Below are 72,089 nucleotides of genomic sequence, written 5' to 3'. Positions count from 1 at the left end.
AGAGGGGGGCAGGAGAACCAGAGGATCGGGGTTAGAACCCCCTCCTTCCCTGCCTTTTTTTTTAAATGCCCCTCCCTATTCTCAGCGTAACAGGGGTGGAACGATTGGATCCCCAAAATAAGAATGTGGCAGACCACATTTGGTGTGTCCACTGCATCCATTGTTTGTTAGCCAGGGCGTGGTTTGTGGTTGCGCCATCCTAAATCACACCCTGGACAAGCTATCAAACAAGCCCGGAAGGTTCAGTAGGTCAGGTCAATAGGACCACGCTGATAGTTGGACGAAAACCATGGTTTGTTTTTCTTTAACCATGATTGATTTCAATTAGGACACTATGACGCCTGATGTTTCACCCTAAACAATATTTTTTTCATCAATCATAAAAAACTTGGTGAAAAAACATTGGAATTATAAAAAGTATTTAAAATTTTGGACAGTGATTTAGCAAAGAAGCATCCGTATCCAAAGTTTTTCCATCCCTCTTATCATTTGTTTGGGAATCACTTTCTTTTGGTACCGTACATGATTTGTTAGGACTTAGATGTCACAAATCAATCCCTATTTTGGACTTAGAAAATCCAAGGATATAAAATCCAAACAAGATCTATAAAGATCGCAATTGATTATGAAGGATTAGGAGCAAATGCTAATATGATCTAAAAATCTCCAAGATGAAACTAAGCTTAGCTTAGATGAATTTAGGGTGTGTTTAAATGCCCTGGATCTCAGCTGGATTTGAATCCAAGGCATAACCAATGAGATAAGGTTGAATCCGGATCTGAAATATATGTGGCATTACTGGATCCATTTAAAATGTGCAATTGATTGGGTTTTGATCCAAATTTGAATTAGGTGCAACTTAAAATGCTGATTCTAATCCAAAAATTATCCAAAAAATAAGGTTTGATTCTGATTCAAATGTGCATCCTGATCTTGTTTCAAAGATCTGTACTGCAGGGAAATAACATGTTAGGTTCAGATTGGATATCTGAATAGACCCGAACTGTTTGTACCCTGGGTTAAGAGGGCGCTTACTAAGGCGGACAAAAAGCGAGCTGCTCTCTACCTAATACATTCTTATTCCCCCTTGTTCACTGGCAGCTGACTGGTTATAGATAGGGTTGTAATGGGTAGATTACGACCCAATCTTGACCCATACCAGATTCGATACCATCCAGGTTTGGTAATAAAGAACGAGGTCCAATTAGTATACAGAGAAGGGTATGGTTTATGAATTTTAATATCAGGCCCTAGTCTGATCCAAATTCCAATTAAGATCCACAATTTTTCATGTGAATAAGAAAAAAAATATTATTATTTCAGGTATGAAGTAGGTCCGGTTTATGTAACCTTATATGACCAAGGTTTTGCCTATGGTAGGTCCAATTGGACCCAATCCATATCCACTAACAGCACCTCAAAATCAGCTCTGGATCTGAACCCACTCTGGTCCCATGAATGTCTGCCCCGTTGACACCCCCATTCTTTTTCTTTTTTCTTTTGAAAGGCAGGCTGGGGTTAGGCAGACCCGTACCAGTTCATATTAAGCTGTGAATAGAAGCATACAGTATACAAAAATCACCCATGCCAGTCTATGAGGGTCTCTTGGTGGGGGTAAAACTGACTTTTTCTTCTTTTGAGTTTCTGACTGGATCAAACAGAACCCCGAGTACGGGGTCCATTTTCAACCCCATTTGGTGACTGCTGAGAGTATGGGAAAAGCCTCGGGGCATCTCCTAAATTTGACACTCATGGGTCACTTGTAACGACTGTTCAAGAGGAAACGAGAGGGTCATACATGGTTGGGGAATCCTCCATGGATGCCGATTTTCCTACTGAGGGCCGAAGCTCAACGATCGGGAAAGGGGTGGTGTTGCCACCTGGTGAACTATGCCTCTCCACTTTACCGTCTCTTGTACGGTCAATCACGTCTACCCTTTTGCAGCATGCAGCTGGCCTGCTGGAGACGTCCCAGTCTCCTACTGAGTCTCGTGTCCTATGAAAGAAAATTAGAATCGAGAATACGCGAAAAATAAATTTTTTTTTTTTTAAATTATTTTGAATTTGGAGTAGATCGTACATTTATAAATAATACACAGATTTAACTTAAAGAACAATACATTTTACAATATCCGACTGTGCTTTAGATATTATTCTCTTAATTTATGTTGTGATCCCTTGACTATCGGCATTGTTGATAGTCGTTGTAATCCCTTGAGCATCGATATTATTTTCTTAATATCTGTTGTGATTCCTTGATTATCTACACTATATGCACGATATTTTCTTGATAGTCGTTGTGATCCCTTGAGTATAGAGACGTTTCCTTGATAATCATGTAATATTGGCTTAGTCCCTTGATTATCAACCAAATATACATGTCAAATCTTTGACTCCTCCTCAAATTGGAGCATGAGGATTGAGTACGCCCAACTTGGTTTTGAAGTGAAAGAAGTGATTGGTGCCAAGCGCCTTGGTGAATAGATCCGCATGCTAAGAATGTGTGGGAATGAATCGCGTTTGAATTAGGTCGCTTTGAATTTTCTCTCACACAAGGTGTCAATCTATCTCGATATGTTTGGTACACTCGTAATAGACTGGATTGACGGCAATGTGAAGAGCTGCTTGAATTGATTATCACAATAGAGCGTCATGGGTTGAGAGTGATCAATCCCAAAGTCCAGCAGCAAGTACTTGATCTATATGAGTTCATAACACGCTAGGGTCATGGATCGATATTCGGCTTTGGTCAATGATTGTGACATAGTAGATTACTTTTTAGTCTTTCAAGAAACAAGGTTGTCTTCAATCATGACGCAATAATCGAATGTGGATCGATGAGTTATTAGGCAGGCGACCCAGTCTGAATCTCATTAACCAACTACTTGAATATTGTTGTTGGATGACATCAAAATTCCTTGTTCTGAGAAACTCTTAATATATCGAAGGACCCGCATGTCAACGTTCATATGAGGTTGTTGCGGCTGGTTACTGAACTGACTTAGAATATTGACCACGAAAACAATATTGGGTTGGGTTATAGTAAAATATAATAGCCAACTCACTAGGCGCATATATGGTCCTAAATCCTTCAACAAATCTCCATCTTCATTACTGAGTTTGGTATGTGGTTTCATGGAAAATTGACTTGGGTTAGCTCCAAGGTAACTCATGTCCTATAGGATATCGAGAGCATATTTTCGTTGAGATAAGAAAATATCACTTTTAGATCTTGCAACTTTAATGTCGAGAAAATATTTTAGTCGTCCAAGGTCCTTCAATGATTAATGTGAGACTTAAGTTGCTTGATATATGTAATATCATCTCCTACAATGATAATGTCATCCACATAAATTAGAACAAAAACGTATGTTGTATTAGTAGCTTTTAAAAAAAATGAATAATCAACTTTAGATTGTGTGAATCCTTCTTGAAGTAGATAGTGTGAGAGCTTGGCAAACTAGTTTCTAGAGGATTGTTTGAGTCCATACAGTGATTTGTGCAACTTGCAAACTTTACTATCCTCCTGAACAGAGAACCCTGGTGGTAAGTCCATATACACCTCTTCATCAAGGTCCCCATGAAGAAAGGAATTGTTAACATCTATTTGATATAGATGTCAATTCTTAATTGTTGCAATAGCTATCAAGCATCGCATTGTTACCAACTTAGCAACAGGAGAAAATGTCTCATTATAATCTAATCCTTCAATTTGGTTATAGCCTTTGGCTACGAGTCGAGCTTTATATCTTTCAATCGAGCCATCAGAGTGATGTTTAATTTTATATACCCACGGAGTATTTGTCTATGGGTAGATCCACAATCGACCAAGTGTCATTTTCTTTCAATGACCTAATATCTGAAGTCATAGCATCATGCCAACACTGAAACTTCATGGCATGGGAAAAAGTTTTGGGTTCTGAATGTTGGGAAATGGCACTTAAGAAAACACGGTATCTTGTGGAAAAGTGATCATAACTTATGACTTTGGTTAACTCATGATCTGTGTTGTGAACCTCCTCTCTTGTATCGATCGATTGGAGTATGGGAGCAACCATGTAACAGCTATAGTTTTTTAGATGTGGTGGTGGTTGATGGGTTTTTTCGGATCTTCGGAGATGAACTTGAGTTGGTTCAAGAGTTTCATGATTGAGAGATTCAGGATTCGGATCAAGGTGACCAGGGTTAGGGATCTCATTGACTTGAATATCACTAGGTTCTTGAATCTCATAAGGTTGAGGCTCAAATATGGAGATGGGTAGGATATGCCCTTCCCCTTTATCCGGATTGTTATGATCTTGAAAAGGAAACTTGTTTTCGTAAAACTTTACATCCCGACTAACAAAAATATTTTTTGTTTCAAGATCATACACACGATAACCGACTTGACCATATGGATACCCTATGAAAACTCCTTTGCATGCACGATTATTAAATTTGTGAGTGATGTATGTTGTGGGCATAGCACATACATCCAAAAACATGAAATAATCATAAATAGGGTTCTTCCTATGAATTAACTCCTAAGGTATTTTTCTCATTAACGGTTTGAAAGGAATATGATTAATGATATATGCACTTGTTAAAACACATTCTCTCCAAAATTTAATGGGTAAAGAGGCTTGAAATCTCAAGGCTCTCGCAACATTAAGTAAATCTTTGTGCTTTTGCTTGACCACGTTGTTTGGTTGGGGGTCGCAATGCAACTATGTTGGTGTTCAATACCCTTTTCTTTTAAAAAATTATGCATGTCATTTGAGAAAAACTCAGTTTCATTGACAGATCTGAAACTCAAAATATTACTATTAAATTTTTTTTTAACAAGTAAAGATAAATTTTTGATCTGGACTATGGTTTCTGATCTATGCTGCATAAGATGAACCCATGTGGTTCTAGAATAATTGTCCACTATGGTCAAGGTAGTTTGATATCCTCTCCATGTATCGCAATGGATTAATTGAAAAGGTTTTGACGAAGAAATTGATCCGCTAAGAAAAAAAGGCAAGTTTGCTTTGCCATATAAAAGATATCACAATGATTGTGAGGAAAACAACCACGTAATTTATTATCATTTATGAGAGTTTGCAATCTAGTATTCGAAAGATGTCCAAGTCTTAAGTCTCAAATATTGGAATCAAATGATGAACTACTCAAAAACAATTATCATCGATCTTAAAAATGTAAAGTCCACCATGTTGCTTACCCACTGCAATCTTCTTTTTTAAGAGATGGTTCTGAAAAATATAATGATCATGATAAAAGAAAATGACGCATTTCAGATCTTGGATTAATTTACTTTAAAAAATAAGATTGAATATGAATTCTGTAACATAAAGGACATTTGAAAAAAGAAATTTTGGCGTCAATCAGACACTACCCATGTGAGTCACATATGTAGATGCTCCGTTTAGTAATTCAATAGGAAAAAAATGGTGGGCCTTGAAAGCATTAGAATTGACAAGGAATTAATAATATGGTCAGTTACGCTCGTGTCTATGATCAAATTTTCGGACGATATGGAGCAAACAAAAGAAGTGTCAAGATTACTTGTTAGTTTGACTGCATGTGTTAGTTTGAGATTACCTAAATTTATCATAGCTAATATTTGGTCAAGTTGTTTCTGGGTAAGTCGTTTGGGGCTTTGGACGGACACTAATTTGTTGCCTTCGAAAAATGAAGAGTTGGTGCTGGCATGACTTCATTGACGGACATTGGAGGGTGTACCGGATCGATTTGGAAACCCGTGGAGATGAAAATATTTGGCCTTCACATAACCTAATTTTCTCCAATGATCATATTTTGGACGAACACAATTTTGTCAATTTCTATTTAGATCTATGTTGATCTGAGCATTGGATCCGTTTGTGATAGCCGCCACCGGTTCTTGATTAGCTGTGACCCTAAAATCACACTATCTTTCTTCCTGCACAAGTAGTGCAAAGACTTTACATATATTCTGCAATGGTATCATTGAAAGCAATTAGCTCCTTTTGGCATTATAGCTCTTATTCAATCCCATTAAGAATTGCATGAGTCTTTTCAGGTTTTGTTGCTCATGGATGACCTTCATTGTTCTGCATGTGCACGATAGATTGGTCATGTATGCGGATAACTCATCCTATAGACCCTTCATTTTTGTGTAATAGGCTTCCACAGAGGTTCGCATATGCTTGAAATTTATAATTTCTTGCTGAATTTAATATATGTGCGGAGCATTCGATTGAAAGAATCGGTCATGGAGTTCAGCCCATACTTTAATAGCAGTTTCAGTGTAGATGATGCTTGTGGATAGATCTGGATGCAACGAGTTGAGGAGCCATGACAAGATCATGTTGTTGCATCATTCCCAAACAACAACAAATTTTATGGGAGAAGTCAATTTTTTTATAGATCTATCTACGAATCCAAACTTGTTCTTCGCAGATAGTGACATAGTCATAGCACGACACCATCTGGTATAGTTGTCACCGGTTAATAGTTGTGATACTAGTACCATACTAGGGTTGAGTGTTGAACTTTGCATTTCATCCATGCATATTATAGTCGTTCTCTTGTTCGCGTATAGTAATCAACATCTACCCAAGGCTTTTGCAACACCCTCGAGTACATCCTCCGACCAAAGCTCCACTGACAGCTCTGACAGTCGAATTCAGATGAGAACTGTTGTGTGCACCTCTAAGACACACCTTTCTTCGTGATTAGTTGTAATTGTTCCACATTGGTTGTCATGATAAGGAACAGGTCATCCCTGAAGGTCAAGAATCTCACTCCTTTCAGGTGGGCCCATTGATGTTTCAGTGCCTCTATCATGAATCGGCACTCCATCTGTTTGTTGGTTAAGTTCTCCAAGAAATCATGCGAACACTATGAGGCCCATTGGTTCAAGGAGTTGCAAGTAGCGTCTTGTTAGGATTTTAATCCTTGGCCGGGAGTTGGTCTCGCTTGCTTGCCAACATTCCAATGTTGGAGTTTGCAGAGCACTCCCTTTGGGAACTATGTTAGCCCACGAGAATCCCTTAGTTGGGCCCTCAACATTTTTTGGTGATACTTCCAAGCCTTCCATCTCGCTCCCATCTTGTTTGCCTTTGTCCGGTGGTGGCCATTCCTCGACCCTCGACGGTGATCTTCCCTCCACTGTTGAGTTCATTCAGAGATTCAACACCCCAAGATATAGTTGGCAATACTAAATTTACGCTTTGAAGGCCTCATGTCTCTCACCTAAATGCATGCATGATTGTCTTGGGAGAAATTTTCCCCAAGAGCTCTTTCTATTGGGACTTTTTCTCAAGAACTTTTTTTTTACGAAATTTTTTCATCTATTTGATGCCAAAATAGTTATTGATGGTGAGCTTTTTCTGTGATTGATTATAAAATCAAAGAACTCAAAATGTCAAAAAGCTTAGATACCGAACATAAGACATCATTTGTACCTTTTAAACCATGGTTCCTTCAGAAACACAACGGACATTTTTTTGATGAAACTATATGATGAATTCAGTTCTTCAACTTTAGGATTTGTGTGGTCGTGTGGCCAATGGAGTGGTTCTGAGAGTGCGAGATGAAGGCACCCGATCAAACCTCACTAGAGACAGGGGTGTCTTCGTAGCTTTCTAAGGTGGGTCACGTAAGGCAGGGTGGTTGTGGGGGCCCACCCTAGGTTTTCTTTGCTTCGATGAGGGTTCCCGTCATTAAAAAATAAACTTTAGAATTCGTTTGATGGCAAGACGTTGTTGCTCTGGCTAACAGGCTTTCCATACCAATGGGGGCATCGCTTGTCTGGCAGGAGCAGTTAGTGCATGTTACCTTGTGTTGGGACAGAGCAAGTTCTAGTCTCTGCCTCACTTCAGCTTTCTCTTTTGACAAAAAAAAAACCTTCTTATAAAACCCAGGTTCTTAGAAAAAAAGATATTGTTGGGTCGGACCCGGGTAGGGTTCGGACCCGACCCGGATCCAAACTAGGTACTCCCCCTCGGTCTCTTTTTAAGAGAGGGCACGGGTTAAGGTTCTCAGATAGAAGAACCCTAACCCTCCACCGCAGTCGTTCGCACTCGTCCCTCTTCACCCTTCTCTTTTCTTTCCCCCCGTAGTCGCCCCGTGTTCCCTCCTCTCCTTCCCTTCGCTTTCTCGCTCCCTGCGTGTTGCAGTACCAACGACACCGGCCCCCTTCCCATGTCGGCCCTCCTTTTTCCCCTCTTCTCTCTCTCTCCACCTCTGTCTTCTTCTCCCTCTCTCTCTCTCTCTCTCTCTCTCTCTCTCTCTCTCTCTCTCTCTCTCTCTCTCTCTCTCTCTCTCTCTCTCTCTGCGTTATTAGAGGGTCGATAGCCCCCTGTCGTGCCCTCTCTCACTTTCTGTCTGTCTGAGGGTCGGCAAGTGGTCGGTGGCCCCTACCACCCTTTTTCCCTCTCTGTTCTGGCCAACAGGCAGGGGCGATGCCCCTGCCTGATCCTCCTTTTTCGGTAAGACCAACAGGGGCCCGCGTCATGCTAGAGGACCAGGATCGAACCCCTCTGCCACATGGAGGCCACTATTATTCTGGCAGGGGTTTTACTCTGGTCCCTCCTTCGCGGCAGACAGGGGTTTATCCCTTGTCTCGATCATCATGCCTCCTCCTTTCGCTCTGGTAGCTCGGTCAATGACCCCGAGCACACCAGTCACCTCATCTTTTCCTTCCTGTGTTTGGCAGACACCTCAACGACCCCTGCTTGAGTACTCGTTTCTTACTGTCGGCATCCCTGGGCTTCCCCTCCAAAGCGTCAGTTCTGAGGTACGAGTTTTCTTCTTTGATTTGAGTGAGAAAAGAGAACATGGATTCGATTTCCATGTGGTATTTTAGTATAAAATCATATGAAAGAGTAAATCTAAATATTTACTCTAAGATTCATGGTTGAGATAATGTATTTCCTCCTTTTTGAAAGGTATTTTTGGAGTAAAATCACGTGGAAAGTATTTTTACAGTAAAACAAAATTTTAATCCAGGAAAAATATTTTTTTTTGGACAGAGGTTCATGTTGGGTTTGGAGTCCACTAAAACTCTGTATTGATTCACGCATATCAGTGGGTTGTTGGTTTTGTGTTTTTGTTTTTTTAGATGTGCATATATGCTGTTATGCAAACTTGTATGTTGTTTGGTTTTCTTTATTAATGAGCATATGCGTTGTCGTCTAAATCTGGCATACACTATGTAAAACAGCATACTGTTTGTTTATTTTGTAACATGTGCATGTGTGTTGTTCCTATACATTTTGTATGTGATGAATAATGGGTTTCATGCATGTTGTTTTCTTTTGTATGCTGAAATTGGGCTTTCCCGCATATCAGTTCTTGCCTATATATACGGATGTTAAATTCTTGTGGTCTGACTTTTATTTTGGTGTTCATGTTGGAGTTGATTTATCTTAAATCATTGTTGTTAATTCTTTTTAAATTTGGATTTAAGTTGTATTTGCATTGTTCATTCACGTTAGACCTGGATGTATGTCCAAGCATGTACAATTTTCCTTGTTTTATCGCGTGTAGCATTTTTATAGTGTGTTAAATTTGGGTTTGGGATTAAATTAGTACCTCTGGGTTTAAGTATATCAAATCTGGGATTTGATTGGGGAAGGTAAATATAGGTTTTGGTTTAATAAATCAGTGTTTTTGTTTAAGCACGTGAAATCTAAAGTTTTACTTAACAAACCTGAGTTTTTGGTTGATTAATTTAAATCTAGTTTTGGACTTAAACAAACCTAAGTTTTTCTTGAGGTTGTTTAATTAGGTTTTAAAAGAAGCGACAATCTGTGTTTTTGACCTACATGGTTAAATCAGATTTCTCTTAGCGAGCTAAGTTTGGTCTAGACTGGTGTTTAAGTTAGCATGTGTACGGTTCAGCCCTTCCTGATACTACAGATTTCCTTACTTACTTGAATTAAGAGCATGATATGTTTTATTAGCCTACACTTGACACATGAAGTTGAAATCAAAGTAGTTGTTGTAGGGTTGCACCTTGCATCTTATGCACATATTTACACTAATTTGATTGTATTGGCACGTGCACCTTCACTTGAGTGTTTACATGTTGAATTAAGATGTGTAATTGCATGAAAGCATGTATGTCATGAGAACATGTAAGATAAAGCATGCAATTATATGAATGCCTAGACTAAATGAAATCATGCATGGGATATGAACATGTGTATAGAATGAAAGCATGAAATTTAAATAAGGTTGTGAACCCATGCACATGTATAATATTGTTTCATGCACATCTTTAGATTTTCATAAATGAAGTGCATTGGGAAGCATTAAAAGAATGCATTGGCAAGATCCTTAAGAGTTTTTGCATATGAATATATAGATGATCAATATGGATCATGGTAGGTTGTGAATGCCTTGAGCTGGTATGCTCCTTGCTTTACTTGTTTATGCGTTGTAAAGATTATATTTGATATTATGGTTTTAATTGCATTGTTTTATTGTTGCCACAGGTGGTAGACCGTGAAGAGCTGCGCATGCTGATTTGCGAGCTTATGGTTGCATATTGATTTGCAAATTTATGAAATTGATTTTAATAACAGGATAAGAAAAAGAGTATAGTGTAATTATTGTTCCCTTGATGTCTTTTTTTTAGTGTGAGAATCTTTGGCTTAGCAGTTTGGGGACCGTGAGGATACAAAAACTCCGTGTGCGTTGTTGTTGCCCCTGAACATGATATTGAGGTTCTTCTTCTAGCCACGGTTTTAAGAAGAGTCCACCACTTTGCCTAGGGTGGTATATCAAGAAAGTGACACTTGTGGATGTTGTTTTTCTTGGTATCTCTGACATTAGATGTTGATTTCTAATGTTTCGATGGATGGTGTTGTTTCTTGATATCGGTCGAGGGCTAAGTTTAGAACCCAGTAATAAAATACAACTTGCGTGCTAAGTTATTCTGGGAACCTAACTTGACATCGAGGAATTTACCCATTTTGAGTATCTGCGGGTGATGGTAATAAAAAGTGAAATTTAAATGTATATGCATCCTAATATGGACATGCATATGAAAGAAAAACTTGATTAGAGATAATAAATTATGCATGCATTGCATTGAAATCATGTATATTTCTGTTATGCATTAGATCAAGGATCTGCTTTAAGCCCTTTCTTATTTGTTATAGTGATGGATGAGCTTACGAGATCAATTCAAGAAAATATGTCGTGGTGTATGTTGTTTGCTGATGATATTGTTTTGATTGATGAGTCTAGAGCTGGGGTTAATGCTAAGTTAGAATTATGGAGACAGACATTGGAAGCAAGAAGTTTTAAGTTGAGTAAGAGTAAGACAGAATACATGGAATGTCGATTTAGTAAGCAACGAAGTAGTGATGGGAGTGTAGTGAAGCTTGGTGAGCGAGAAATACTGGTGGATGATTCTTTCAAATATTTGGGATCTATCATTCAAAAGTATGGAGAAATTGATGGAGATGTAAATCATAGGATAAAGGTTGGGTGGATGAAATGGAAGAGTACAACTAGAGTGTTGTGCGATCGTAGAATGCCATTGCGATTGAAGGGAAAGTTTTATAGGACGACTACTAGGCCCGCTTTACTATATGGTACGGAATGTTGGGCTGTCAAGAGACATCATATTCAAAAAATGAGTGTAGCTGAGATGCATATGCTGAGATGGATGTGTGGAAATACAATAAAAGATAAGATTCAGAATGAGGAGATACGTAAGAAGGTAGGCGTTGCACCCATTGAAAATAAGATGAGAGAGAATCGTTTACTGTGGTTTGTGACATATTTGACGAAGGCCTAATGATGCTCCAGTTAGAAGGATGGAGAAATGGAAAAATATATTAGTTAAAAGAGGTCGAGGTAGGCCTAGGAAGACATGGATGGAGATGATAGGAAAGGATATGAATGCTTTGAACCTCACCGAGGACATGGCATTGGATAGAAATGAATGGAGGAAAATGATTCATGTGGAAGACCCAGAATGATTTTCTTTGTTGGTTCATATCGCCGACCCCAATTGTTTTGGGATGAAGGCGTAGTTGTTGTTGTTGTTGTTGTATTAGATCATGCATATTTACTTTTTTTCTTAATTGTGATATATTGAAGAATGCATAATGTTGTTCCTTAATGCATGCTAAATATCTTTAATGCTTAGATTGTGACCTTTGTTGTTGTTAAATGTCCATTCATGCTTAATAAATATTCTCTATTGTATGAATGATTATTTGAATTATGAATGTGTTATATATATGAATCTCTAAAATATTGCATGGATCTTATTTATATTTTTTTTACTTATTTGATTCATTAAAGGGACATATACGCAGTTTTTTTTGAATTCTGACATCCTACTTTTTGTGTTTTTTGCAGCTTTGGATGCCTAGTGGGGTGACCCACTTCTGAGAAGAGTTACAAGGGGACCACACGACTACCTGGCAGATTCTTTGGACGACGTGACTATTTTCTTTTGTTTTTCCTTACTTTTAATTAATTATGTCTCAGACTCTTTACATTTGAATAAATAAAGTTTGGTTTGGTTTGGTATGAAAGATGAGTATAAGATTCCTTGTGGTGGTGGTGGTATTTAACTGTAAGGCCCCGGGTCTCTAGGATTGTTTCCGCACTTGTTTAAAAAAAATTTAAAAATGCCATTTTTTTATGGGTATGAGTTGAGGTCGTTACACTTCCAATAAGAATTGTTCATTCACTAGTCTTTTATCATGATATAAGAAATCAAACATCGCAGGGAAACAGGGAACTACCTAGTCTTTCATCATGAAAAGAGAAGTCAAACCCAACTCATGATGTCAACAGGTCGAGTTTGGTTCGAACTCAGACCGAACCAAATTTGGATCAGATTTTTGGGTATAGTATCGGGTCTAAACCCGAGTCTAATCAGGTCTATTATAAGAGAAACCATACCCGGATCCGATAAGAACTATATGAACCAGACTCGGACCATATCCGGTAAAATAATATTTTTTTTATCATTTTTACATTGAAAATTTGTGGGTCTTAATCGGAATTTTGGTCGGACCCGAGTCTGGTATAAAATTTCACAAACTATACCTGAATCCATGTATTAATCGGACCTTTGGGTCCGAACCTGGTTCTTCTTATTTATCACGATACCCGGACCCTATAGGTTTGGTCCGGGTCGGGTCCAAGTAAACCCGACCCATTGACACCCCCATTGTGCTCACATCCTGGACACTGGATCTGCAACCCTTGGGGTGTGCTTGCATCCCACTTTGGCAGGGACACAGGTCCCAAGTTTGATGGGAAATTGTGATTTTTGGGGCTCACGGTAGGCAGAACACACTCATCTCAATGGACAAGTGTGTCCAGCCGTTCAAATGGTCTCGTATGTATGGAACCATCAGGTGTTTGCCTTGCCACAACTCACAGGGTTGAAATTGAGTGTACTCGGGGGAGAGGGTGTGGATTACCTCAAGGGTTTTAGTATATGCAGTTGGTGAACCTTTTTTTTTTTAAGGAAGGGTGTTCCTAGCAAAATAATTTTTGAAGAAACACGGATTTGATATAACTTCAAAGTCCTAACTCTCTAAGTTTGAATTCTAGGAAAAAATAGACTACTCCTTGATTTATTCATCTGAATTTCTATCAAATAAATGAAATAGTTTCAACTTGTGCATCCCAAATAAGCATTTTTCAATCAATGCACACCAAGTAGAATATTTGGGCATGTAAACCAGATATTTAATCATAATTGCAAGCTTTAATTGATAAAACTGCACTTAAATTAAAACCCAAAATCCATCAATAGCATAACAGAAAAAGAGTAGATGATTGATTAGTTAGAAACTTTAAATCCACTCTATCATGTCAGAAACCTACTGTGACCATGATGGCGAGGATTCTAATCAAGCTGGGCTCCGCATCCTAAACAAAATATATGCAGAAAATGTATCTGGTTAGCTATTTTATACTAACCGGATCTAGATCCGGTCCATATAAATATGAAATCTGAATGTGATTTTTAATCTGATTAGGTCAGATTCAATAAAGGCTACATCCAAACTGAATCTGTCGCTTTTACATTTGTATGTGTGTACAGGGCCTGTTTGAATCGCGGACGCACATAGATAGGGATGTCCTGTCCTGTCCTGTACTAGTCAGGGTGTGCGTGAACACACTCTCCCGCCCTGTCAACGTGCGTCAAAAAAAATTGCAAGTGGTGAACAGTGTCTGGACACTGCTGTTCCGAGGGGGGGTGGACAGCAGCAGACGTTGTTGGAGCATTTGCGTGGGCAAGCAGATGTGTGTGGGGCCCACACAAATTGAATCCCGGGGATGTCGCTGTTACGCACGTCAAACACCGCCAGATACTTGTTGGGCAGGCTTGCAAATGGGTGGGTTGGGTTTGGGCTGATCCAGTGCTGACTCCAATTTTCAATAAGTGGATCTAAGTTTGCATGTGGATCTTACTTCGAACACATGATAGAGTTATGGATCCAGATGTGATCCAACCCCCTCTGGATTTGCAAAAAAGGGGTCAAGAATATTTGTTTTCTGATAGAATATATAAAATGGATTGGATCATACCGAGATCTAAACATATTTATCTCCCCATTTCTAACTCAGATCTGAGTAAATCCCGCAACACTCGATCTGAAACTAACCCATTTGATAAATGAGCCGCATTCGACACTATCTATTCAAGTTTCTTCATGGGTTGGAATCGATTAAAGATCCGACTTAGTTAAAGCAAATTATAGAGAGAGAGAGAGAGAGCGTGTTTTAGGCCAGGTTGGGCACTACCTACCCTGGCCCAAACCCTGCTTTGGGGGATTTTGGGATCAGGGTGAGCAAGTCCGACCCTGCTTTAACATGGTTTTGGTTGGACTCAGAGATTATGGTGTACGTGCGCTAAAAAGAAGGCCTGGACCTTCAACCTTGTGAAGTCATAGAAGTTTTCACAATCCTCGTTTAAACATTGTGTCACAATCAACCCCTAGAATTCATTCATTAGTCTATGTCAATATCACCTGCCATGTCTATGACTCCATATTAACTTGAAAAATAATACCACATTAATTCAATAACACCCAACACACACACACACACACCAAAAAAAAAATGCCACATTAGTTTATATATAATGAATATTATTTATGAGAACACTTAATATTTTTAAACAAGAAACATATGTTTTAACTATATTTTTAGTGTTTCCAGCTTGTTTTCTTTGTTGTTTGTCACTCGCTCGCTCTTATGCTTGCTAAATGCTTCACGCATCATGTATCCAAACATTTTTCAAATACTTGCTTGTCACTTCACACTTTGCTCATTGCTTTCACACCCACTTATGTAATGTATGAAAAGGGAACCAGTTAATTAAACTCTTGTGATTCATTTTCTGGGGTCTGGTCTGCACTATAAGAAGGTACTCATGAATTACCTCCTTCCAATGCTTCTATAATTCAAGTGATTTGTAACAAATATATTTTAAAAAAAAGGGCCGATAGATTGAAATTTGGTTCTTCATGCCGATTTATTTTCAATCAATGACATTGTCTGAATCTATATAAGCTATGTTTGGGAGCCTTGAATTAAGATGAAAACACCATTTCCATGTATTGCCAAAGTGTGAAGGACGAGAAACCACCCTCCATATCAAAGACCTAGTCATGCTGGCTAAGCCAGATGTACTTACCGTCACTTTCTCCATGGTGTAAACCCATGACACACCCCTTGACCCCATGGAGTAGCCCGGCTTCAGCTGAGCAAGGGTTACTAATTATCCCTTGACTTTTATCCGTTGATCTCATTAATGCAAGGGTTTTGACACTTATGGTTATGGAACCCTGATCACACGTCTAGTGGCCAGGGTCCCTTCCACTGCACCAAACCTCTTGGGTACCAAAGTGTAGTGTTGCTAACATATGTTGTCAAAATGTGGTCTTGGGAATGGAATTGCATAAAAAGCATCTTTTGAATGGTGTTACAATGTGGTGTTGTGGTTGCCAACTCCCTCCAACACAGTGTTTTGACAACACCACCCTTTCATAAAGTATCGGGAAACCGCAACATGCTGCTCCTAACTGTCTGATGGTTTTGCAGAAATCACAATGCACTTTCAATTCAAGGGACACAAACAAAGCCTTAGAAGGTATCATGCTCTTTCCTATGAAAAAGACTCTTTCATGGGAAACATGTTTTCTTTCCTACAAAGAGTGAAACAAACATGTCTATGATAAATATAGTGGGACCCCCATAATAAATGCAAAAAAACAGCTTTCCTGTCAAAATGTTTGAAGGGGGGAAGCCGTTTTGCCTCCAAAGTGGCTCTTTCAAAAGAAAGAGGCTTCCCTTAAGTTGGAGTGTACTCTAAGCCTGGTGTTTTGGTAGTGAGACCATAACAAAGCTTTCATCATTTGGATTAGGTTAACAAATTATGCCTAAGCCAGGCCCATCCACCACTGGATGACATGAGTTTGATTGAGACTAGGGCTGGTAAACAAGCTGAATGAGTCAAGCTCGGATCATTAAGGGTGAACTCTTGTTTTGACTTGGCTCATGAGCTCGTGGTGAGTTGGCATGTTTTCTCAAAAAATGTTGTTTTAAAGCATTTTTTAAATTTTGATAATACATGTAATATATATAATATGCATAATACATACATAAAATGTATATAATATGCATAATACATACATAAAATGTACATAATATTCATAAAATACACAATATATAAAATATATAATATATATTAACGAACCTAGACTATTCGAGCTGAGTTGAGCTTCCCCTGTTCATACTCGACTGGGATACTTAAACGAGTTAGCTTGTGCCGTTGAGCCCAATTCACAAGCCAAACCTAGTTTTTTATGAGCCAAGCCAAGCTGAACAATGAGTTACTCGTCTTGTTTTCCAGCCCTATTTGAGAATTGAGATTGTGAATCAATTAGTTCTTTGTCAAGCCTTATATAATAGACTGCACTAGACACTCGTGCATGAATCTCAAGTGCAAATGCATACAGGAAACTTGACTGCAAGACCCGCAGGTGTAGTGCACTTAATTAGGCTAACTTTGAGAATTCCAAACATAAACCTACACATACCAAAGATGTGCACCAATAGTTATTTCCTTATCCCATGCCTAGGAGTGTAAATGGGCCTGATCCAAAAAGGCAACATCAGATTTGAAGTGGAATCCAGATTCAAAGCATATCCAACGAGATAGGTTTGAATCCATATTCAAAACATATATGGTAACGCTAGACCTGCTAAGAAAAAAAAAATAAAAACAAGCTCTTTACATGTAAAAGAGAAGACAATCTGATTGAATTTTAACCTACATGTAAATTGGATCCGACCTAAAATATTGATCTGAATTTGATCCAAATATGCATTTTGATTAAGCAAATCCAAATCCAAATCCTATGATGATGCAAATCTGGATATGTCCTTTTTCCTCATAAGGAAGAATGTTGGGGGAAAGGCCTCCGACTTTTATTCATTATATACAACAAAACGAATAATATAGAGCAGATTACAAAATGATGCCACAATCATTGACATTGTCCTGGTCAGGAGGCTTATTCCTCCAGATCAACTTGTCTTGCCTGTGTCCTATGGAGGAGCAGAAGACTTACTTGCATCGTGGGAGGGGAGTCCAGAATAAGAACCTCCTGAATCGTCTGTCTCAGCCAGCAAGAACTTCTCACCCATGCTTCTTATGGCTTGGCTTCCCTGACTGCCTTCAGCCAACAGAGACTAGCTTTACACGAATAGAGAATGGATATCTCTCGAGCTCTGCAATCCAATTTGGAGAGCAGTAACTCAAAAGTCTCTAATTTAGGGATGAGATGATCCATGTCTCAAGCATCACTCCAGCAATGATGAAAGAGCTTGATGGGCCTTGTGCTGCAAATGCCATTTTTTTTTTACACCCATGGCTTCGGTTAAAGAAGCTACTTGACAAACAACCTGTCTGCTTTCAGGAGGGGGCCATAAGCTGGGAGCGTAGCCCATCTTCAACCATCAGGATACGTACCATAGGTTCAACTGTTAGGCATTTCGGATCGGGTTTGACACACGGCACTAATGAAGGCATTAGTGGGGAGTTAGTGAGGAAGGCGTTACGTGAATGTGAAGAGTTCACATTCAAACATTTGGAAGCCAAATGAAAGCTTCCTGTTATGCATACAGGTGGACCAAATGGAAGCCTTTATCTTATAGAGGGAAAGGAGCCCCTTTATGGAGGATTCAGTTCCTGATGCACCAAGTCCTCCACATGAAAAACCTGCTTCCAGTATTTTGGATTCTCATTCCTCATGGAACAGTTTGGTCGAACCAACTTATTAACTCCTCTCTTATTTCATGCCATGGGGACCTCTTCACTCCAAATTTCTCACAGATTGCCCTCCACACATTAGTTGCAACCTAACACTTGATGAATAAGTGATCGATGTCCTCTTCCTCCTCCTCCCATAAGTAGCATCGATTGAGAAAAGCTATCCCACATATGTGAAAGCGTGTCTTGTGTGAGAATCCTAAGTAGCAAGTATTATTCCATATCAGTTTTCTTCACTCTCTCTGGTACCCTTCCTGTGGGCTACTTCCCAAAATGATTTCTTAGTGGCAACCGCTCCAGACCAATCAGTTCGGAAGATAAGAGATTTTTTTTTTTGAAAGGCAAGCTGAGGTTAATCTGACCCCTACCACTTAATTATGCAACTATATCATTCGGTTTTGAACCTCCAACATTCCAACACAAGGTGATGTACACTAGCTTCTAGGAATGATAGTGGACCAGAGTGGGGGTGGGGGACGCGATTTAAAGTATCTTCAGCAAATCATTATTGCAATTTATGGTGTTATTCAGCAAATCGCTATTCAAATCAGTGTCAACTTGTCGGAGGCGTATCTCCCTAACCAGAGATCGTATTTTTGATCCGTAAAAAGCGGTATCTTTGTGATTGAATCTAGTTTATTTTTGTCAATTTGCAGTGATTTTTATGATCATTTCATACCCCATTTTGATTAAAAACCAGACCTCTATCATTCTTTATTATTTATATTGCACACATTTTAGTCCATTTTTCCAGAGTCATATCTCTCCAACGGGAGATCATTTTCCAGATCTGTAGAAATGGTTGTCTTCCTTTATATGTCTAGTTTATTTTAATAAATTTTTATATCTATTTGTTATTTTAATTATGTTAAAAATAAGAACTGATTACAGAACTTTAGGTTCTACAATAGGTTTATTTTTTGAAACAAAACGGTGACTTTCCGAAGTCACCATTTCTAAACCAAAACTGATTTTCCCATTCTGTAACTTGAAAATTTTTATTAATCATGTTAAAAAACTTCTCCCACAAATTTGGTACAATTTAAATTCGTATGGTCTCTAAAACATTTAAATTACAGAAGTTTATTCACTTTTTCTCAAATTCCTGTTTTTGACAAAAAGGCTTTCAATTTCAATTTTTTCTTTCATGATTTCTCAAAAATCTTAAATGGTTTTAAGATAAGTTCAGAGTCTTCATAACAATTATGAGCATTTTGATACATCATTTATTTCATTTTGCTTAATTTTTCTTATTTTGGAGCTTGAAAGCCTATTTTTAATGATTTCCTTCAATTTTTCAATATTAAAGAAAAATCCGACTAAGCCTACATTTATTACTAATATGTTTGCTTAATTTTCTTTATTTTGGAGCATCCGATCCATTGAGATTGAGTCATATGCATGCTTACGGATACTGTTATACAATTAGACTCGTAAGGGCCGTTGTGCCAGAGTACGTTGTCTACCTAAAGGAGGTACAGTGCTCATGATGACCGTAGTGCCGAGAGCTCAGTTAAGCATGCATATGAATCAGACTTAAATGTCTCATAAGCCCTGTGGTTGATGGCCATGTTAGGGGGGATTACTAAATGGGGTCGGGTACATATATCCTCAGCATGGGATGCACTGGCTTGTCCGAATGGCAAGAACATATCCGACAACGGTTAGACCGACGGACCCCTTCAAGACTAACACTCACCGTGGCAGACGATGATGGTACAACTTAAGTGACATGTATTTGATTTTGAACCTGATAGAGTTCAATGGAACTTCGGTCACTCAAGGGGTTTGAGGTCGTGGTTATCCTTAAGATCTAAGGATTGAACCCAACTACTGCAAGTAGAGAATGCATTTGAACCGGCCTATTAGGGTTCTCCCGGTACAAGTTTACCGCCCTAACATGGATGGTGTTGTGATCGTTGCAAAATTTATCTCTTTTCTCTTTCTTCCTTTTCTTTTTTAGGGGAAAAAATAGAAGAGAGAAGAGAAACTCTTTGCAAGGTCTCACTTGACCTTTTGAAAAAGTTGTTTTGAAATTACTTTTCTCCGTTTTAAAATTTGCAGGAAAAATGGAGAGACGGGATTCGCTCGTCGGTACAAGGCTCAACCGTTCTTAGTGCCTTTACCAAAGGTAATTGAACCAAGGATCGAATTCATGTCTTTGCTTTGCCTAAATTTATCTAAGTGATTATTCTAAGTCCTAAATGCACATTGAATCAGGCTTGTGCTACGATTTTGAACTTAAAAATATGTATGCCTTTGGAAATGCTTCAGAAATGTAGAGTTTTCCAAGTGATTCTGAAATGGATTTGAAAATATCTTTTTAAGAAATGACTTCAGAAATCGATTTTGATTTGAAAAATCAAAACTTGAGATGAATTTGAGTTGAAAGTTTGAAATTGAAGATTTTGAAATTGAAGATTTTGAAATTGAATTCAAAGTTAAGTTTTGGAATTTTGAAATATGAATTGATTTGAAAGAGGAAAAATCAAAATTGGAGTTTGGTTGAGAATTGAATTTAGAAATACGACTTGGAATTTTGAAATTATATTTGAAATTTTTAGGATTTTGAAGTTGAAAATAAGAATTGGGTTTGAAATGTGAAATTGAACTAAAACTTCAAACTTAGAATTCGAAGTTTAAATTTTGAATTTAGGATGGAAATCTTGAATTTTAAAAATTAGAATTGAATTTGAAACTTGAAATTAGAGTTGAAATTGACTTGAAATCAGAATTGAAGTTTGAAAATCGAATTTAAAATTTAGAATTGAAATTGGAATTTAATACTAAACTGAATTCGATTTTTATTTTGAATTTTGAAATTGTTTTAAAAATTGAAGTTTAAAATCTAAAATAAAAAATTAAATGGAATTTGAAATTGAAATCTGAAAAATGGAAATTGAAACTTAAATTTAAAATAGAATTTGGAATTAATTTAGCAATTTGAAATGAAAATTTAGAATTAAAAATGGAATTGAACTTTGAAAATTAAATTGGGAATCAAAAATCAAAATTGAGATTCAAAAATGATATTGAATTTGGAATTTGAAATTCAAAGTGAAATTTGAAATTGAATTTTAGAATTAAATTTAAAATTTAAATTTGAAATTTTAAAATTGGATTTGAAATGAAAATAGAATTCAAAATTTAGAATTTTAAAAGAAATAAAGAATTGAATTTAATATTGGAAATGAAATTCAAAATTGGAATATGAAATTTGAAAAATGAGAAATTTAGAAATAAAGTCAAAATTTTAGAAATTAAAAAACATATATTAATTTGAAATAGGATTTAAAATTGAATGAAATTGAAAAATGAAATAAAAAGATAAATTTGAATTTTTAATTAGAAATAAAAAATGACTTTGAATTTAGAAATGAAAATTATTTTTGAAAACTTATTTCAAAAATCATTTGGAAATTTAAAAATAACTTAAAATATTTTGAAAAGGATGGAAAATAATGATGCAATTCTATCTTAATTGATGAATGCATTAAAAGAATTTATTCGAAATTAAAATTAAAAGCAAATCTCAGTCTTTAATAGAATTAAAAATAAAGATTAAATTTTAATATATTCATGACTATGGTCATAAATATATTCTAGTTTAATTTTCATTTGAATTCTAACAAAGAATAAAATAAATTTTTGGGCCTTTATAGGATTTAAAACAAAATTATTTTTTAATATATTCATGACTATGGTCATAAATATATTCTAGTTTAATTTTTATTTGAATTCTAACAAAGAATAAAATAAATTTTTGGGCCTTTATAGGATTTAAAACAAAATTAATTTTTAATATATTCATGACTATGGCCACAAATATATCTTAAATTAATTTATATCTTAAATTCTGATAAAGGAAGAAAAGAAAAATTATTTTAAAGAAGTATGATGATTTTCGAAAAGGGACCTGAAGTGGAGGTCAAATTTTATCTCATGAAAGATAAAAATTCTAAGTATTGTTCACATTTTTAATATATCCATAAATGTGAATCGTTTACTTAGTGTTATTTACCTCTTATTAGAATGGTGCACGTGTCATTCATGTTTTTTCATTGTATATTTGAAATAAAATAAAAAGAAATGAAATAAGGTAATCATGAAATTAAGCTTAAACTAAATGCTCATTCATTATTAAACTAAGTATAAAGTAAACATTCTCAGTGAGTATTTAATTACAACCCTCAAATTGAATTCAACAACTGAAAAGGAAAATAATAAAGAAAATAAAATACCTGCAAAATTGAGCAAACATATTAGTAATAAATGTAGGCTTAGTCAGATTTTTCTTCAATATTGGAAAATTGAAGGAAATCATCCAAAATAGGCCTTTTAAGCTTCTAAATAAGGAAAATTAAGCAAAATGAAATAAATGATGTATCAAAATGCTCATAATCATTATGAAGACTCTGAAATTATCTTAAAACCATTTAAGATTGAAGATTTTTGAGAAATCATGAAAGAAAAAATCGAAATTGAAGGCCTTTTGTCAAAAACAGGAATTTGAGAAAAAGTGAACAGACTTATGTAATTTAGATGTTTCAGAGGCCATACAAATTTAAATTATACCAAATTTGTGGGAGAAGTTTTCTAACATGATTAAAAAATTTCTCAAGTTACAGAATGAGAAAATCAGTTCTGGTTTAGAAATGGTGTCTTCGGAAAGTCATCGTTCTGTTTCAAAAAATGAACCTATTACAGAACCTGAAGTTCTGTAACCAGTTCTGATTTTTAATAGAATTAAAATAACAAATAAATATAAAAATTGTCAGAAATAAACTAGACACAAAAAAAACAACCCTTTTTACAGATCTGAAAAATGATCTTCCGTTGAGGAGATATGACTCTGGGAAAATTGACTAAAATCTGTGTAATATAAATAATGCAGAATGATAGGGGTCTGGTTTTTAATCAAAATGGGGCATGAAATGACCATAAAAATCACTGCAAATTGGCATAAACAAACTAGATTCAATAAAAAAGATACTATTTTTTTATGGATTGAAAATACGATCTCCAATTAGGGAGATACGCCTCTGGCAAGTTGGCTATGATTTGAATAGTGATTTGCTGAATAACACCATAAATCACAATAGAGATTTGCTAAAGACATTGTAAATCGCATTAGCGATTTACTGAAGACACTATAAATCACAATAGCAATTTACTAAAGGCATTGTAAATCACAATAGCGATTTACTAAACACACTGTAAATCGCAATAGCGATTTACTGAAGACAATTGTAAATCGCACAATGATTTACTAAGAGACACTGTAAATCGTAATTGTGATTTACTAAAGAAAATTATAAATTGCAATTGCGATTTATTGAAGAATATCGCAAATCAAATGGCGATTTGCTAAAGAGGACTACAAATCGAAATGGTGATTTGTCGAAGGACACCACAAATCAAAATAGCGATTTGCTAAAGAAAGTAGTAAGTCGAATGACGATTTGCTGAAGGACACTACAAATCGAACAACGATTTGCTGAAGGATGCTGAAAATCGAATGATGATCTGATTTGTACTGTAAATCGCTACTCTCTGATTTGATTTTTATTGTAAATCGCTACTCCCTAATCTGATTTTTACTGTAATTCACTACTCTCTGATCTGATTTCTATTGTAAATCACTACTCTCTGATTTGATTTCTACTGTAAATCGCTACTCTTTGATTTGATTTTTATTGTAAATCGCTACACTCTGATTTAATTTTTTATTGTAAATTGTTACTTTTTGATTTGATTTTTATTGTAAATCACTACTCTCTGATCTGATTTCTACTATAAATCACTACTTTCTAATTTGATTTCTACTGTAAATCGCTCTTTTCAACAGAGAGAATAAAAAAAACTACAACCGCTTAGAGAGAAATCTTATTGCTCTTTTCAACAGTACAAAGAATTTATACAAGGCAAGAGCGACAACCCTAAACTTAAACAAGTTGGGTCTGATCCATAAGAAACCGAGTCTCAAACATAAGCTCAAAAAAAAAAATCTTCTGGGAGGCGCTGCCCCGCACGACCCCCACTTGTTGACCGCGCAGTGGGACCTGCGCTGAGGGAACCCTTAGACCCCCTTTCTGTAAAGGAAAAAACTATGAATTAGGCTCTACAACTCATCAGGCAGGAACGAGAAGGCGGCCATGTGTTGTAACACAAGCTAAAAACAAAGGCGAAACATGCAAATCTATTTACGGGGAGTGGGAGGACATTTTCATCCAACACATATCTATCTTACGAGAGGATATTTCTGTAAAAAACATATCTACCTTTTTTATATGTTATTTTATTATAAAGTCATCGTGGGCAACATTGGCATATGAATTATCACGGGTCCCAAGATATTCCTCCGTACACACAGTAACACCCGAATTTGTGTTTCAGGGAGAACACACACCACCCTCTCGGGGCTCCGATTGTCTAGTAGGAACAATGAGTACCATAGCGACAAAAGTTTAAAACAATAAAATATTGGCAGTAAAAAATTTGGGACATTTTAAAATTTTCATAATTCTTGTATTTTTCGGCAAAATATTGGCAATAAAAAATTTTTTTATAAGAAAATATAAATAAAACACATTTAAAAATAAAAAACTCAAAGGTTTTCAAGATAAATATATGCTAAAAACGTAAATATTGTGATATTTGTCACGGTTTAAAAATCTCACAAGAAATTGCCATTTTAAACTTTCAAGCAATTTTTTGCGATATTATCGTGAGATTTTTATAAATCTCACGATATTATTCTGAGATTTTTATAATTCTCGCAATATTTGTCACATAAGTGAGTACACTAAATGGTATTGTTGTCTAACTAGTGGGGGTTTGCCTAACCCCAGCTTGCCTTTAAAAAAAAAAGGAAACAAAAATCTTTCAATTCGGTCTGTTGTATGACAGATCCAATTTGAAGCAAACCTAAGGAAAGTGGTTGAAAACCAGGGAGTCAAAAACTTTATAAGCAAGTAGGATGCTTTATAACTGATGGGTGAGGAAAGGGACTCTTTAGTTGAGAAGCCAACAAGAAATGAATAATGTCGGGTCACCCGATCGGGTGCAATCACATTGCACAAAAATTGTACATTAAGCACCTGATCGCCCTCCATTAATCCTTGGGCCCCACAAATGACAGGTCTGTCCCAAGATGGAGCGTGATCAGGTGCTTAATGCACAAATATTTGTGCAATCATATTGCACCTGATTTTTTCACCCGCTCACCGGTTTTATTTTCTAATGAACGGGTCGCATTAAAATCCCCTACTATCGTTTAGGGAACTCTGAACCGCTGCACCAGTGAGGTCAGAAAAGGGAAGGAACTACGCCTGAAACTTAATTCCGGGTCTAAATAAACCCCAATGACCCCAAATTCACGTTTAGAATTCCGATCCTCAAAAAGAGCTATGCCTCAATAGAAGTCAAAGAAATTTGGGTCTGTCTTTGAAGAATCTGAATTTGCAAACAACATGTTGGATTCGGATCGGATATCCAAACTACATCCGATCAGTTTGCACCCGTGCCCATGCCCCAAATACACGGCCCAAGCCTTCCCGAGCCCACTTGATTTATTCGGTTTCTTTACGAGGAGTCAACTATTCCCGTATATACAGAAATAACAGGTGCTGATCAGCAGCTTTTTTATTCCCATATTACCCTTGACGTAAAAGCTCACTTCTGATGTTATAATGGAGAAAAGAAAAAGTTATCTCCGTCATTATCATTGACTGAAAAACCCTCATATTTAATGCTCACTCTCCTCGTCTGTAACCCACCCCTCCAATCCAACGAGGGAAACGGAAAAACCCTAGCGATCTCAACGCTCCGATCGGGGCAACCAAGACTGAGGGTCTCCCTCTTTTCCAGGTGCTCTCTCTCTCTCTCTCTCTGGTAGTTCAAGTTGTTCTCACGCTCAGACGCGATCGATTTGCAGGAATGGCCGAAAAACTAGCCCTTCTGGTGCTCGCAATCTCGATATGTGTTTTCACAGTGGCCGCCGCTTTCGATCCCATCACAGATCGCCATCGATCTGCTGCATTGGAGCTGTTTGTGCCGTCCGATGATGGATCCTTCGGCAGGTTAGCTTGCTTATCCCCGAACTTTGTTCCTATTGCTTTGTTTGCCGTGGGATTTTCGATGATCAGAGTTTTATCCTACGATCCTGCCCCGGAACTTTCCCTTGTCCGTTTCTTTTGGAAATTGATCGTTGTGTGGGGTGGATCGATGTCAGTTCAGTTGCGTGATCATCGCATTGGCAGAAGTCGACGGCAAGAAACTAGAATTTGGCATGTAGAATTTGCTTTTCCGTGGAATTAGTGAGAAAAAAGGGCGATATTAATGATGCACGAATTAGATGTTGCTGTTATTGGATTGTTCAATATATGAACGGCAGCTGTCAATTAGCTGAACTTGAAATTTGTGTTTATAACTATTCAATAGGCCAGTTTCATGAATGCCAGTTTGGGAACCAAAATCCAGAAACAATGGCTTTCATATTTGAGAGGTTTGGGAAGCATGATTCCTTCTGTTGGGACTCAGCGTTCCACATTGTAATGAGCTGTGCTTCCACCTAATTGAAAAGGTGCTCAGGCTTCCTGGGAAGCAGCCTTCCTTCCTATGACCTAAAGCTTCCAGTGACTATGTCTGTTCACTGGAATTCACGTTCATCTCAATGTGCAATTCACTTGCTTTATCTTTACTTGAATAATGGGGTGTCTCTATGGGAGAGAGTTTGTTTTTTAATAATTTATTCTAGTTTTGATGCAAGGATTTGGAAAATGTAATCAAACCAAAGAAAGATGAGAAAAAGGCAATATGGCAATAAAAAACCAAAACAAGCAAGAAGTGGAAACTGCTAAAGTTATCCAATTCAATTCTCATATGGGGTTTCAACATTTGACATCCAAATATGTTGCATCATCACCACACATATCATTATATTACATAAAGAAGATATCCCTTCATCTTTATATTTTAAACCAAGGTAGTAAACCAATATGAGACAAAAGCAATGTCACAAGTACCACTGATGTTTTGAATATATCATGATAGCAATATTTAAATTCCAATTTAAAATCTAAAGTTTCATGATATTTTCAAAATATCAAAATAAATATTTCATCTTATCACCTTCTTTTCAGTCTTTTTTTTTAATATAATTTTGTATTCTAAAAGCCTTTAGTTTTCTTTTCATCTGTTTGAAATAATACTACTGAAGCCTATTCTTTTTTCTTTTTTTTTGTATTATTCTTTTCAGAATTTACTTGCCAAGTTTTTTTTTTTTAAGATTTTTGGAGAATTATTTAATATCCTGAGGGTTACCTCACTAAAATATTGTTGAGACTGATACATGTGACTGTTGACAAAATTGATCGTGGAAATCTCGCACTATGCTTCAGTGTTAATTGTGTCATCCTTATTTTTGTCTATGTTCGTTAAGGGATCTCAACTGTTGGTTTTCTCTATTACATGCTTACAAAGGTTGTAAACGCACTCTTGCCCATTTGTTGTTGCAGTAGTATTTCTAGAAGTACTTTTAACAGGTAAATTTTGTATATTTTTTCTCAGTTTACAGGAAACTTATGAGGCATTAAGAACATTTCAGATTCTTGGCATAGAACCAAATGCTGAAATAAAGCGATCCTCCTGTCATCTTTCATCAGGATCTCTTAATCCATCATCTGCTAAAACAGATGAGCTTTTCTATGCTCTTAAAATCAATACTATTTTACAATGTCAAATAGACGCCACACTTCTGGAGGTACTTTCACAGCCTTTAATTTTGCTAGTCTGGAAGTGCATATTGTATTTTGTTGCTCGGCATTTCTATGGTTTTCTTCACCTTCATTGTTTATTGAATACTTTTATGATATTTATCATATAACTGTAAAGGATGTCAGTTTGAAGCTTCAAACCATTGTGAAAGATGCAAGTTCACTATCTGACTACTACTATTCAATTGAAAGCTTGGTTTCTGTCAAGGTAATTTCTTTTCTTCAAGTGATATGTTCTTCACTTGGTTTATTTTGGTGTAGATATTATCTGCACATACATCACACTGTAGTGGATAACGGTAGTCATATCCTGTCATTTCATGCAATTTCTAGTATATTTATCTTCATTTTAAAAGTGAAACAACATTTTTTGAGGAAATAGTATGTAATATGTGTGTCTAGATATGACAGGTATTCTGAGCATTTATTATTTTAACTAGTATTTTGAACATATATATATATATATATATATATATATATATATATATATATATATATAATGTGTGTGTGTGTGTGTCCTGGTACCCACACTTCTAGAAAATCTAGTGTCATACACTTTGTTCGCTATACCCACCCACCCACCCCTGTATCTACACTTTTATAAAGTCCTGTGTTTTGCCCTTTGTCCCATAACCATACCTATGTAGCACAGTTGTTAAGAGTTGGTTGACTTCTTGACTTTGGTCTTTTTTTGTTCCAATTTTAATTAAAAAGATCAGGAGCATGTAAGATTTCATGCTTCCCTTTTCACTTGTCCTTTTCCCCTATGTCAAATGAATTGTTGTGAGTTTCATGCATGAGATCATGTGTTATAAAATTATAAATTATGAGAAGGTATCATGATAAAAATTAGTAATGTGACAATGTATGTCTTTACTTTTTTCTCTTTTTTTCAAAACCTGATCTTGCCTCAATGATTCATTTTAAGTTGTCTTTATTTGATCCATGTATCCACAAACTTTTTGCCCTAATTGAATTACTGATAGTTTAATTTTTGTTTTTCCTTTTAGATTTTAAGGTTGTATGCAAGGACAAAGTTGTTAAACTTCTAATGTTTTTGGTCAAATGCTGCTGGAAATTGTTTGTATCATAGAATGATACATTTTGGTTTGATTGAAACCATCTAGTGTTTGTTAAGGAAAGCTATTTAGCAAAGATTATTTATTTTCTAGGAAATTTTGCATGTGCAGTCATCCATGACTGCTTGTTTTTCCAATTCCTGGCCAACACCTGTTCTTGCTTGGTCTGTAGGTTCTCTGTCTTTGTGGATGTATTCCCAGATATTCTGTGTCTACTATTGGTATTTTATTTGACGGAGTTCATTTTACTTGCAGGAGCATGGTCATGAGAGTAGTAGCATTCTTGCAGATGCCAATGGTATTTTCCACTCGATTAAGGTAATGTTTTCATAGTTTTTATTATAATGTGGTGGGATGTCTTAAACATTCCTTTTTTGATTGTTTGCCTTCTGCTTTTGATAATTCACTGTATCGGCAGTCTCTTAGTCAAAGTGATGGGAGGTGGCGATACAATTCCAACGGTGCTGAATCAAGTACCTATGCTGCAGGTCTGTCTCAATTACTAATTATCATGCAGAAATTTCAGGATTGATTCTTGGCAGTAAGAAAGTATTGTTCAAGCTATTACTTTGTGTATTCTTTATTCTAGCTAGACAGCTTTGCCTTTACGAAAATGTTGGCCTACTATGTTTAGAAGTAGAACCCAAGTAAAAGCTCTTGCACATGAATGATGTATGATAGGGATGTTTAAACTAATGAGGAAAACATGAATCATTGATATCGACAATATTAATTTTATCTTTGTACTTTATGGATAAACAAGAAAGATACTAACATCCTTGAACTGGGTGACAAACAGAAAGTTAGCTCCACAGAAAATTAACTTGCCATCTTCAAATTATCTTGTTACCACAAAAAATTATTTATATGTGAACTTACACTTTTGCCTTTGGTCATTCTCTCTTCCATGATATTTATCCACTTTCCTGCCGAAGGTTGTGATTCCATAACAAATTTCAACACTTCTGGTTTCATGTTTCATATACCATTTTTAAGTGCTGAGTGCATGAATGGTCTTAACTTTGACATTCAAACTTCTTTCCTTTAAAAAAATATTGGCGAAACATACCGAATACATGTTGTCTGTGAAAGTTATGAGCAAGGTGAAAGAGTACCATTGTTGTAAGGGATTGCAGAAATTGTAGAGTATTATTCTGTGTCAGTAGAAAGCTTTTAATTTTAGGCATTTAATTCTTGTTTATGTCTGTCTTCAGTTAATTCTTCTTTTGCATAATGGCCATGGTCAGACTTACTTTCTGCTTTGTGGTATGACTTGTCTCTGCTAGCTTTTCTCATATTCTTTTGTTATATCCATAGGGATGGCATTTTCTGCACTTGCTGGAGTTGTCTCATTGGCCACTTCTGAAATTGATCAATCTATGGTAAGATTTTTTTGCTGCTAATTTGTGCATGTATGAATGATTGTAGATATATAAGCTAGATAAGATAGATAATTGATTGTTGATGGTCTAGTAAATGGGGATGAATAGTTATTGTTCACATCCATTAAACGGTCTCCAATTCAAGGTCTTTCCTGAGCTTCTTTTTTTATTGGTCTAGTTCACTCTGGTGGCAGGAACTACAATTATTGGTTGATGTTGAGCGTGTGAATAATCCTTAGCTGGAGCAAGCACTTAGGCTGATAGGGATTGGCTTAGACTCTGTTAGCGCTGGCTCTAACATAGATAGAACTCAATCTGACATTTGGGCAGAGTAGCTCAGTTCCATGGTGCTGCGCTTGTTTATGGTATTTGAAAGTGAAGAAACTGGGGTTGAATGAGATAGCTGGATGGTTAGGTCACACTGTCATAACCATGGGGTCTTGGCTTCGAATCACTGGGGGGGTTATCCCCCAGCTTGCCTGTCCAGAAAAAGTGAAGAACCTTATTTCGATAAAGTATGGAAAAGGGTAGCAGGGAAAGGGAATTCAAACCATGAATTTATGTTATTCATTATGAATATATATATTTTTCTTTTGTTTATGATTTTATGTGTTTTCTCTCTCTCAGTTTAAAGTTCTTGTTTATGATCTAGCTATTTTTTCCTAACAGATTGACAATATCAAAAGTGACATCATAAAGCTTTTTGGCAGTCTGGAGAGCTATGGTACGAAGCACTGCTATCTTGTCTGTTTTTGACAGCTTTGGGTTTATTTAGGCATTTGGATCGATTTACTCTCATGTATTGTTCTTCATTTAAATGCACAACTTTAATTTATTTGAGTTAGTATTTAATGCTAGATATTATGAGGTTGAAGTTTACCATAGATGTGTTACTTTAGAAAAGAATAGGAGATGAACTGACCATACTTTTTCTCTCATTTCACTAATTTCTGGATGCTTTAACTGGGTGCAAATCCGGTATTGACTGATTTGTATACCTAATGGTTTTTGGTTCTTGCACAGCGGCCCATGAGAAGTCAAGTTTAATTTTGTTCTTTTTATATGCATAGTGTAGTTTGGATGTTAAGCTTGCCCTAATGAACCGCTTCCTCCCAGTTGGATGTTATGTTTGACTTTTTGGTGAAGCAGCTACAAGATTTCATCAGAAAAGTTTCAATATCTGTTTCCTCTCTGAAAATATTGTGGAATTCCATGCACTTTATATATTTTCTTTTGTTAAAGAATAAACTGTGACCGTTGGTTTTATAAAGTGGTGGTAAATAAAGACTCATTGAAGCTGGATAAAATCTTAATAATAGGGCTTAGCTCTTCATAGTTTTTGATGCATTGATCTTAATGCAAGTTAGTAAATAGGTGACAGGTCTGGAAACATGTTTGATTCTTGTATGATGGCACCGAAGAGTTCAGTTTAACTTTGCCTTTTTGCGTGTTATTTTTTCACGCTTAGAAGATGCCATCTAGAAGTCAGCCACACGTAACAAACTTGGCATTTGTTGATTTTAGTTGTAAACAAGGAGCCAAAGACCTTTTTATCATCATCAATTTCATCAGTCTTATCATCCTACCTTGTCCATCTCCATAGTATCGGCTTTATTTATTTATTTTAATGTGGCCTGATGGACCGTATCAGATAGTGAACTGATAAGAACATATATAACATCCTTTTGGGCACATGCGTCCTTGATAAACCATTATATAAATGTAATGATATTGTGCTTGCCTAATTGAACATTGTGGGAAAATTTGAGAAAGCTTTTGATGAAAGAAAAATGTGTTTGGTTGTGAGTTTATACATATTGCATAATCTATATTGTTGGAATGTATCTGTGAAAGTCGGGTACTTTTTCTTATATCCTTGTTGTAACATTCACTTAGTTGGATCTGAGGGACCTAAAGTTGTGTATATGTTCTTAAAACTTTATTTTCACCTGCTTTGTTCTGAGTCTCAATTTTTAAGCTGTTGATGTAGTAATGAAGCCTCCCAGATGATCTTCATTGAAATTCATTTTAATTTGGCACTTCTTGTTTGCTTACTTCTTATAGATGATGGATCTTTGTATTTCGATGAGAAGCTTGTTGATGCTAGCTATAATTACGGACCTCTTTCCACAACTGCATCAGTCATTCGTGGAGTTGCTGCATTCACAGCAGTTACTTCTGGGAAGCTTAATGTAAGTTAGATCTAACCTTTAGATGAGGATTATGTTGCTGTGAATTTCTGTTTTCGAAGTTTCTTCTGTTGGTTGATTATGTCAACTTTTGGGATGTGAATAATTTTTGTAGATTCCAGGAGACAAGATTTTGGGATTGGCTAATTTTTTCCTGAGTGTTGGAATTCCTGGCAGTGGCAAAGATTTATACCTTCAACTTGATTCATTGGCCATCTTGGATAACAATAGGCAAGTACAAGGCAGTGTTTTTAGTAAATTTTTTATTTATTAAAGGTTTTGTTGGCATTTTTATTGAAGTAATTGAAATTGGACTGCTTGCATTATCCCCAATTCATTTAGAGCTGCTTATACCTTGTATGCTCAATTTGATTTTTTGAAAGCTAAAACATTTTGACAAGTAGATTTATGGCTAAAATAGTGATGAATTGAATTCATCAATGTTGTACCTATTGTACCGTATATCATACGATATGGTACGATACATATCGTTACTATGAAGAATATTGATATGATACATACCCGTATCATACGATAGAGTGTATAGTACAATACAAAGTGGGCACACTTAAAAAATAGCTGAATCATAATTTTTCAGTTTTGGGTTTTAAAGACATCTTGAGGGCCCTCTCATTTGTGTAGAAGTCATTCAAGAGGTATCAACGCACCCTAGGACTCGTAAGAGCGGTTTGAGGGTTGATCCGTGCGCAAGGAAGAGGGATTTTGCGGTTTGCTAAAGTAAAAGTGCATTTCCACAATTTTTTCGCTCAAGTGGATTAAGATAAAAAATCTTCATTATAAATAAAATTACAAAAATACACTCCATTTTTTTTCTTCAGAGGGCGTTGCCTCCCTTCAACTCCCCTCCCCATAGAAATTAGATATTTATATCAAGGACTACTCCAACAAAGATGGCATTAGATGGTCCGACATGACAATGGGGCACTAAGTAATGAGTGAAACCCGATTAAAAATCGAGTGCAACTATTGCCATAATATTTTTTTTTATGAAATATTAAAGTATGAGTCCTGTAGCATGTTCCTAATTGAAAGATATTTAATATTTTGCATTGTTCTTGTGAGATAGTTGATGTTTGATGATGCCTCCTGCAACTCATAGAGACATAAATGCTTTGTATTTTATGTAATTCATCATTGTTTCATGTGTTATGATTTTTTAGAATTTTTGCTAGTTTTTTCCTGAATTTTCATGATTTTTTATTAAAAAATCATAATTTTTTACTATACGATACGATACATATCTTATTTTGGGACCAACCGATATGGAGTAACGATACAATACTTACAACCTTGGAATTCATCATGATCTATGTCACATGGGTGCGGGTACGGGTGCGACGCAATTTAAAAAAATTTGGATACGGGGACTTGGCTATATATATAATTTTTTTTAAATAATTTTTGTTGGCAATGAAGGAGAGGATGAAGAGGGGAGGGGGAAGCGACACAAAGGGGAGGTCTTGGCCCCTCCCCTGCGCACAGAAGGAACGGGGAGGCAGGGAGGGGCTCGGCCCCTCCCCTATGGAAACAGGGCAGGAGGAAGGGGCTCAGTCCCTCCCCTGCGAAAATGGGGTACTGGGGAGGGGCTCGACCCCTCCCCTGCGAAAACAGGATGGCAGGGAAGGGCTTGGCCCCTCCTCTGCGCAAACAGGGGGAAGAAGAAGAAGAAGAAGAAGAAGAAGAAGAAGAAGACAACGAGAGGGAGAGAGATATATTACCTGAGAGGTGGCCGGAAAAAGGGGAGTCACCAACGTTGGGAGGCGCACGGGGGCTGTTGGCATCGGCTGCCAGAATACGACGAGCGGGAGGGGGGCTGCCAGCGTCGGGTGGCCGAGAAACGGGAGAGAAAAGGGAGGCTCGAGGGGCGGTGATAGAGGGTCGCCGGTGGCCTGCCGGAGCTCGGATGAGAGAAGACCTAACCCTAAAAAGAATTCAGGGGGGGGGGTATCCCCCTGTGCCTCTTAAGGGTCGGGCCCCGACCCTTCGACTGTTTTGGATCTGGGTCGGGTTCGGACCCGACCCGAGTCCAAATTGCTTTTTAAAATTGGACGAATATAGACTTGGTCAAAGTTGACCGAGTCTATAAAGTGGATGGACTCGACTCAGGTGCGTTGACCGAGTCCGACACTTGTTGACCGAGTCTGCCTCGTGTCCGAAGCCGCACCCGTGTTCGTGTCCGCACCCGTGTCGACGCGGGTGCGTCGACCCCCTGCAGAGTCCGTGTGACATAGATCATGATTCTATTGCTAATTTGAATATAACATGATAGTATGATATCAAAGTATGTTATTCTATTGGCAGTGGCATCTTCTCATTGGTTGCAATCAACAGTTGAACTATTTTGCAAATATTTATCTTGTTTATTGTCAGCAACTTTACTATTTGCAAAGCAAGATAATTTTTCTTGTGAATTTTTGAATGATCAATTTTCTCAAAAATCTTGGAGGATCTTGGCAACTTTGAAGAAAAAGGAAAATTTGAAAGAGAAGAATCACTAAAGTAAAATTGTTTGTTGATGCCAGTGTTGTGAAAAGCGTTGAGGCATAGCGAGGCGCTCCACCAAAATCTGAGGCGAGGCGTAAGCCTCAAGGCGCAAAGTGTAAGCCTCAAATTTTTTTTTTAAACTTAAAAAAACTATAAAAATTATCTAAAATTATAAATAAATAAGAAATGCTTTATTGATGAAGCACCAACCAACACGAAATAAAAAATCTCAAATAAATACGGAAAAAATATGAGATTAACATGTAAAAGTAACATTAATGTAACTAATGCAAATGTATTTAATTCTAATATCTTTCATGTAGAAAAGCGCCACTGACGGGCCTGAAGTAAGGTCATTCAAAATGTGGCCACTGAACCACCAACTCAATAAGGGTGTACCCACAAACGAAAGAGTTTGAGATGGGAGTTTGTAAAATTTTTGAAACATAGCACATGAGAACACCAATTTTTTTGACTTTTTAATCAATACACAAGAATAATTTTGTGATATTTTACTGCATCTTTTATACATTTCTATTGAAATAATTCAAAATATATATTAAAAGCTACTTTTTGTATTCTTACGCAGAGAAACCGTCCCCAAACTTTTGCTCCCCAACATTTCCTATGGAAAAAAAAGATTAGTGCAGCTTTACCATCCAACTATCTCATTCACCCCACTGTTAGGGATTGTAAGCGAACAGAGCAGCTGGCTCGGCTCAGTTGGCTCGCACAAAGCTCATTCAGACTTGAGCTCAGTGAGATGAGCAATAAGCAAAAAGCAGTTCGTGCAATATAAGTGAAACGAGCACGATTAGGTTTATCATATGCCAACAAACATAAGAGCCTGATTGTGTGAGTGCTTACATGGGCAAATGCTACAAGTTCTGGTTCCTAGTTGTTCATCTTAAATATGCAGCCATCCTTTAGCTCTTGAAGACATATGGCATGCCAACATGGGAAACTTAGGCTTGATTAATGATCCTGCTTTTTGTCCACTAAACTATATGTCAATAGTGATGGAGCTCGAAGACACCTTCGAGAGTTTATGGTTTTTAAGAGTCATCAGGTACTTGACATCAATTGTTCTTTGATTTTAAAGTCTTAATTTTCATTGTTTGAGATGTTAATACTGTATATACAAGTCTTAAGTTTGAGACCTTAGCACTATATTTGCCATAAGTAGTTACAGAGGCAATATGTCAGTTCAATAAATTAAGAAGTGGACATCCCTCTGGTCTGATAAAGATTCTGTGTTGATTGTGAATTGAAATGCATTTTTTTTATAAACAAAAATGAAAATTTTCTTTGACTTCTATGTCCAGTTCTGTTGTTGTAAACTGGAAAACATGACTTTTCTATTGTAATTTTATTGTGTTCATATGTTATTTCTTTTTAATCTTGTTGTCTGATCTATGTACTGTGGAGATTGAAATATGGTGCTTGTATTGAATATGTAGTTTGAGAAGCGTGAGTAGAGTTTGCATGCACTTTTCTAATGATTAAATATTGTTTCTCTTTTTATATGAATTCCCAACATTATGTTACCTACCATCACTATTTTTCTTTCCAACACAATCTTGGGGATCTGCCCTCTGGTTTAGATCATAACTATGACACTTCCACTTTTCTTGATATAGGATTTCCATTCCACTGATATTGTCACTTCCAGCTGCTGTGCTTTCATTGACGTCAAACGACCAACTTAAGGTAAGTCTCACTATATTTTTCTGTTTCTTTACGAGGACATGGTTTACATTGTACTTCATTGTCTATTGGCAGTTTAAACTTTTAAAAGATTCATGTGGTTTGCACCTTTACTTTTTATGGGCTAATAAATTTTCCAATTAAATTAACAGGGCAGATGGTTGATGCTTTATCACATTCATGGTGTGATTTTGTGTGTTCCCTGGGACGATTTGGACATGTTGATGTCTCACCTTAACTTTGATGTTTCCCTTATTCTTTTCCCATAATCTCTGACAAGGAAAAGACATTGCCATTAAAAATTGGAATTTCTTTAGAACCTGAATTACAGATGAAGAATAGTAAAGTGACATGTCCGAAAGTTTAGGTTAGATCATCTTCCATGCCCAGTCATCTGTCTGAGGCACATAGCTTAGGCAAATTTTAGGAGCGGAAAAAGCACAAATGGACTTATCATTGAATGTTTTTGCATTGGTCCAGTTGTTTGAGTCAAACATGCCTGCCAACAGGTGTAGAACCCAGCATTGTGTAACTATCTGCTATTTTACTTCTTTCTGTAAGACTGTAAGTACATCATTGTATTGCAGGTCCCTGATAGGACAAGTCAATCTAAAATGTGTGGACATAGGAACAAGGTTTCAGGTGTTATGTGATGGTAAGAGCACCTGGGTTTGTTGTAACTGTATCTGTGTTTACTTTGATATGTGACTAAAAAATTGTCCAAGCTGCATTGCTATTTTACATGCCACTATTGTGCATATCTGTATGATTTTTCTTCTTCTTCTTGTTGATAATGGGAACATTCTTCTGCCTTAATCGCTAGGGGCTATCCTGACATTCTGTATCTATGTGCAAATGTTAGACTCTCCAACTCCTAATACTAGGCAAATGTTTTTGCTTCTCAGTTTCATTGATGATACACATGGGGTTACTCTGACATTTATTGCTAAATTTGCTGTGTAGCTGCCAATTTTTTTTATACCTATTTGGTCAGTTTTTAATCTTTTGCTTTCTATGTACAGGTGAAGGTAACGAGAGTTCTTGGGTTGGAAGCACCTCTTTTAACAGTAACCCTTGTACAAGCACAGAATCTTGTTGCAAAAGATGCACCGGCAATTGTAGGCAAGGTACTATAGGCCATTTTTTGAATCTTTCTCCTATATGATGGGTTTGATTTGTGCTGCCTGACCATGATTGGCAAAACTACATTTAAAACACTTTTTTTAATCAATAACACAATGAAAACCAAATAAAACAAATGAAACTCCATTCTTTTCAAAAAATGGCAAGAAACTCATTATTATAAGAGAAACCTTCAGAACACGAAAAATTATATTTAGGAAAAATACTTTTCAAAAATGTGGGTCCGGTTTTATCAGATCTCGGGTTCAGATCACATTGAATCTTGAATTTGAATCCTGAAGATCCTATAACCTACTTTTTTTTTCAAGAAAAATATCATATATGTGACCTTTTTGACTTTGTTTTATTAAATTAAAAATGAATTAAACCCGTATATACCATCTGCTGATCTTTTTGTAAGTCATTTTTTAATTCAAAACCTTTCTAATCATGTATTCATGAATGCATAACTGTTTTTTGCCATTTCATGCATTTCTCACCATGAGGCTGACTAATATTTTTTCTTTTTTCATTTCTTCTTTATTCCTGAATTCTGGCTTGGTGGTTTTTGTTCTTTATGTAGGAAATGAAGTTCAACTCAATGAGCTCTCTTCATACTCTTGATTTTCTTTCTAACAGTATTGATGTGGGAAAATACGACTTGGTTTTTAAGGTAAATCTCGAACTTTATGTTGGTCTGAAACAGATCTTTATGTGGTCATTGAGTCCTTTGACTGATCCCATGTTGTGGTAGTTTTCACTTAATGATCCCGAGAATGGAAAGGTTTATTCTGCTGGAGGAGAAACTCGTGCATTGATATATGTCACGGGATTCATCAAAATTGATGGAGCAGAAATAGCAGTTTTGGATGGTGACAATGGGAGAGTGGAGAGTGCAAAAAAGTATGTATGCTGTAAACTCGAATATTTTGTATCGGAATGGCTTGCTTTTCAGATTTGTAAGGAAATTCTATTCACTGTTAAATTGCTAATGCATCTGAACTGGTAGTCTGGGTTGTTTGTCACATCACCTGAAACTCTCCAGTGCATTTCATTGCATTATTGTATCGTATAAAGCTTTGTATTTCATTTACCTGCCTGTTCAACTGATTCTACAATGTGTGGGCTAGATTTATCATTGAAGTTGCATTGTTTGGTTGATGCCTTTGTTCAACAGAAATTTCATATCTTGAGCAGTTCTTTTTAATTTCTATTGTGGTTGAAAATATACAACAATCATTTTTTTTCTGACAAGGATTTCTTCATAGTTCTAAGCATACTGCTTTCTACTCCATCCTACTTCACCTGAGCACTGTTAGTGCCTTGGCTTGTTGGTGTTGGGCACTGGTATGGTACTGACACCAGCTTGGGTGGACATGGGTTTGATATGCTGTGATTCCAATAAAGTATACAATGGAGTGTCCAACTGTGCGCTTTTTGATTTACGTGCCTGATATTCTAAAATGTCCTTGTGACAAGTTATGATAGGTTGTCAGATGTGCAAATATATATGAGTTGTCTGTGTGCACACACCTGGGAATTTTGATTTTTTTTATATTTGCATGGAGAAACGGCCCACAGGATCAGAGACCTAGCCGCGCTGGCTCTGTCTGCCGTACTTACGGTCGCTGTCCTGGCAGCATAAAACTCCGTGGGCTTACCCCTTGCCCCCAGGGAGTGGGAATTTTGATTTATATGTATGTTTTTGGATCTCTTTCTTTTATCTGATCTCCAACTCCCTTGTGAGTAGAAAAATGCAAGGATTGAGTTCTGTTATTGACCTTGATTGTCTTCATCAGTCTTAGATCACCCTCTTTCTTAATGCTGTTGCTCACCTTTGGATCTGACAAGTTATCCTTCAAACTCAAGGTCAATGTGTTTCTGTTGTCTATTTTCACATCTGAGTGGACTGATTATGTCGTGTTAGACCTCACTATTTTACCATGGAAAACGACAAAATTTGTACGGCCAGTGGAATCCTTGAACTGCCACTGATGAATATTGTGGGCTCCTGGATATTGCGCCTTCTATTTTCTGATTGCGTCGATTCTTTTAGTACATTAGGAGAGGGCTATGGTACCGGACACACCATTTTGCGTGTCCTATATTGTGAATATTATATATTATATTTTCAGTATATATAATATATTTTAGATTTATAATATATATTTTCAGTATGTAATATATTATATTCAGTTTATTTTGAAGATATATATATATATATATATATATATATATATATATATATATATATAGAGAGAGAGAGAGAGAGAGAGAGAGAGAGAGAGAGAGAGAGAGAGAGAGACGTGTCCCCGTACTCACATTATTTGCAATTGAGGTGTCATAGCCTCCGTACCTGTACCCAGGTGACATAGGGAGAGGGTGATATGGTATTGAGTCAACCCCTAGCTCGGTCCATTCTCATTTGATATTCGGCTAGGTGCTAGTTGATTCACCATAACTGGGTCTAAAGTGAGTTGGCAGTTTATAAGATTTTTTTTTCCTTGGGGACGATATGAACATGCACGCATGCACATGTGCATACAACAACAACAACAACAACTACACCTTCATCCCAAAACAATTGGGGTCGGCAATATGAACCAAAAAGAAAATCATTCTAGGTCTTCCACATGAATCCTTCTCCTCCAATAATTTCTATCCAATGCCATGTCCTCGGTGAGGTTCAAAGCATTCATATCCTTTCCTATCATCTCCATCCATGTCTTCCTAGGCCTACTTCGACCTCTTTTAACTAATATATTTTCCCATTTCTCTATCCTTCTAACTGGAGCATCATTAGGCCTTCGCCGAATATGTCCAAACCACCGTAAACGATTCTCTCTCATCTTATTTTCAATGGGTGCAACGCCTACCTTCTTACGTATCTCCTCATTCCAAATCTTATCTTTTATTGTATTTCCACACATTCATCTAAGCATACGCATCTCAGCTACACTCATTTTTTGAATATGATGTCTCTTGGCAGCCCAACATTCCGTACTATATAGTAAAGCGGGCCTAATAGTCATCCTATAAAACTTTCCCTTCAACCGCAATGGCATTCTACGATCGCACAACACTCCAGTTGCACTCTTCCATTTCATCCACCCAACCTTTATCCTATGATTTACATCTGTAAAATTGTCTACGAAGAGACAATACGCATATACGCACAAATACTTTGAAAAAGAAGTGCACAAAAGCACTCTTACAACACTTGAACAAAATACGCAAAAAGCGTATAAATAATAAACATGCAATAATGCATGTACTTTATAAAAAGCAAATGCTTGAGACTCTCAAGCTTGGAAAAATACAAAGGGGGAACACCCCTATTTATACAAGAAGGAAGGAGGCAAGAGGGGGCTCCCCAAAGGAGTCGTTGGGGAGCTCCCAACGGTCACAATTGTGACCGTTGGGGGCTCCCCAACGACTCTATTGGGGAGACCCCCAATGCACTTTTTGAGAGTGCAAAAAAGAAAAAATAAAAATTAAAAGAATTACAAAAAATAATGGAAAAATTACAGCATATTCCAAATGGAATATGCGCAAAATGTAAAATGACAAAAATACCCTTTCGGATAAAAAAGGATAAAAATGTATAAATATATATACTTATATATAGAGATACATATACATATAATATATGTATACGTATCTCTATGTATATAAGTATATATATTTATACTTACAATATTGATTTTGAGTGTACATTTTAACACCTCCCCTCAAACTTACGGTGTGATAACCGCAAGTTTGTCCAGAAGGAAATGAAATCTAGGCGAACAAAAAGCTTTTGTGAAGAAGTCCGCAAGTTGATACTCAGACGTCACGTATGGTAGATCAATGACCTTCTTCAAGTATTCTTCTCTGACATAATGGCAGTCCATCTCTATATGCTTTGTTCGCTCGTGAAATGTGTGATTTTTGGCAATATAGATTGCACTTTTATTGTCACAGCATAGCTTTGTTGGTTCTCGGATAGGTACTCCCATATCTTCCAAAAGTTGTCGAATCCATACAATTTCCATGGTAGTGGATGCCATGGCTCTGTATTCGGCTTCAGTGGATGACAAAGAGACTTTCTGTTGCTTTTTACACTGCCATGAAATCAAAGATTCACCTAGGAAAACACAAAAACCAGTGGTGGAGTGACGGTTACTAGGGTCACCTCCCCAATCTAAGTCAGTATAAACAAGTAATTTTAAATAAGAAGAAGAAGATAGAAATACTCCCTTATTTATTGTGCCCTTCAAGTATCTGACGATGTGAAGAACAACACTCATATGAATGGTTGTGGGAGCGTGCTGAAACTGACTGGCGATGTGTATAGCATGTGATAAGTCAGGTCTAGTAATACTAAGATACATTAACGAACCTACCAGCTGCCTGTAAGGGGTAGGATCGGTTAAAGGAACACCATCGTCAATTTTCATTTTTGCTCCCACAACTTCAGGAGTTTCGCATACTTTGTCATCAGAAATCCCGGATCTGTCAATAATCTCACAAGCAAGTTTAGACTGAGATAAAAAATAACCACGTTGCGAATAAGCAACCTCAATTCCAAGAAAATATGTCAGAAAACCAAAGTCTGACATCTCAAATTTTGAAGTCAAGACTGACTTAATACCCTTGACTCCTTGAACATCATCACCTGTAATTAACATATCATCAACATAGAGCAATAATATTACAATCCCTGCTTTAGATTTCTTAGTAAATAGAGCAGTGTCAGTATAGCATGAGAAGAAACCATTTTCCAACATTACACTGGTAAATCTATCGTACCAGGCTTTGGGAGCCTGTTTCAATCCATAAAGAGCCTTTCGAAGACGAAGAACTTTATTTTCAGGAATCTTCATGCCTGGTGGGGCATCCATATATACTTCTTCGTTAAGATCACCATTTAAAAAAGCATTTTTCACATCCATTTGAAAAATGTTCCAATTTTTAATAGATGCAATAGTAATGAGACATCTAACTGTAACCATTCGGGCTACAGGAGCAAAAGTTTCTTCATAATCAATTCCATACTCTTGCCCATACCCTTTAGCAACTAAGCGAGCTTTATACCTTTCGAGGGATCCGTCGCTTTTAGTTTTAACTTTAAAAACCCATCGACAACCTATAGTTTTCTTTCCCATGGGTAGAGTTTGGAAATCCCAAGTTTCAGCCCTTTTTAGAGCACTAAGTTCATTCTGCATGGCTTCTTGCCATTCTATACATTTTTTAGCTTCTTCAAAATTCTTTGGCTCAAAATAAGAATGAATGACACTAAGACAAGCCCTATACCGGGGTGAAAAAGAATCAAAAGAGACAAACCGAGTTGGCGGTCTCCTATTTCTCTCAGATCTCCGGTGATCGAGAGTAGGAACAAGCTCACTATATTGGTCAATGGCACTTCTAAAGGTGTCTTGGTTTCTACGGGAGTAGGTTATCGGATCACTTGAAATCCTATTTTCTTGATCATTGAGAGGGTTATGTTCTTCAACATTACCATCCTTATCGTGGTTTGATGATACATCATCATCACTAGATACATCATCGTTACTAGCCAATAAATCAAAAAGAAATGAGTAATCAAAATTTTCTTGTTGAGAAACATTTTTTTCAAAACCACTCTCATTTTCTAAAAACGTTACATTTCTAGAAACATATAACTTATCATCTCGAAGATCATAGCAACGAAACCCTTTTTGAGTTTCGGAATACCCAAGAAAGGCGCAGGGGATAGCTTTGGGAGAGAGCTTGTCGTTTTTATCCGTAAGTATAAAACATTTACACCCAAAAACACGTAACCTATTATAATCAGGTTCAAGTTTATATAATATCTCAAAAGGGGATATTCTTCCTAATATCCTAGAGGGTAAGCGATTTATCAGATAAACAGCAGCGAGGGCTGCTTCAGCCCAAAAGTTTTTAGGGATGTTTTGAGAAATAAGCAGGGTCCTAGTGGTCTCAATGATGTGCCTATGTTTTCTTTCGGCCAAACCATTCTGTTGAGGGGTTTTAGGACAAGACCTTTGGTGAATAATTCCGTGATCCTCAAGATATGTTTTAAATTGGTTGGATAGATATTCTCCTCCAGAGTCACTTTTAAAAATCTTTATATTACTATTGAATTGATTCTTAATCATTGAGTGGAAGGTTTTAAAACATGTAAAAACTTCATGTTTGTGTTTTAGGAAATATATCCATGAATACCTGGAGAAATCATCCACAAAGATAACATAGTAAGAGAAGCCTCCTTTTGAGACAACAGGTGCGGGTCCCCAAACATCGGAATGAACAATTTCGAAGGTTTTAGATGAGAACATAGTTCTTTGCTCAAAAGATAAACTTTGCATTTTTCCGAGAATACAATCATTACAGGAAAAAGAACTTTTACATAGATCCTTTGCAAAATGTAGATAAGATAACTTGGTGACATTAGGATGACCAAGTCTTTTGTGCCATATGTTTATATCTTTGATCCGGGCAACATTACAAAAAGATTTTGGAACTTGGAGAGATTCCATATAGTATAAGTCTCATTTTCTAAAGCCTTCCCCAATCAATTTCCCGGACCGGCGATCCTGTATTAAGCATTTGTCATATGAAAATTTAATATCGCAGCCATGGTCCGAGAGTTGAGAAACAGAGAGAAGGTTTAAGTTTAGTTTAGGTATAAATCTAATTTTTGGAATGAAAAAATCTTGAGTTTCAAAATTACCTATTCCTTTAATTTCAAGAGCGGTTCCATCCGCAGTGGAAACAAAAGATGGAGAAGCATGTTTTGAAAAATCGGAAAGTGAAAACATGTTTGGGGACATATGAAAAGATGCACCTGAGTCCAAAAGCCAAGAGACTTTACCTGGAATGGAAGAGGTAGACACGGCGGCGCCGGATGTAGCTCCCTTGAGAAGAGGTTGAAGAGCCTCCACAATTTGATTCAACGAGAGTGACCCACTTGATGAGGCCTCTTCCTTTTGTAGTACACCGGTGGTGGCCATGGCTAGAAGTTTCTTCCATTTGGGACATACGGGCTTGATATGCCCCGGTTCCTTACAAAAGTGACAAATAGTCTTGCTATAGTCCCTCTTTCCTCTTTGTCCACCATCTCCTCCTTGATTTTGGAATTTAAAATGAGGAGGACGATAGGTCTTTACATTATTTCCGGGTCTTGATACGGCATTAACCTCGTTGTTTTCTTCATGATTACAAGGAACCACAAGAACATTTGGTCCTTGTTTACATAAACTCATACGAGTTTCCTCACCACTTAATTTGGTGAGAACATCTTCAAGAGATGGAGGGGTAAATGAGGATAGAAGTGATGACCTTATTTGCTCAAATTCCGGTCTTAACCCATTCAAAAAATTGAAGAACCGATCTTCTTCAAGTTGCTTGTGGCGGAGTTCAATTGCTTCTCCACTCCATTTTGGTTCAAGCATGGAAAGCTCATCCCAAATGGAGGAGAGGTCGGCATAATATTCTCTAATGGACATTTCACCTTGAGTAAGGGAGGGAGCCTTCTTTTGAAGGTAATACTTATGGGAAAGATCTCTTGATGTATACATTTTTTCGAGATAATGCCAAGCTTCCGATGCTTTCTTGAACTTGATAATGTTGGCATTAATCTTTGTTTCGACGGATGCGAAGAACCAAGAAAGAATCTTGAAGTTCTTCATCTCCCATTCGTCGTGCTTCTTGGAGTATTCTTCAAGAGCTTTGATCCTTTCTTCTCCCTCAAGAATCTTGATTTCATTTCCGTCCATCATGGTTATTTTGGGTTCCGGTTCCGGAATTGAACCTTGCACATAACCCCATAATCCTTTACCTTTTATGTGAGCCTCCATGTTCCCGGCCCAAATATGGTAGTTGGTCCCATTCAACTTGAAGCCAAGCGCGAAGTGAGACTCTTTTTCACCCATTATGGAGAAAAGAAAAGGAGAGGGGGGCGTACCAACACAATACTTCAACTTCTAGTTTGCACAAGATCCTTTTAAAATATTTGAGAAGCGAGATCCACCACTTCTACTTCTAAGAATCCGAAGGCACGGTTTTCGAGGCACTTGAAAAAAAAGAATCCCACGATCCTTGATCACCAATCGAGCCCTGATACCATGTAAAATTGTCTACGAAGAGACAATACGCATATACGCACAAATACTTTGAAAAAGAAGTGCACAAAAGCACTCTCACAACACTTGAACAAAATACGTAAAAAGCGTATAAATAATAAACATGCAATAATGCATGTACTTTATAAAAAGCAAATGCTTGAGACTCTCAAGCTTGGAAAAATACAAAGGGGGAACACCCCTATTTATACAAGAAGGAAGGAGGCAAGAGGGGGCTCCCCAAAGGAGTCGTTGGGGAGCTCCCAACGGTCACAATTGTGACCGTTGGGGGCTCCCCAACGACTCTATTGGGGAGACCCCCAATGCACTTTTTGAGAGTGCAAAAAATAAAAAATAAAAAATAAAAGAATTACAAAAAATAATGGAAAAATTACAGCATATTCCAAATGGAATATGCGCAAAATGTAAAATGACAAAAATACCCTTTCGGGTAAAAAAGGATAAAAATGTATAAATATATATACTTATATATAGAGATACGTATACATATAATATATGTATACGTATCTCTATGTATATAAGTATATATATTTATACTTACAATATTGATTTTGAGTGTACATTTTAACAACATCTCCATCAATTTCTCCATACTTTTGAATGATAGATCCCAAATATTTGAAAGAATCATCCACCGGTATTTCTTGCTCACCAAGCTTCACTACACTCCCATCACTACTTCGTTGCTTACTAAATCGACATTCCATGTATTCTGTCTTACTATTACTCAACTTAAAACCTCTTGCTTCCAATGTCTGTCTCCATAATTCTAACTTAGCATTAACCCCAGCTCTAGACTCATCAATCAAAACAATATCATCAGCAAACAACATACACCACGACACATTTTCTTGAATTGATCTCGTAAGCCCATCCATCACTATCGTAAATAGGAAATGGCTTAAAACAGATCTTTGATGTAACCCAACCGTTATAGGAAAATTGGTTGTCACCCCTCCACAAGTGCGGACATTGGTTACTACTCCTTTATACATATCTTTAATTATACTAATGTACTTGAGAGAAACACCTTTCTTCATCATTGTCCACCAAAGAACGTCCTTAGGTACTCTATCGTAAGCCTTCTCCAAATCAATAAAAACCATATGCAAATCTTTGTTCCCCTCTATTTCTCTCAATAAGTTGTCTAAGAAGATGTATAGCTTCCATAGTTGATCTTTCAGGCATAAAACCAAATTGATTCTCCGATATCATGACAACCTTCCTCAACCTAGACTCAATCACCCTCTCCCAAAGTTTCATAGTATGACTCATGAGTTTTATACCACGATAGTTTGTGCAATCTTGTATATCACCCTTATTCTTATATAGAGGCACCAAAGTACTCTTCCTCCACTCATTAGGCATCTTATTTGTCCACCAAATCTTATTAAAAAGATTTGTCAACCATCCTAAACCTTTCTCTCCCAAGCATTTCCAAGCCTCGATAGGTATACCATCTGGGCCAACTGCTCTTCTTGATTTCATTTTCTTCAAAGCCTCTTCAATTTCTTTCTTTTGAATCTTGCGCATGAAGTCACGATCCATCTCATGAAAAGGAACAGAGAAGTCTCCAAGATCCTGAGCATGACTTCCATTAAAAAGCTTATCAAAATAATCTTTTCATCTTTCCTTAATCTCCTCATCTTTGACTAAAACCCTTTGTGTTTCATTTTTGATACATCTAACCATACCCAGATCCCTCGATTTCCTATCTCTTATCTTTGCAGGCCTATAAATATCCTTCTCGCCCTCTTTAGTATCCAACTTGTCATAAACCTCCTTATATACCTTATCCCTCGCGTTATGAACTACTTTTTTAGCTTCCTTCTTTGCTATCATATACTTATCCAAATTCTCATTATCGCGACTTACTTAGATTTCTATAACACTCTCTTTTAAACTTAATAGCTAATTTAACATCCTCGTTCCACCATGATGTATCCTTACCTAGCGGTGCACCGCCTTTAGACTCACCCAATACCTCCTTAGCCACCTTTCTCATGCCACCCACTATCTTATTTCACATTGATTCTGAATCCTCTTCGAGACACAAATCAGCTTCCTTAACTACCTGCTCTACAAACATTTCTTGTTTAGCTCATTTTAGTGCCCACCACTTAATTCTAGGATCTATCCTATGTCTATCTCTTTTACGCATTGTCTAATTCTAAGATCTAAAATTAAGACTCAATGTTGTGTAGCTACACTTTCTCTCGGTATAACCTTACAATCGATGCAACAACCCCTACCTCTCTTTCTAAGTAGGAAAAAATCTATCTGACTCGTATTAACCCCACTTTTAAATGTTACTAGTGTTAGAATTGTATTTGTATCGGATATGGATCCGATATTGGATCCATATCCGAGCGTATGCTTTCCCCATGCTTGGGCGGTGGCATACTTGTAATCCTGTATATTTTTCATGTATTTTGTTCAGTAGTGTTAGATCCTATATATATCTTATTAAGAGAGGGTCACGATACTTTTAACGTGCCCTACTTTCCATTTGGCATCCTCCTCCTCTCCCCCTCTCCTCTCTTCTCTTTATTTTGTATTTTCAGATTGAAGGCTATTCTCCAAAGCTTGAAGGTGCACTATCTTGAAGCCCTATTCAGATTCTTTCATCTTGAAGCCCTATTCAGATTCTTTCATGGTATCAGAGCAACCCACGATCGACGCCTGTTTCTCCAGCCACGAGCGAGTCTTCTCCAGCCACGATCGACGAACTGCTGAGTTACGTCTGCCTTCTTCATCACGCCTGTCAACCAGGCCACGATCTGCTGAGTTTGATCTTCATTCTTCAGCCGAGTGCCTGATCCTCATCCTTCAGCCGAGTGCCTGATTCTTCAGCCGAGTGCCTGATCCTCATCCTTCAGCCGAGTGCCTGATCCTTCAGCCGAGTACCTTTGGAAACGCAAATATTATATCAGCATAATCATGTCCACCCTCTCTTCGAGTTTTCTCTCCCAACTCATCTCCCAAAAGTTAACCCATTCCAACTATTTGACGTGGAAACGTCAGATAGTCCCTTTCATTAAGAGCCATTGTCTATATGGTCATATTGATGGCTCTACTCCAGCCCCGCCTGAATTGATTTTGGGTGAAACAAAGGATGCTACTAGTTCGGTGACTGCTACAGATAATATCCCTAATCCAGCATATGCCGTATGGATGGCACATGATCAGGCTTTAGTTGCTTATATTACTTCTACCCTCTCTGAAGAAGTGCTTGCAGGTATAGATGATGATATCTCAGCTTTTCAACTATGGAATACGCTTGCAAATACATACTCTCAAGTTTCAGAAGCTAGATATCTTCAATTGAAGCGTCAATTTCAAAGCATAAATAGAGGCTCCAGATCTGTACTTGAGTATCTCTATGAGATTAAAAATGTAAGCGATCAACTTGCTGTTATTGGCCATCCTATTTCAGACAAGGATAAAGTTCAGCAGGCTCTTAGTGGTCTAGGGTCAGAGTTTGATATATTTTGCACTGCTCTGGAGGTTCTCCCTGTCTTACCCTCTTTTGAAGACTTAAAGGCAAAATTGATCCAGCATGAGGCTAGTAGAGTTCACAGGCATGATGCTTCCATTTCTACTTCGCCCAGTATTTTAGTTACTTCTACACATGGTGTGTCAGGACAGCGTGCACATACTTGGACTCATACATCCGGACAAGGAAAGGGTATTCTTCCTACTCCTCAGGGCAACACTCTTGTTAACATGCCAAAGCGTATCCCTACATGTTTCTATTGCAACAAGAGAGGACATGTTAAATCTGAATGTTGGCACAATCCTCAGAACAAAGCTAAGGGAGGTCGACGTGATCACAGGCCAACCCCCTCTATCATTTCTAGAGCGTCTTCCTCCTCATTCACGCCCGATGCACAACTCTTAATGACAGCTATTTCTAATCTGAATCTCAAGCAAAATGATGATGGTGTCTGGTATGTGGATTCTGGTGCTGCCGCCCATGTGACTGATGATGCAGGTAAACTCTCTAGTGCATCTCCATATTTAGCAAAAGGTTCTGTAGTTACAGGTGATGGCACTCACCACAAAATTACTCACATTGGTAATGCATATGTTTCTTTGCCGCATACTTCTCTTCCTTTACACAATGTTTTAGTCGTCCCTAATGTCAAGAAAAACATTATTTCAGTATCTAAACTCATTGATGACTCTTCCACATCAGTTGAATTCACTCCTTCCTCTGTTTTTGTCAAGGATCCTCTCACCAAGACGATATTCGCTGAAGGAATTCGTGAAGGCAACATGTACGTCCTCAAAGAAGCTCCTCCAGTGTCCAAGTCCAGTTCATCTGTTTCTTTTCCTATCAGTCCGAATGAAGTCAATTTGACTCGAATTGATATGCCGTCCATTTGGCATAATCGATTAGGCCATTGTAGTCATTCTTTTATTTCTAGCCTTGTTAATAATGGATTGTTGCACAAATCCAGTCTGAGACCTGTTAGTGAGTCAGGCATGTACTCAAGCTGTCAACTTTGTAAGAGTCATGCCCTTCCTTTTAATTCCATCAATAAAAGAGCTTCTAAATTGTTTGAAAACGATTTACTCTGATGTTTGGGGACCAGCTCCTGTCTCATCTCCTTTCGGCAGTAGATACTATGTCATTTTTGTTGATTCTTTTTCTCGCTATACATGGATACACTTCATAAAACACAAATCTGAAGTGTTCCGTTTGTTTAGCCAATTTCATGCCCTCATCCAAAATAAATTTTCATCCAACATAGTGCATTTTCAATGTGATGGTGGTGGTGAATATTTATCATCTGAATTTACTGAATACTTGCTAAATCATGGCATCACTAGACAGATATCTTGTCCACACACACCACAGCAAAATGGCATTGCAGAACGCAAACACCGACACATTGTAGAGACTGCCTTAAGCATGCTCCATGACACTGATCTCCCTATGACTCTATGGACTGAGGCATTTCACACGGCCGTTTATGTTATAAATCGATTGCCTTTAGCTCTTCTCGCAGGGAAATCTCCTTTCTTTCTTTTGAATCATGAGCATCCTAAGTATGATGAGCTTCGGGTTTTTGGATGCATTTGCTATGTTCATGTTGATTCCAGCCTCCGGAACAAACTTCAGGCTCGGGCTATAATGTGTCAGTTTGTGGGCTATGCAGACCATTATCGAGGCTATAGGTGCTATAATCCCCTAACAGGCCGTATACATATTTCAAGACATGTTGTTTTTGATGAACTCAGATTGCAGTTTCACACTTCTTCCAAGGCTATTCATGATTCAGCGTCCAGACTATATGATCCATGGTTATGTGCTAATATCTTAGGCGATGGGATTCAACCGACCACTTTTCCAGCCCCTTCTGACAGTACTCACATTGAAGCAGAAATGTCTGATGCCCAGATGGATAGTACTCACATTGAAGCAGACATGTCTGATACTCAGATGGCTGATCCTCCTTTAGACAGATTTTCTGGCTTGGTTTATTCTCGTCGCACTCCTGCCTCTACTACTGATTCTGTCATTGTTCCTTCTCATCCACGAAGGTCCACTCGAGCGAGACATCCCGTGGATAGATGGATAAGCTATAACACTTTCACTTTGGATTTTCAGCTTTTTATGACCAGTTTGCATAAACAGACTGAACCAAAGTGTTACTCTCAGGCCTCTCAAAATTCCCGTTGGATTGAAGCCATGAATGAAGAAATGGAAGCCTTGAATGAATGTCAAACATGGGAAGTCGTTCCACGGCCAAGGGATAAGAATGTTGTTGGGTCTAAATGAGTTTATAAAATCAAATATAAACCAGATGGCAGTATTGATAGGTATAAAGCTCGACTTGTGGCTAGAGGTTTCACTCAACAACATGGGGAAGATTATGATGAGACTTTCAGCCCTGTTGTTAAGATGAGTACCATTCGAGTTATTCTCTCTCTTGCTGTTACTTTTGGATGGTCATTACATCAACTTGATGTCAAAAATGCTTTTCTTCATGGTTTCCTCAAAGAGGACGTCTACATGGAACAACCACCAGGATATGCTACTAATGATTCTAATCTATGGGTATGCAAGTTGCACAAGTCATTATATGGGTTAAAACAGGCTTCTCGTTCATGGTTTGAAAGGTTCTCCCTTCACATTCAAGAAGCTGGTTTTCAGAAGAGTGCTCTTGATCATTCTCTTTTTTATCTATCACAAAGGAGGGATCACTACTTGGTTATTGATATATGTGGATGACATTGTTCTCACGGGAAATACTTCCTCTCATATCGTCCAAATCAAAGAAGTGTTAGAACAACACTTCAAAATGAAAGATCTCGGGGACCTCAGATATTTTTTGGGTGTTGAATTAGACAGGATTGAGGATTCCCTCACTCTTTCTCAACACAAGTATGCCCTTGATATTCTCACATCCTCTGGTATGTCTGATTGTAAGCCCATTAACACGCCCAGCGTTTTGCATGCAAAGTTGAACGTTTCAGATGGCAGTCCTGCATATCCTGTTCCTACCCTTTACCGCAGTATTGTTGGGAAACTTCAATATTTGACATTCACTCGGCCCGACATTGTATATGCTGTCAATCAAGTTTCCCAGTTTATGCATGCTCCCACAGACACTCATATGGAAGCTGTCAAGCGTATCTTACGTTATCTCAAGGGGACTATTGGCGATGGACTTACTTATAAACGCATGTCTCCTACTGTGGATGGTCATATTATCTCTACTTACACTGATGCTGATTGGGGAAGCGATCTTGATGAACGCCGATCTGTTTCTGGCTATTGTGTCTTTCTCAATTCTAATCTTGTCTGTTGGAGTAGTCGCAGACAACGCGCCATTGCAAAATCCAGCACAGAAGCTGAATATAGGGCCATGGCTGCTGGCACTGCCGATGCTACTTGGCTTCGTCACCTCCTTGGGGAATTATCTCTTCCTATTGCTCAATCTTCCATGCTGGTTGACAATCAAAGTGCCATTAAAATTTCATTCAATCCCATACTTCACAGTCGTACCAAGCACATTGAGATTGATCAACATTTCATTCGTCAGAAAATAGAAGATGAGGAAATCTCCCCTGCATATATACATACTTCTGAACAAGTTGATGATCTTTTCACCAAAGGACTCACTGGATCACAGTTTTGGCATTTGAAGAACAAGTTGGGCATGATGAAAACTCATGCACAACTTGAGGGGGGATGTTAGAATTGTATTTGTATCGGATATGGATCCGATATTGGATTCATATCCGAGCGTATGCTTTCCCCATGCTTGGGCGGTGGCATACTTGTAATCCTGTATATTTTTCATGTATTTTGTTCAGTAGTGTTAGATCCTATATATATCTTATTAAGAGAGGGTCACGATACTTTTAACGTGCCCTACTTTCCATTTGGCCTCCTCCTCCTCTCCCCCTCTCCTCTCTTCTCTTTATTTTGTATTTTCAGATTGAAGGCTATTCTCCAAAGCTTGAAGGCGCACTATCTTGAAGCCCTATTCAGATTCTTTCATCTTGAAGCCCTATTCAGATTCTTTCAACTAGATGAGACTCTCTTTTCCTAAACCAAGTGTTTGCTAAGATCATATCATAGGACAAACCAAAATCTAAAATCCTTTCTCCACTTTCGTTTCTTTCTCCTATACCATAGTCTCCATGGATACTCTCAAATCCATCCCTACTAATGCCTACATGTCTATTAAGGTCATTGCTGATGAAAAACTTCTCCATAAGATATCCCGTACTACTCCATCTAAATCTTCCCAAAATTGACGCTTAATGGAATCATCTAAACCTACTTGAGGTGCATAAACACTAATAATATTATTAATTTTTGTACATAATACTAATTTAATAAGTAAAATCCTATCACCCTTCCTACAGACCTCAACTACATTATCTATAAACTCACGACTCATAACAATCCCTACTCCATTCCTATTCCTATTTATTCCTGTATACCAAATCTTATATTCCCAAGGTTCTATCACTTTTGCTTTCTCACCTACCCATTTGGTCTCTTGTAAACATAAAATATCAATCTTTCTCCTACACATAACATCTACTAACTCTACCAACTTACCAGTTAAAGACCCTATGTTCCAAGTGGCTAACCTAATTTTATGGTCTTGGACTAACTTCTTTACCCCCACCTGTCCAACAAAATGAGGGAAGTCTTGCTTATTTGACACCACACCCGGGCGCCAGTGTGACGCGTCGCTTCTGGGCGACGACCTAGCAACCCTTGCTCATTTATCATTGCCTCCGGGCCTATAGAGTACAACGCGTCGCTCAGTAGGGAACACCCCAACAAAATTCTCATATTGGTTCATATTCATAGGGTATGACTAAGTTTTTATGCTGGTTGTCACTGGCCTACCGCAACCCTCCTCCTTTATCTGGGCTTGGGACCGACAATGTATAACTAAACAGTTATACATAGGGTGCATGCATGATATATATATATATATATGTATGTATATATATATATATATATATATATATATATATATATATATATATATATATATATATATATATATATATGGGAACTTGCTAAATGGGTTCCATTCTAAATGAACCAAGGTCGTCCGATCATGTTTTGATCGAACAACCCTAGTTAGTCCGTCTCCCTTCTCCCCTCTCCCCTCTCCCCTCTCCCCCTCCCTTTTCGCCAGCAGCCACTCAGGCGACACCCAACAGCTCCAGCAAGGTGTCCAGCTACATCCAAAAGCTTCTGTGTGGTATCCAATATATATATATATATATAATTGTCACCAATATCAGCGATATTTTGAAAATATCGCGAGAAATACTGGTATTTTAAGTTAGCCGATATTAAAGGTAATATCTTGCGATATTTTGAAAATATCGCCAAAAGAAAAAATATCGCGATATTTTTGGGGAAAACTCTTTTTTTATTTTAAGTTTGCATTTCCTATTTTTTATTTTTAAAACCTTTAAAACATGTTTCTTTATATTTTTGGAAAAAAAAATCTGCAAAACTTATTATTTTCTTAGCTTTTTTGTTGTTATTTATATTTTTTTTCAAAATTTTAAACCTTTGAGATATTCCTGAGATTTATCAACTTTTGAAAATCTCTTCGAGAAATTCCCTTGCCGAGAAATTACCTTTAACGATATATGTGACTATGATATATATATATATATATATATATATATATATATATGCAGAGAGAGAGAGGATTGTGTTTCCCTGTTTTTCGTTAGGTCACCATTCGGACCCTCTAAAAATCATAGTTTAGGTGTTTTATGCTAGATCTGAACCGTTAGATGTGTTTATCATTGGTTATTCAATAGAAATTGCTCAAATGTGTATTTTAAAGAGGTAAACAAATCAATGGCTGATATTGTACTAAAATTTGATGATAAAATATAAATATTTTCAATCAAATCAATTCAAAACAAATCTTGCTTCTTAATAAATAAGCAATGATAAACATGTAATGGTTCAGATCTAGCATAAAATACCTAAAACTATGATTTTTGGAGGGTCCTAAGGGTGACCTAACAAAAAAGGGTGCAACACAATCCCCATTCTCATATATATATATATATATATTAAAAAATGTGCTAACATAATATATGTTTTTAAAGTTTAAACGTTGTTGGTTGATGATTTATATTGAATGGTTGAAATTGTTTATTTGTTTGACAATAATTTTGTTGTTTGTATGTTTTAACCATGTATTAATATGTTTAGGTTCTGCAAGTTCTCTTAGATTCTTGTATATGTGTCACACCATCTGTCAGCATTTTGAGTCAAATTGGTCATAACTGGACAAATGACTTGCCATTCTAAATTTTAACACTAAACTACTAATGAATAAAGGAAACCCAATACTGTCTGCTTGTTTTACAATATTTGCAGGCATTTTTGAAAATGGGGTCCTCTTTCTTCTTATCAATGGTTTCTAGTCCTATATTTAATGGTAAATGAAAAGTTTTTGAAATACAGTCTTTTATTTATGAGCATACTTCATTTGAGATTTTTTTCGTTCATGATCCTTTTCTCTGGTTTTCGTTGTTGTAGGCTAGATTTTTCCACAGAAAATGCTGTGTCACTGTCTGCAAATCATCTACAGAAGTTGAGACTTTCCTTCAAACTAACTAGTCCTCAAGGCAAGGTTTTTGAGCCACATCAGGTCTGTGAACAGTCTCTTTAATGTGTCCTAATTAATGCTCCTTGTGATTTAGTTTGACATGACTTTTTGTCTTCCAGGTGTTCTTGAAGTTGAGACATGAGACAAAAATCGAACATATATTTGTCATTGGGAGTTCCAGAAATCAGTTCAAGATAACATTGGTTCGATTCTCCTACCTTCTTTCTCGCTTGCAGCATGAAATATTATGTGTAGAGTGATTCATTGTTTAGCTAACTAAATACTTGAAATGAGCTGGACAAGTCATTATGATGAACCCTCTACATTCTTTAAGTTGTGTGGTCGAAATGTTAGACCACTTGATGCTTGTGATGAGATCACTGAATTCCTGTGTCCAGAGTACTCAAGCATCTGCAAGATTTTAATTACCCATTTCTTCTATTTATTTATTCGTCAATATATCCAGTATCAAGATCTAATGCTCTCATGGGTGGCTGCGAAGCTCATTTGCTTCTTGAATCGCCAGTTTCTAGCTTAGTGGTCACTAGATAGATTGGTGCATGGATTAGCATAGCTGTACTTTCTGATAATATATTGGCTTCTAAAGTAAGTTGCTAATTATCATTAATTTTGGTTTCCTTGCCAAAGGTGGAAGTGGAATTGAAGCGAGAAAAGAGGGCTTCTTAGGTTCATGTGAGGCAGGAAGAAATGATTACAAGATGTTTAAAACATGAATAAGAAGTTTTCTTAGAATTCAGAAGAAAATATTCAAAATTGTCATATTAGATGATAATGCTGTTACATCTATGAATAACTAATTAAACTTTTGTTTTAACAACATGCTCATATAACCTAAAGACTTTTTATTGTATAATTATATAATTAGTTTATTGTATGTGTATAGATTATAAAGAAGAAAATTGTTATGAACATAAGTTCAAAGAAGAAACACTACCCTCTAATGTTGTAATAACAAGTGAATAGGAAATAATGAATAAAGTTCAGCATATATTTGAGTTATATGCAAAAGGGCACATAATAGTATACATGCTCTTATTATGAGAAGCGAATCCTCAACACTTTTACCTTGACTTAATTTTATTGAGTGAGTTACCCAGAATGCCTTTGCTTTTAATAAAATTATTATTTCAATATAAGAAATTAATGTATGAGTTACCATTTGTTATTTATTCCTTAATTCAATTAGAATAGATCAACTACGATTCTTTCAGATAGAAATCAAATTCCTTGTGCAAACATTTTGCTTTTTTAATGAAAGCACGATTTTGTGTTAAAAACCTCGTGCTTGGTGGCATGCTTCTAATATGGGACATGCTTTGGAATTGCTTACTTTTCAGCTTCTGAAGTGGTTTCCAGGGAAGCAAGCTTTGATGGATAGGCAGAATATTCCAGTAACCATGATTTATATAGTAATCTATTAGTTTAACATAGGCTACTCCAGCGAAATGTTGCTATCTAGTGGTCTAATTGCACTATGTGCTGCAGTCTCAGTGCTTGTGGTGTCTACTGATTTAACATGAGTTATTTTTTCATGATCATGAGACTTGCCATAGCTGATGTCTAGTGCACTTTTTGTTTGCTGGTTGCCACAGAATTTAAGCTTCACTGCCAGAAAATATGTGGTGTTGCCTATGGAGATGGTTCAAAGTGTGATACTGTAGGAAATTAGTCTATGATGACATTGATTCTGCTCACTATAGATTTTGTAATGGAAGGGTGTAAGATAGCACTTATACTCTTGAAGCTTTGTTTAGGATAAGCAGGTGTTAGTATGAGGTCGGTAGGGTCAAACCAGCATAAAAGTTATGTGACAATCTCTCGATGGAAGACTTCATCTTTTAGATTAGTTCTACACTTCTATTTACCATTTTTTCATTTTCTCTTATCATGATTTTTGTCAGCTTGTTCTAGTTTACATTACATCAGAAAAATGAAGATTTATGTAGCTGTCTGTGCATCAGAAAACTGAATATTTAGGGTATCTATGGGGTTTTATTTGCCTTCTGCAATAGTTGTAATTGACTGCGTTTTGTTTGTTGCTGTTTGTAGGACTTCCTTGGTCTTGTTGAGAAGTTTTACTATCTCTCTGGAAAATATGAACTTGAACTTACAGTAGGTGATTCCATGATGGTAAGCACCACATTATTTCTTTGGTTCGTATTATTGTTGCATAGATGAAAGATTCACTTCTTTATTATTATTATTATGCAGGAGAACTCGTTTTTACAGGCTCTTGGCAGCCTGGATTTAGATTTACCTGACCCTCCAGAGAAGGCAACTCGGCCCCTTCCTCAGCCTGTTGATGTGTACTCGAGGTTTGGTCCTAAACCTGAGATAGTACACATCTTCAGAACACCAGAGAAGCGTCCTCCCAAGGAGCTTTCCTTTGCATTTTTGGCTTTTACTTTGTTTCCATTTGTTGGATTCCTAATTGGGGTAATTTTCTTGCCTTTTAGTTTTCTAACCCACTTTTGTTATTGGCTCCAACCTTTTTCACTTTTTATGTGCTTTGATATGCTTTTGCACATGATTATTGCCTCCCACATTTCTCCCCTTTTATTTCTTATGTATCCTTGCACATTCACATGCACACACACAATATCATGCTTAGTGACATGGTTACTCACTTGTTTGTCCTTTTATTCCCCAAAAAGCTCTATGGTATCTTTAATATATAGTTTATATTGGGGTATCATTTTTAACTTCTAGTGACAAGTTCATTCCTAAACTATGTCACAGACATTCTCAGAAATTTGTGTGCAGGTTAAAAACTATATATTCCTAAGCATCTGTATATGCCTTACTTGCAGTGATTTTCTTGTCAAAAACTCAAACACTACCTGAGCAGTATCTGGATAATATAAAGATAATTTGTGATATTGCTGTATATCACAATAACATCATGATGCATAGAAAAAAAAATGATACTCAGAAAATACTGTGACTGGGATACTTTTTTCTTTTCTCCTCCCCCTCAGTGTATATCAGATGTATAAGGGACCTGAGATAGAAGTGACTGTTAAATTACTTACTGACAGACCCAGATGGCGTCATTTACAAACTTTACTCAGTGGGCCTATAGCTGGAGGCCTCGGTTTCATCTTGAAAGAATGAAACCCTAATCTACAGTGAGAGAAGAGAAGAGAGGGAGAGAGAAAATTCCAGTTGAAAGGAGGGTTCAGTCCATCGTGACTGCCCTCTCATTCTATTTAACATAAAGTGTAAACATTAGGGTACGAAAATACCCTTTTACGAAATAATAATTTACAATACATGAATTGGATCTGGACCCGATCCATTATACAAATGGATCGGGTCAGACATACAATGAAGATAATAATGTCTTCTTTTCAGCCTCCCTCAAGTTGTGCATGGTGTTGGACCATGAACAACTTGTTCTTCAAAAACCAAAATCTATCCTTTGTTAACCCTTTAGTGAGGATATCAGCAACTTGTTCTTTTGTTGACACATACATGGGCTCAATCTCTTTGTCTTCAACCTTTTTCCTGATAAAATGTTGATCTATTTCAATGTGCTTTGCTCGACTATGGTGAATGGGATTGAATGACATGTTGATGGCACTTTGATTGTCACACAGCAACAGTGATCGAGCAATCGGCTCTCCCATTTCAGTCAGAAGATGTCTTATCCATGTACCCTCGGCCGTGGCAGTGGCCATTGATCTGTATTCGGCCTCAGTGCTCGATCTAGCAACCGCCTTTTGTTTTCTACTGCTCCAGGATACCAAGTTTGGCCCCATGAAGCTGCAATAACCAGATACTGATCGTCGTTCGTCTGGATCCCCCGCCCAATCAGCATCAGCATAAGTAATAATCTCATGGCCCCCACCTGGATCTAATTCTTCCTTGCCTTTGTATACCAGCCCATCACCCACTGTACCCTTTAGGTAGCGAAGTATACGTTTGACTGCCTCCATATGTGACACACGAGGTTCATGCATAAACTGGGATACCTGATTAACCGAATATACTATGTCAGGTCTAGTAAAAGTCAGGTATTGCAACATGCCAACTAAACTGCGATACTTAGTGGGATCTCCATATATATCCCCTTCTTGCGAACTCAATTTCTGATGAATGACACTTGGAGTTGTTAACGGCTTACAATCTGTCATGCCTGCTCTGCCGAGAATGTCCAACGTATATTTGTGTTGAGTAAGGGTAAGTGTATCATTCTTGTTATCAACTTCTACCCCAAGAAAATATCGCAGCTCTCCCAAATCTTTCATCTTAAATCTCTGATTTAATAACTTCTTCACCTGCTCAATGTGGCTTTTACAATTTCCTGTGATGATGATATCATCTACATATATCAACAGAAGAGTAGTAACTCCTTGTTCATTGTGAATGAATAATGAGTAATCCAGATGAGACCTAGTAAAGCCATGCCGTTGTATTTCTAGAGAAAAACTGTCGAACCAGGAACGAGAAGCTTGTTTCAAACCATAGAGTGCTCTCTTTAATTTGCATACATATTTTTTGGCGTCTCGTTCTGCATACCCAGTGGGTTGTTCAATGTAGACCTCTTCTTTTAAATCCCCGTGCAGAAAAGCATTTTTTACATCCAGCTGACTCAATGTCCATCCATGTTTAATGGCTAGACTCAACACAATACGAATAGTCCCCATCTTAACAACAGGACTAAAAGTTTCATCAAAGTCTTGGCCTTCCTCTTATGTGAATCCCTTGGCTACAAGTCGAGCCTTGTACCTTTCGATGCTCCCATCTGGTTTATATTTTATCTTGTACACCCATTTTGACCCAACGACATTTCTGTTCAGTGGTCTAGGCACAATCTCCCATGTACCACATTCATGTAAGGCCTCCATTTCTTCATTCATTGCTTCTACCCATCTTCTAGAGCTCGCAGCTTGATAGAACATAAGAGGCTCATCCTCTTTACTTATGGATGTCAAGAATAACTGAAAATCCATTGAAAAAATTTTATAACTTACCCACCTGTCAAGCGGATGTCGAATCCGTGAAGATCTTCTGATATCTCCAGATGGATCCGTGTTCGTACAAGGAATGAATGAGGGCTCTTTCTCTCGCCGAGTGTACACAATTCCCTTATACCTTGTTGGCTCCAAGTCATATGTGACAGTTTCCTTCGTTTGAGTCTCATTGGCTGAATCCTCATGTGGCTCATTTTGACTGCAATTTTCTGGACAGTCTACTGTACCGTTGGATAAGAGTTCTGAATTTAACCATGGGTAGTATACCTCAATGCTGGAGCTTGAGTTATCAGTATCTACCATAGTTGAATTAGTATCCTGATCGGCAAAGTTCATTTCATCGAAAATAACATTCCTTGATATTTTGACACGCTTACTCAGGGGATCATAGCACCTGTACCCTTTGTAATCTTCTGCATATCCTATAAACCTGCATTTCAAAGCCTTATCTTGGAACTTGTGCCTGAGAGAGCTATCAATGTGCACATAACAAACAGACCCAAACACATGTAATTCATGATAATCAGGTTGTATGCCAAAAAGCGAGAAGTATGGTGACTTATTCTCTAAGATATTCATGGGTAAGCGATTTATCACATGAACTGTGGAGTGGAAAGCCTCAGTCCATAATGATAATGGGAGATTGCTCCCGTGCATCATGCTCATCGCAGTCTCAACAATATGTCGATGCTTCCTCTCAGCAATCCCATTTTGTTGAGGTGTATGAGGGCAAGACACTCTTCTCTTTATCCCATTATGTTGAAGAAAATTAACAAAATCACTCGAGGAGAATTCACCTCCTCCATCACACTGGAAATTAAGAATGTTGATAGAGAAATGATTTTGAACAAAAGAGTGAAATTTCTGGAACAATCCAAAAACTTTTGATTTGTGCTTCATAAAGAATATCCAAGTGTAACGTGAGTAACTATCAATGAAAATAAGATAGTATTTACTGCCAGAAAAAGAAGTGATTGGAGCAGGACCCCAGACATCTGAACAAATGACCTCAAACGGCCTTGAAGCTCTTTTATTAATGGAAGCAAAAGGTAAAACATGACTCTTACATAGATGACAGCTAGAACATTTTGTATCAACGACTTCTGAACTCAGACTGGACTTAGGAATAAGATTATTCATGACAAGTTTTTCAATGAAATGACGACCACAATGGCCAAGACGACTATGCCAAAGTCTTGGCTTATTACTTTCAGAAACATTAAATATAAAATCAGAATCAAAGACTTGACGTTGGTGAGGCTTCAAGGATGAATAGTTGGAATGAATGAAGGAAGGATCTTCTTGGAAGATGTACATGTTGCCCCATCGTTGTCCTTCAGCGAATATCCTCCTCGTGTGAAGATCCTTGACATAAACAGAAGAGGGAGTAAATTCGACTGAAGCATTAGCATCATCAACAAGTTTTGAGACAGAAACAATGTTCTTTTGAATATTAGGGGCATGGATGACACTTACAAGTTTAAGAGAGGATTTTGACATGTGTATAATGGCATTTCCAGTGTGTGAGATGGCATGATGGGATCCATCTCTTGTGACTATGCTATTCTTTCCAACATAAGGTGTAAGAGTCAAGAGCTTACCTACATCACCTGTAACATGAGTAGCTGCTCCGGAGTCGACATACCAAATCCCTTTGTCATTTTGCTTCATATTTAATCCTGCCAAAGCTGCCAACAGTAACTCTTTTACTTCTCCATCCCTTTTTGCCTCTGCTTGTGGAGCTTTCCCTTTGTTTTGGGGATTAAACCAACAATTCGCTTTAATGTGCCCTTTCTTGTTGCATAGGAAACAGGTGGGAATGGGTCGTTGTCCCTGGACATTGGGTGTTGAAAGAATGCCACGACCTCTATAGTTATTTCTCCCTTGGCCTCCTTTTCCTCGAAAGGAACTTCCTCTACCTCGACCATAACTCATTCCCATAGCCAGCACATCTTGTGTCTCGGAATTCCCATGGGATGTTTCAGAGGAACCTTTCAGATTCATCTCATATTGCAATAATTTTGCACGAAGATCTTCAAACTTTGGAAGTTCTGGTAGACATAGTAAGGTTGTCGTCATAACATGATAGTCTGGCCCCAATCCACTCAAGGTTTGTTGTACTTTATCTTTTTCACTGACAAGACACCCAACAACTACCAACTGATCTGTGATGCCTTTCATTTTATTCAGGTATTCCATAATAGACATGAAATCTTTCTTCAGCATTTGAAATTCTCGCTTAAGAAACATGATTCTTGCCTCAGAAATTTGTGAATATGTTTGAACTAACATATCCCACAGTTCCTTTGCCGAACAATCATCAGGAAGAGCAATAAGGACCTCCTGTGAAAGAGTTGAAGTGATGTATGCCACTAGCGATTGATCTCTCTTCATCCAAGCAACATATTCTGGATTCTTGTGAAGAACAACAGATTGTTCTCCTTTATCGTTCGCCTTTTCTTGCGAAAGAAATTCTGGAGGCGATGGGACTGATCCATCCAAGTGACCAGAGAGGTCCTGACTTTTTATAAACGGAATAATCTGTCTTTTCCAGGTTAAGAAATTGCAGTTATTCAATTTTTCAGAAACTAGTTGACCAAGAAAACTTGAGGACATGCATGATTGCCCGTGAGTGAATTCCATTTGATGAATATAATTGAACTGACACTTAGGTAAAACAAAGAACTCGGCTAACTTCTTCAGATTAGGAAAGACAGATGGCTGTTAGCAGACAGTTCTCTTTAGATTCAACAAAAGATGCAAAGTAGAAGAAAGAAAATTACAGATTGACAGGGATTAGCAGGTAGCAGGAAAACACATATTCAATGCAGGGAAAATCAGTAAGGAAAACAGCAGGAGGAAATCACAGATCAAGAGGGGTAGATGGGCAGTGATTTCTTCAAATCACAAATCACAGAACTGTAAGAAAAACAACAAGAGAACAACAAAAATTAACCACGGATAGAGAGATGATCGAATTTTCACAAAGGAAAGGGGGAACCTGATTTTATTAGACACAGATTTTGTTGACAGAAACACACAGATGAAGGTTCCAGAATCACGCTGGGTATTCACGCTGATTCACGCTGATTGGTGACAAAGGCTGGTATTCACGCTGGGTATTCACACCCAGATTCACGCAGATAGCTATGCAGATCCACGCTGATGCAGATCCACGCTGAAATCACGTTGATTCACGACCATACATTCTTCACTGGGTATTTACGCTGGGTATTCACACCCAGATTCACGCAGATAGCTGATGCAGATCCACGCTGATGCACACGCTGTGCTTTCTTCACGCAGATACACGCCTTGCTTTCTTCACGCAGATTCACGCAGATCCACGCCCTGCTCTGATACCATGAAAGAATGAAACCCTAATCTACAGTGAGAGAAGAGAAGAGAGGGAGAGAGAAAATTCCAGTTGAAAGGAGGGTTCAGTCCATCGTGACTGCCCTCTCATTCTATTTAACATAAAGTGTAAACATTAGGGTACGAAAATACCCTTTTACAAAATAATAATTTACAATACATGAACTGGATCTGGACCCGATCCATTATACAAATGGATCGGGTCAGACATACAATGAAGATAATAATGTCTTCTTTTCACATCTCCCCTGTTATAAGCTTGATTTTAATCTGGCAGCTCCAGCTTATTATTGTGTAGGTGTTGTTGCACCATTAGTGGCAGATGAATATGTGCCTTTGAAGATTCTTGCAGTGTATGGTATTTCACTTTTAACTGATGCTCGGTGTCTATGATTTTTGCTGATAAACTATTATAGTTGATGCAATAATTATTATTGTTTCAAACAAAATGTTGCAAGTTGTAAGTTGAATTAATGCATGCGTAAAGTCTTACTCAGATTTCACAAATGTCCAGAGTTGCCATCCATACAATTGCATAGCAATTTTGTTTCATGTATTTTTTGTTGTGGTTCTGTTCCAGTTACTTCGTCTGGGAGTAAATTTGAAGAATTTTCCTTCATCAACGTTGCCAGCAACATTTGCCATCCTCTTCCATGTTGGCATTGCAGCTGTTCTTTCGCTCTATCTGCTTTTCTGGATCAAGGTTCTTACTCTTGTACACTTGATTTTTTTCCATTTGTTAGCAGTTTAATATGAATATTCAGGTGGTGCTAGAAAAGCGATTAAAAAATGCCTGATGGGTTTTCAAAAAAAAGTGACATGGCTTTTTGGTCATTGGATGCTCCAAAATATTCAAATGTGTTTTTAGTTGACAGACTTTCCCCTCATGGTCTGTCCGACACATCTCATTTGTCCATTTCAAAAGGAATGGAAATGTTCATGAGTAGCGATCCGAAGATCTCAGTTAGCCTAGATGTAACCATAACGCACATTGGAATACTACTCTATTTGTTGACCAGTAAAGAATTCCATATGTAACCCACTTGATTCTTCAAAAATACATCGTATTTACCTTCATTGTTTGTCAATTGAGCAGTACAGGTATTATATGTGGCTGTGGACCAGGCCTGAAATGAAGTTGGTTTTGAATTTTTTACATGCCACTCTCTTGGGATACTGAAAAAAGACTAATGGATGTCTTAGGGGATAAGGATGTTTGTTTAATTAGGTTCTACTTAATTTATACTGTATGGTCTTTATCTCCAATCTGAGGATGCATCTAGATGCAAGCAGAATGTTTAGGGCTGTCAATCCCGTTTCATGACATGACCCCATTCTATGTAGAGTTGTGTTTGGGTGGAGAAAATAGCCCCATTTTTTGGTCAGGTGGGTTCCATGGGGGAGGTGATTCCGAAGCCAGCACTTTGTAACATTTCATATGGAAAGATATGGGTAGCTTCATTGCATCAGGCACCACCTTAGTATGGGGTCTGGTTCTGAACCCAGATATGGCTTTAGCTAAATTTTGGAACCGTATGTACGTAGTTAACTTGTCATTCTTTTGTACTTGGAGGTTTATAAGCATTTTCCCCTGTGCTTGTGTTTGGTGCAGCTTGATCTATTTACAACATTGAAAGCTCTTGGTCTTTTGGGAGTCTTCTTGGTCTTTGTGGGCCACAGGACACTGTCTCACTTGGCTTCGGCGTCTGCGAAACTTAAATCAGCCTGACCACTGTAATTTAGTTCCTAGGAGTGGTTTGATCGGCAACTCAGTTTTGTAGTTTTAATAATATTATTGCAATGTGTACTCTTCTATTTTTTCTGCCTTGGTAGAATGTAGGGAATAGGGATAGGGATGCGGTAATTGCAAGAGAACATTGTTTAGAAGATTGCAGCATCTTCTGCTTCTGTTTTTTCCTGTGCAAAAGCCACCTTTGGACTCTAAATATAATTTCTAAGACTGGTTTGTGATTCTCTTCATCAAGAGCCTGAGTTCCTATGGAAGTCATAAAGTAGTGTTTCACATTAGCCCTGAGCCTTGACAGAGACTGGTTCATATTTAGTTAATAAGCCAATACCAAAAAGAGAGATTTTTACCACTTTTTTGCTGCTTACAACTGATATAAATGTTAGCATTGCGCAGCTAGTCATGAAAAAGTTTTAGATGCAGAATGCTCTTGTTAGATCTTGATTGCATTTGTCTAAGCGTTTTGTAACTTGTTTACTTGCAATGACAATAATTTTTTTTTTCAATTAAAAGCGTTCCATATAGTTAATTGGTGCTGCCGTGACAGATATTGTGATAATTTGTAAATATTGCTAAATCAATATTTTTCTGTACATTTTAAACTTTCATAAAACCACTGGATATTAAAATTCCCTTGATTTTATTACCAAGGTAAATATCTTCATTTTTATCAGTAATTCCTGAGGAAATAAATCCCCCATTGTTGGAGTCTGGCAATTTCGCTCAGGCAGTTTATGCCCCAAATATTTGGTGATTCCTCTTTTAACTTTCAATCATTATTTTAAAGTTTAGACCCCTCTAAGATGATGTGGTAGTTCTCTTTTCAGCTATCTTATCCAAACCCAGTGTCCAGTGGGCTCGGACAAGATCCAGTATCGTTTTCCCTTGCGTCTAAAACCTAGGCAAAAGGATGTATATTTATGTTGACAGATGGCCGAATATGAGATGGGTTAAATAGTAATTGATAATTAGAAATTATTATTCCCTTTCTGTATGTCTTTATTTGTTGTTTACATACATGAATAAAAAAGATTTATAAATAAGAATTTTGTCTTTATTTATAATTATGCCATTGTTTGGATCACAAACTATCTAAACTAAGATTAAGAAGAAAGAGTTCTTTCAAAAATTAAAAAAATGTAAAGAAGAAAAAACAATACGGTGGGTAGGAGAGGATGAAAAGATTTATAAATAAGAGTTCTGACTTTATTTATAATTATGCCATTGTTTGGATCACAGACTATCTAAACTAAGATTAAGAAGAAAGAGTTCTTTCAAAAATTGAAAAATGTAAAAAAGAAAAAACAATGTGATGGGTAGGAGAGGATGAAAAGGAAATAGGCATGAGAAAGATTGGTCGTGATGGTGGTGTTGGTTTTGGTGTTGCAGAGGTGGTACAGATAGTGGTGGTTTTGGTGTTGAATGAGAGGTGATGATGGTTTTGAAATTGAAGATGGTGAGGTAGTGGTGGTGGTGGTCTTGGTGTTGAAGTAGTGATGTTAGTCTTGGAATTTAAAAAGATAAAGTGGTGGTGGAGGGACGAGGTAATTGAAGGGTAGCAGGTTGTGGTTGTGGTGATAAATAGGGTCTATGATGATGATGGTGGTGGTGGTCACAGTGATGAAGGTGGTAGTGCCGTGGTGGTGTTGGTAGTGTTAATGATGGTGGTGACAGTGCTGAAGAAATGGTAGTAATAGTGATGACGGCAATGAATAAAGGATGGTGGTGGTAATAGTAATTAGTAATGGAATGAGAAGTGAAACTAGAAAAGAAAAAAATTCTTCAAAACTTGTTTAAAAAAAGGAAAATTAAAACTATTTAACTAGAAAAGTTGCTGTTTAAAATGAATAGCCGAAATTATTTATAAATACATGCAAACGAGGACCTAAAATGCTACATTTATTAGACTACACGATTGTTCTTACGCCCACTTTGACTACTGCCTCACCACGGTGTGATTGGATCTTAGCATACCGAACCTCAGGCCACTTTTAGTAAAAATACATGTTTACCATTAAAATAATAAAAACAGTTTTGATTGATTACAAAAAAGAATTCCATGTCCTTGGGTCCTATTTTTAGGCTCGAGTCAAACCCTCATCACAGGTCTTCGCCGTGACATAGCTCATTAGGGCTATGCACAAAAAATATATCGTACACTTTTAGTCCCCGTAATCTTAACTAGAATGATAAGCAGTCCGTCTATATGGCGGGTTTCTAGATAGATAATATTTATGTCAAAAATTATATTATTTTTTTGACAAAAGTCAAAATTTATTTTATATTATGAAAACAAATAAAATTAATAAACATATAACTAAACTAAAATGGTTTTACCTGATCTTAGTGGTTCTTTATAATCTGCACTTAAAATGAGCCCAACCAAAAACCCATTTTATGCTTAAACCCATTTTATCCAATCTCATTTATATATTCACACTTGCAATAACCTGAACTGATTCATGCATGAACCAAAGGCTGTCAATAGTTCAGGTATGACTTGACTCCAAGAGGATTGAACATGATAGAATCTGGTTTCATACCTAATCAAATAGGTCCAATTAGTTAATCAGGTTAGATTCATGGAATCTAAATGATATATAGACTTCGATCTGATATTCTGGTTTGTACTTATCTACAATCAAAACCAGGTTTGGTTGTACCTAACTGATAAAATCAGGATCTGGATCCAACAGTAACACCTCAAAGTTGGGTCCAAATCCAGACTTACACTTGTCTAGTGCAGATCCAATCAGCCTGTCCACAAGGCCGGGCCTACATACATGATGCTTTATTTAATATTTTATGATAAATAGATGAATAAAGAATGAAAATATGTATATATTTAACATATACAGTTAGAAAAGCAAAGCAAATAAAACCCTTTTTATGTTGCTTGCTATATGTTTTAATAAAAATAGAAAATTAATAAATTATAGTTACCACATTAAAAGGTGAAAAAAGGTTGATATATCAAAGAAATGAGCATACTCACCTTGAGAAAGTATAACCCGCTTTTAGTTTACAACAAAAATTCTAACGAGAGAAAGAAGAAAAGAAATAGAAGATAGATAGGTAATCTAAATATACTTCTTCTTTTTTGAAGATCTAAATATACTTAGCGTGATGTTTATGAAAAAAAGAAAACAGAATGCTTACCATGGCTAAAAGGTGAACCTAGAAAAAACAACCATGTAGAAGTTGAGAAAATTTTGGCAAATTTATAGGAGGGAGGAGTGGTACGTATGCTCCATGGTTTTCAAAACCCGATGACTTGTCACTTGGAGTGACTCGTGACTAGGCCGGATCAACTCGGTGACTTGTTTGGGTCATGTTAACTTTATATTTTATATAAAATATATAAATATATGCATATATTATCTATATTTTATAGTATTTTACCGATATAATATATATTATATGATATTTTTTATAATATATTTAATGTATAATTTTATTAATACATGTATAATCATTTTTTATATATAATATACATAATATTTATATTATATTTTATATAATATATGTAATTATATATAAAATATATTATATATGTATATATATGCATGACTCGCCCATGACTCGGCTGACTCCCGCAAGGCTCGTTCGAGTTTTGTAAAAGCCGAGTTATACCCATTTTTTGACCCGGTGACTGGGCAATCCGGGCCGAGTCACCCGGTCAACCCTACGAGTTTTTAAACTATGGTGTGCTCTTTAAAAAGAGGTGAGAGTTTCCGATCTTTTGGATTTTAGAAGTTTCAAAGTGGGAGAAGAAAGGATGGGTAGGTTGAATCTATACATGGAACACTTAAAAGGAAGATGTCGTGGTGGGGGCTACAAAATTTAGCATGAGATTGATGCCATTATGAGTCATCTTCTACATGTGATGGTGATGCATACCTGGAAGTTAATTAACCAATAAGCAAGGGTTTCATTAAGAAAACAAATAATAAAAGAAATAAGCAAAGGGCATTCAATGTGGTTAAAAAGTCAATAGGCCGCTCTTATGTAATAATGTTATGGAGGAGCTTGTCAAGTTGGAAACATATAGGGTCGTCAATGGAGCTGTGGACGTATTGACCAAGAACCGTTACCAACTTGATAAATTTGTGTTCTTTGAGATTTTGTCGACTTTTGTGCCATCTTGGACATCAAACCTAAAGGGCTTTGGCGTTAGCGTGACGACTACCTAAGAGTATAGTGACAAAAGTTTAAAACGGCAAAATATCGGCAGTAAAAAACTCGTGAGATTTTGAAAATTTTCATAAATCTCACATTTTTACAAAATCTCAGCAATAATAAATAAATAAATAAATAAATAAATAATTTTTATAAGAAATATAAATAAAATACATTTAAAAATAAAAATCTAAGGGGCTTTTCATGATAAATATTTGCTAAAAATGTAAATATCGCGATATTTGTCATGGTTTGAAATTCTTGCAAGAAATTGTCGTTTTAAACTTTCAGGCAATTTCTTGCGAGTTTTTTATAAATCTCGTGATATTTGTCATAGAGCCTAAGAGCAAAAGGCAAGTTCACGGAATTTTAAGCTGCTAAAACAGTGATGACAGGCAGAGCTAGCGCGGCCAGGTCTATGATTATGAGGGCGATTTCTTCGTGTAAGTATAAAAAAAAAAAACTACTTATTCCAATATGTGCAATAATTTCTTGTGTATTTTTGGTGAGTCCCACCACACAAATGTGTTTTGCATGGTTCATTTGTTAAGAATAGGCTGAATTAAAAAAAAAAAAAAAATATATATATATATATATATATCACATCCGTAGGGTCAGATTTAGAAAAGAACAACCCTAAATCTTGCTTAGTTTCCTTTGTAAATCATTGGCTCGGTTTGAGGGGATATGAGCCAAAGCCCATTTATGCATTCAAAAAAGTGAAAGCTATCAATTGCTGGAATGAGCAAAAAACTTGGAGGTAGCAGTTTAGTTACCAGTTCCAGTTTCGAGTGCAACACACATGAGGGGGCACCTCATCTTCATAAACTACGGGCATGTTTTCTTGGGCCCCAAATAAGACTGGTTCTCTCACAATGATGAGAGAACCATTTTCATCTGCCCCAATTTTCTCATGTGCAAGTAAACACGCGAAAAGTGAGGCCGTGAGATTTGAAATTACTGGCCTTTCATGTGATTCCAAATCACATTTCTCCACCTGCTGATTTTGAATCACATATGATACTCCATTCACATGTGATTTCAAATCAAGTCAGATGCAAGGAAACTCAACGTCTTTCTGTCGTACAACCACTGCCGTAGGAGCTCCAAAGGGGTGGCCTCTGTAACAAATATCCCGAGATTTAAAAAAAAAAAACTCGCGATAATATAGTGAGAAATTGCCTAAAAGTTTAAAACAGCAATTTCTCCCGAGATTTTTAAACCATGACAAATATTGTGATATTTATGGTTTTAGCAGATATTTATCGTGAAAACCTCCAAGATTTTTTATTTTTAATGTGTTTTATTTATATTTTCATATAAAAAGTTGTTTTTTATATTTTAAAATTATTTTTTATTGCCAAGATTTTGCCTGAAAAAAGGTGAGATTTATGAAAATTTTCAAAATCTCCCAAGTTTTTGACTCCCAAGATTTTTGTAGTTTTTTAACTTTTGTCATTACGGGGTTGGTGAAGTGGGATGG

The 72,089-nt window shown here is 37.0% G+C and overlaps 1 protein-coding gene across 1 annotated transcript; it reads left to right on the top strand.

The window, feature by feature from the left end:
* The first annotated feature begins 26,073 nt into the window (after window positions 1–26,073).
* LOC149836657 (dolichyl-diphosphooligosaccharide--protein glycosyltransferase subunit 2-like) lies at window positions 26,074–66,660 on the top strand. The gene is made up of 20 exons (XM_090007066.1): window positions 26,074–26,164; window positions 26,232–26,376; window positions 27,866–28,058; window positions 28,190–28,279; window positions 29,406–29,468; window positions 29,569–29,638; window positions 30,468–30,532; window positions 31,202–31,256; window positions 32,597–32,724; window positions 32,837–32,952; window positions 36,867–36,936; window positions 37,956–38,060; window positions 38,639–38,728; window positions 38,810–38,958; window positions 56,239–56,350; window positions 56,428–56,511; window positions 58,379–58,459; window positions 58,541–58,765; window positions 65,261–65,383; window positions 66,293–66,660. The coding sequence occupies exons 2-20, from the start codon at window positions 26,234–26,236 to the stop codon at window positions 66,407–66,409; spliced, it is 2,079 nt and encodes a 692-aa protein (XP_089863192.1). The 5' UTR covers window positions 26,074–26,164; window positions 26,232–26,233; the 3' UTR covers window positions 66,410–66,660.
* Window positions 66,661–72,089: the final 5,429 nt, after the last annotated feature.

The sequence above is a fragment of the Nuphar pumila genome, chromosome 5, assembly GCF_984573655.1.
Source record: "Nuphar pumila chromosome 5, dmNupPumi1.hap1.1, whole genome shotgun sequence".
In the NCBI taxonomy this organism is placed as follows: domain Eukaryota; kingdom Viridiplantae; phylum Streptophyta; class Magnoliopsida; order Nymphaeales; family Nymphaeaceae; genus Nuphar; species Nuphar pumila.
Note: the sequence above shows the minus strand (reverse complement) of the source record. Positions and strands in the feature narration are given on the sequence as shown.

Excerpts from the sequence above, each read along its gene's own strand:
- LOC149836657 (XM_090007066.1), top strand. The coding sequence starts at position 26,234 with ATGGCCGAAAAACTAGCCCTTCTGGTGCTCGCAATCTCGATATGTGTT. Across the intron at positions 38,061-38,638 it reads CACCGGCAATTGTAGGCAAG|GAAATGAAGTTCAACTCAAT; the intron begins GTACTATAGGCC and ends TTCTTTATGTAG. Across the intron at positions 38,729-38,809 it reads AATACGACTTGGTTTTTAAG|TTTTCACTTAATGATCCCGA; the intron begins GTAAATCTCGAA and ends ATGTTGTGGTAG.